This window comes from Schistocerca cancellata, chromosome 1, assembly GCF_023864275.1.
Source record: "Schistocerca cancellata isolate TAMUIC-IGC-003103 chromosome 1, iqSchCanc2.1, whole genome shotgun sequence".
Taxonomy (NCBI): domain Eukaryota; kingdom Metazoa; phylum Arthropoda; class Insecta; order Orthoptera; family Acrididae; genus Schistocerca; species Schistocerca cancellata.
The window spans coordinates 467,401,893-467,473,981 of NC_064626.1; the positions used below are offsets into that span (position 1 = coordinate 467,401,893).

At 42.1% G+C, this 72,089-nt stretch overlaps 1 protein-coding gene across 1 annotated transcript; it reads right to left on the reverse strand.

Annotated features, from left to right (window-relative positions):
• Positions 1 to 17,960: 17,960 nt before the first annotated feature.
• Positions 17,961 to 35,881, reverse strand: LOC126177053 (putative uncharacterized protein DDB_G0271606). Its single transcript, XM_049924293.1, has 5 exons — positions 35,753 to 35,881; positions 31,222 to 31,425; positions 29,251 to 29,481; positions 25,334 to 25,855; positions 17,961 to 18,177 (listed from the first exon to the last, which is right to left on the reverse strand). The coding sequence occupies exons 1-5, from the start codon at positions 35,765 to 35,767 to the stop codon at positions 18,112 to 18,114; spliced, it is 1,038 nt and encodes a 345-aa protein (XP_049780250.1). The 5' UTR covers positions 35,768 to 35,881; the 3' UTR covers positions 17,961 to 18,111.
• Between the last annotated feature and the right edge of the window lie 36,208 nt (positions 35,882 to 72,089).

Genomic DNA, 72,089 nt, shown 5'->3' on the forward strand with positions numbered 1-72,089 from the left:
ACAAGTAAATAAATAAAAAAAATGAGAACAGTTTCGAAACATTAATTTCGCACATGAGCAGTAAAACAGAACAGAATAAATAGTGTCTCAACATCTTTACAAAGTAAATAACATAGTATTATAAAAATTCTACAACATAACTCTCATCAGCTAAACACATGAAGACAGGAAAAACACAAAAACACAAGGGTACACAAACACATAGCGGTATAACACAAAAGGAAAAGACAGGTTTTGTTTTACTGCAGTATTTTCCAAACAAAACTTTCTTTACTTCTTGGAGGTCTCCCTTCATTCATCATTATTCCCAAAAAGTCCTACCGATACCTGCTTTCCGTACTTTTTTCGTATAACTTCTCAATGCATTTCTTCCAATTCATCGAAACTCATTCTCTTGCATAGTCTACCCCCTCTTAAGCTAACTTAAATCTACTGAGCTCAGGTATGTATACTAAGGGATGAGGCAATGCAGCAGTACACAACAAATTAACACAAACAGCAATGACAAAAAATACAAATTGGCAAAGCTAGCAGCAGTAAATCTAAGTTAGCAAAGGAACTGCAATATTACAACTAATATAAGGCACTGTGCAGCAAACAAGAAAAATAAAGCAGTAGTAAAACTGACTTAACAGAGTAACACAAAGTGAAATTCAGTTGCACTATGCCCGGCAAACAGGAGCAGCAAATACTATAACTTATATCTAAACATGACAAAGCTCAAGCAGAAAAAATATGACACTAAAGTCAACAATGCAGATAAGGGAAATGTATATTCACATCTTAATGTCTATGTAATTAAATGGTGCACCACAACCTATTCTACAAAATAAATTACCAAGTACTTGAAAAGAAAATTAAGTAAGCAGTTACTGTTCTTAGTCCCTTCTTATTGTTCTTTTCTTTCCAAGTGCTCCTTTTTCTAAGAATGTGGATCATAAAATTATTATTTAATAGATCTGTTGACAGAAAGTTTTCACATTAGCAAATGCATTTAATTTTATTTTATAAAACCAGTGTTGCAACACAGCTAGAAAACAGATATCAAATGAAATAAGCAACTATCTAAAGTGAAGCATAAAAATATCATTCAATAGTCATGTGGCATTTCATAAGTTAGTAGAAATTCACTCAACTCTCGTAGAGAGACACTTGTCATAATCAGGTGTGCAGATGTAAGAATATTTCCCATCAGTTCATAAGCATTTCAGTAAGTAGCACAAAGTATGATATGTTTCCAAGTAATGAGCGTGTCATATTTGCGATGCTTTCAACAAAGAAATGTCAACAGCGAGGTTAATGGTCTCTTTTTCTCCACCTAATGGCTTTTTCTGCAGGCAGGTGGCACAGCTGGGCGCCCACGACGCATTACGTGAAGGTCACTTAACTTTCTTACCGAAATATTTACGACAGCAGTGACAGGCTCATATAAAAAAATTTCACAGGTCGAAAAGTTACAGTAGAAATCTGTAGAAACGAAATCTCATGAATAGGAGTGTTCTGATACACTCACACATGGACAAACAACTCATAACTCTTAAAGTACGATTCTTGGTTCCAACATCCTTTTTCACAAACCAGAGTCTCTAACTTCTATTCATTATTCATATACATATAAACACGTAATCACGTTCCTCATATATGATAGCATCATCTTATTGGTCGTAAACATACCTCAACAGCGTAATACACATCGTCATCGTAATAATAACATCATAACAGATCAATCATATCTCAAAATCGTCGTAGCTTCTTTCAGTAATTTCAAGACCTTCAGTAAGGTCATCTACCTCAAACGTACTTCAAAAATCATGATTCCTTACCAAATACGACATTCAAAGCTCTCATGGCATCACAATGGTTCCGAAAAAATATAAACAGTTCACAAAGTACAGACGAAATACAATTTCATAAGTGCGAAGTTATCCAACTATGTAATTGCGTAAACATCTGTCACTGACGTAGTACAAAAAAAACATATTTGTCTCTCTCTGTTAAATGATCAGACAGCTGTGTAATTTATGTGTTAGAGAAATATGGTACCGATGTGTAAAGTTGTATAAGCAAATACCATATTAGCTAGGGCTCCTTGTGCTTGTCAAACACATGGTACACAAAGTAAGCGTGTATCCCCCTGAGGATTAATGTAATTATACCGTCAGGTGTTACAGATTACAGCAATGGAATGAAATGTATCACGGAAAACCTTTGTATCTTTGTGATTCAAAAATCTTTAAAAATAAAATTAATCACTCAAATACGTATACTTTAGCGCTAAACTGTGCAGCTTGTTGTAAGATAATCTCTGTCATTACTTAACGGTAAAAATGTGCCAAGTGTCGTAATTATCGTCGTCCATAAGCGACGTTCTTTAGAAGTCAATGTACTTACCTCGTAATAAAAAAAAGTGAAATGCTATGCGTATAGATATCTTAGTTATTACGCTTATTGCTGTGATGAAGTAAGTGCTGTACTGTAACGTGTTGTTGTGCTATGGAAAAGGCTGTCTCATTGTAGCTATACCACAAAGTTACTACTAAAACATGTTTTCCTTTCCAGAAGAATTCAGAAAAACTGTGCAGAGATAAAACAGATACACCGCAAAAGCAACAATGTAAATTGTGTCACACATTAGTAGCGTCGTGATATAATCGTGTAGCTGTCAAATAAACTAACCACTGTGTCATCTGGTATCTCTCAGAAAGTATTTTAAATCCAGAACGTATTTTCAAGTAAATCAAAATGTTGCGTAAAATGTCATTAACAATACCAGTATATGTTCTACGTATGTGAGCCTTATAGTCATTACATAATTGTGCAACTAACAAGCAAGAATGTACACACACAGTAACACTGTGTCTTCTGTTCACTATTACAATGGAGTGGTAATTACTATCTAAATATGTTCCATAGGTTCTTGACTGGATAGTTAACTTTGAAACATTGTTGCATGTTAAAAGTTTCTAAGTGTGACGAAGCATACTAAGAACGTGAAGTGAAAAGTATGGCAAAGACAAAGTTAAAAAGCAGATTATCTTTCAATAAACGGTTTTCCATGTGAAATGTGGTGCAAGCCATTACTCTTCCTACTATGCAGAGCTCCAGCTTCAACGGAATTATCATGTGGTATATGGTACATCGGTAAAGAACGCTCAAATTTTTCTCTAGGTTAGCGTCTATGATATTTTTCTCTGAGCCAGCCGGCACACGTGGCTGCTTGCGGTGCGAGTCATTGTCTGCTATCTGTTTGTTGGCGTGTGTCGTTATTGGGATTAGGAGACCTAACTTCTACAAATTCACCTTGCTGAGAGGGTCCAGCCCTGTTTGAATCCCGCCAGTTCTGATGAAATTCAGGTCTGTCGTTACGATTATATCGTCTGTCGTCATGTCGGTAGTTCCTGTAGTTTCTTTCTTGTCGGTTAAGTGGTGGAGAATTTCTCCCTGAATTATCACTGCACGGTAGACCGTTGCATCTGAAGTTATTCTGTCTTCTGTGATAATAATAGTTATGGTTGCCATATTGTCTGTTTCTATGATTGTCTCTGTCATATTCATTACTATGGAAATGCGATCTTTCTCTGTAACTATTACTCTGCCAGTAGTTGTCATACGGGTGGTGTCTGTTTTGGTCACGATTTACGTTGTAAGAATAGCCTTGTCGTGTCCACTTATTATTTCTTTCTTCGCGGAGTTGTGACAGATGTGACCTGTAATTGTTGTGTTCCTGTTTTCGCGTCCCGCGATTGTCAGTGTCAATTTCCAATTCTTGTAAGAGTCCCTGAAAAGCTTCAATGTCGTCTTTGCAACGTCCTGCCAAAATAATATGTCGTAAATGTTCAGGCAATTTCATTAAGCAAATGCGGATGAGTTCTGAGGGGCTGTACAGGTTTGACAGGTACTGATTCTTGTGCAACATGTCTTCAAAATATTTCATAAGACTGGAAAACTCAGACTATTCGAAATGTTTCATCATTATGATGCTATGTTTCACTCGGTCTTGTGTAGCTTGAGACCAATATGCTGAGAGGAAGGCATGATAAAATTCTCCTTCACTGTGACAATCTTGAATGACTGATCGCATTCTTACAGCTGGTTCATTCTCTAAATAGCCACACATAAATTCTAGTCTGTGCTCTAATGACCAATTGGGAGGAAAACAATGAGAAAATTGATGAAGCCACGCTTGTGGATAAATGTCGTTTCCAGAATTCTTAAATGTTTTGATTTTACGTGTAGTAATAAACAGCTTATGGTCAAAATCATCTTGTCGGCGAGTCGCATGTCGGCCATTGTTACGTCGTTTCGGCGGTTCCATCTCAAAATTCGGTGTACCTTGCCAATTTCTTTCATAATTTCCGAAATGCCCTGTGATATTATTTTGCGGATGTTCCGTATTTCTATGTCCCTCTTCCCGTAGTGGAGTGTGAGTGTCCTCTGAAATATGTACTTCTTGTATTACCTGTGTCAACTAATCTTGTACTTCCTGGATTTCTTTTTGGTGTTGCGTATTAATTTGATTCTGATTTTGTTTGAATTTCCTAATTTGTTCGTACTCTTCTGTATCATTAAAGACTACCGGTCTTGTGTCATTCAGATTATCATCTACGTTCCTAGATAAATTATTTAGCTGATCCGAAAGTTCGACTACTTTCTCTGATAATGAACTAATTTCCTTCATGTGTCTTTCTGAATCAATTTTCAGAGTATCTACTGTGTCCTTTAAGTTTTCCTGAGTTTTTGCAAGTAGCGTAACCGAATCGGTAGATGCAACTGAGTCAATTTTAGCCCGCAAGGTCTCGTGATTTTCATGAACAATAATTTGCAGTTCTTTTATCGCTGCTTCGTGATTCTGTAATGCATTTTCATGCCACGAAAAAATAGGTTGAAAATGCTCACAAATTTGTTTTTTTACGTCATTACAGACTTTTTGACATTTCGCTTCGATGTTATGTAACTCAGTAGTTAAATCTTCACGTGTTTGTTCAAGCGTGGTGTCTAAGATTTAGTTCTATTGTGTCTAACTTTTGAAGCTTTTGCTGTGTTTGTCTCTGATTTTGTTCCATCGTGTCTAACTTTTGAAGATTTTGTTCCATTGTGTCTAACTTTCGAAGATTTTGTTCCATTGTGTCTAACTTTTGAAGCTTTTGTCCCATTTGTTGTATTAATTATAATAACAATGCACTGGTATCTGAAACATGTTCCTCAGTGCTTTTCGGCAGTGAATTTGCACCGGCAACATTCACATTTTGACAAGCAGAAAATGTGTCTTGACTTATTTGAGAAAACGGTTAGGACCCAAAACCTGAATCTGCAGTATTTGCGAAATTGTGTCCTGTCATTTCGGATTCCTGAGGCGAGCTGTTGCCGACCGATCGATCGATAATGCTTCCCTCTTCACTAATTGTTTCACTGTCTACACCATTATTTGCAGCCCGCTCCGTTTCCCTATGCACAATTACCAAATTACTAGTTTGAACATTAGTTAATTCATTACACAGTGGCGCGAACGCACTGCTTTCGTCTTCACTGTCATTTCTCAGTTTACTTTGGAGCCTAGTATTACGTTTTTCACACGTCATTATTGTCACAATATTTCACATGATAACACAGAAAAGCAGAATTTGAAGAGCAAAATAAGAAAAAACATTAACATAGCATTGAAAATATCTCGTTAATTGCAAACGCAGCTGCGAAATACTTTGTGCAAATCTACATGCATGCCACAACTGTTTTACTGTACAACAATGAAAAATTACAACTACAAAGGAAATTCTCTTTATAATTACGCGCTAGCAATAAACAATAGCTACACTAATTACAGAAACTACAAGAAAAAATCAGAAGATTCCATTGAGGTATCCTCGGCTAAGGGTCGACATATGAAACGTCCCCTTAGAAAAATTAATGAATTACTGTGCTGATTAACCTCTTACATTATTTTATTTTCAAACAGCTGAGCAGAAATGAACGTACTCAGACATTTCGCTCTTTACGTATTCTGATCAACACTAAACTGACAGCCAATATTTTTAGCGCAACGCAACCTGACTTTCAATAATCCCTACAAAACAACGGCCCTGACTAACATTAACCTATACCTTTCACAAATCACTTACCTCACAAAAATCTTCGTTACTCGAGCTACAGCAATACAGCAAGTGCAACTACTGCCAGCTAAATAAAAGATTCAAACTACTGAAGGCACTAACTACTGATAGGGATAGTTAGCAAATGAAAGATTATGATAGAGAACAAATAATGTATTTACCTTAATAGTGTTCAAAAGTCATAATATATATAGAAGTTCATGGCATCCAGACTTACAAATTTACTGTCTCTGATGGACACATGTCGAGATCATCCGCTCTCAAAACTCCGCCATTTCTCTCCCCATATCCACCACTGCTGGCGGCTCACCTCCAACTGCGCAACGCTACGCCCTGTTAACAGCCAACTGCCCAACACTACAGTAGCATATACTCCAACAATGCAAACCAACCACAGCCTTCACACAGCACAGTCAGTGATTTTAATATAGAGCGCTACGTGGCGTTACCCAAATAATAACCTAAACAGCCTACTTACAATGTGATACAACTGATGTGAATACAATTAAGGAATGGTACAGGGAGTTTCTAGCAACAGGAAGTGTTCTCAAACGTTCTGGCGGTGCACGTTACGGAGTGTCAGAAGGTACAGTGGAGAACATCAGAGCCGGCCGCTGTGGCCGAGAGGTTCTAGGCGCTTCAGTCTGGAACCACGCGATCCGCCAGTCGCAGGTTCGAATCCTGCCTCGGGCATTGATGTGTGTGATCTCCTTAGGTTAGTTAGGTTTAAGTAGTTCTAAGTTCTAGGAGACTGATGACCTCAATGTTAAGTCCCATAGTGCTCAGAGCCATTTGAACCATTTTGAGAACATCAGACAGACGTTTCTCAGAAGCCCACATAAGTCAATTCGTCAAGCATCTAGGCAACTTGATGTACCGCGATCAACATTGCATCGTGTAGCTCACCAGCGTCTTCGCATGTGTGCTCCCAAAGTGCAAATTCTGCAACATCTGACGCCAAACGACAAACCATTTTTATTGCTCATGGAAACCACACACTGTATGTTGCCCCCAGCGACACCTTCAGAGGTGGTGGTATGGATTGCTGTACACACTGGTACCTCTAATACCCAGTAGAACGCCCTCTTGCAATGATGCCTGCCTGTATTCGTCGTGGCATACTATCCACAAGTTCATGAAGACACTGTTTGTCCAGATTGTCCCACTCCTCAACGGCGATTTGGCGTAGATCCCTCAAAGTGGTTGGTGAGTCACTTCGTCCATAAACAGCCCTTTTCAATCTACCCCAGGCATGTTCGATAGGGTTCACGTCTGGAGAACATGCTGGCTACTCTAGTCTAGCGATGTCGTTATCCTGAAGGAAGTGATTCACAAGATGTGCAAGATGGGGGCGCGAATTGTCGTCCACGAAGACGAACGCTTCCCCAGTATGCTGCCAATATTGTTGCACTATCGGTCGGAGGATGGCATTTACGTATCGTACAGCCGTTACGGCGCCTTCCATGACCACCAGCGACGTACGTCGGCTCCACATAATGCCACCCCAAAATATCAGGGAACCTCCAGCTTGCTGCACTCTCTGGACAGTGTGTCTAAGGCGTTCAGCCTGACTGGGTTGCCTCCAAACACGTTTCCGACGATTGTCTGACTGAAGGCATATGCGACACTGATCTATGAAGAGAACGTGATGCCAATCCTCGGCGGTCCATTCGGCATGCTGTTGGGCCCATCTGTACCGCGCTGCCTGATGCCGGTGTTGTAAAGATGGACCTCGCCATGGACGTCGGTAATGAACTTGCGCATCATGCAGCAAATTGCACGCAGTTTGAGTTGTAACACGACGTCCTGTGGCTGCACGAAAAGCATTATTCAACATGGTGGCGTTGCTTTCAGGGTTCCTCCGTAGGTAGCGGTCATCCACTGCAGTAGTAGCCCTTGGGTGGCCTGAGCGAGGCATGTCACCGACAGTTCCTGTCTCTCTCTATCTCCTCCACGTCCGAAGAACATCGCTTTGGTTCACTCCGAGACGCCTGGACACTTCCCTTGTTGAGAACCCTTCCTGTCACAAAGTAACAATGCGGACGCGATCGAACCGCGGTACTGACCGTCGAGACGTGGTTGAACTACAGACAACTCGAGCCGTGTACCTCCTTCCTGGTCTAATGACTGGAAGTGATCGGGTGTCGGACCCCCTCCGTCTAATAGGTGCAACAAAAAAATTATTCAAATGGCTCTGAGCACTATGGGAATTAACATCTGTGGTCATCAGTCCCCTAGAACGTAGAACTACTTAAACCTAACTAACCTAAGGAGATCACACACATCCATGCCCGAGGCAGGATTCGAACCTGCGACCGTAGCGGTCACGCGGTTCCAGACTGAAGCGCCTAGAACCGCACGGCCACACCGGCCGGCAATAGGTGCAGCTCATGCATGGTTCTTTACATCCTTGGGCGGGTTTAGTGACATCTCTGAACAGTCAAATAGACCGTGTCTGTGATACAGTATCTACAGTCAACATCTATCTTCAGGTATTCTGGGAACCGGGGTGACGCAAAACTTTTTTTGATGTGTGTATTTGGTTGTCCGCCAGCACCGAACCATCGTCGAGGCGGTTTTTGGAGATCTTTTTCACCCACTCCCGATTTCTGTGTGTCTCAAAAGACACCTTGATGTTTCGTCGGAGACGATTCAGCAGCCTCTTGTTGGCGGGAAGTGGCGTACTGTACATCCGGGTTCTTCTCAGTGATTTCGCGTCAGGATGCTCTATGGCAGCTGGCGTGTGCAGCTAATCTGATCGCCGTGAACCTGGCGTTGGTGAAGTGCAGGAGAGCTTCGTCGATGCCCGTTTTCGCTGGAGGTGGAGGGGCGGCGAGTGTTTCCGTCATGGCGCCTTGAAAGCGCCCCTAGGGTACTCCCGGCAGCCTAATTCCTCTCTGTGGCAGCTGTAGCGGATCCAGATCGATCTTACTGACGACAGGAACATGGTCAGAGGGATGCCCTTAACAATTGTGATGTCAGTGACGTCTGGCTGTCCATGACCGGTGGGAAAGATGGTCGGGTTGTTGGGTCCCATCACTGTGGCTTCATGATGTTCCGCTGCTTGCAGGAGGCGACAGCCGTGTTTTTATTGAAGTCACGGGCAATGAAGATTTTTCCACTCAGACTGAATGTGTCGGATCCAGGGAGTGGCCTACAGGCTGCTATAAATGCGATGGAGCCCATCAGTGTCCGCAAGGCGACAGTCGAACCCTCCAGCGATGCCAAATGCAGTAGTTGTAGTGGTATTGGCAAATACCGTTGCAGTCATAAATAGTAGTACTACCACATGTCGTCAGCTTGTCCGTCCAGACATACAAGAAGTTTGTTGCTTTGATGTCGACTCCTGGTTTTAGGTAGGTTTCAGTTTATCAAGCATCAGAAATAGCAGCGAAGGCATTGGAGACATCAGTTGGCAGCAACATGGATAAGTAACTGCATTCTGTGGGGAGGTCCTGGTGACTTGACGAAAACATCTGTGTCGAGAGTGGGTGTCTGCTTCGTCTTCTTCTCTCGCGGTGAACGTCTGCCACCAGTCGGTACTATCGAGGCCCTTCATTTATTTGTTGGCCTGTCCTAGAGATGGTGGTGTAGTGGACTGCTAGCATTCTGCGTCAAGCACCTTGATACCAACGCGTCTTAAACCATGTCCATCGTGTTCCTCGTAGCCGCAGCTTCATTCATCGTAAGTGAGGGGGGGGGGGGGGCGGATGGGGCTGCGAGCAACGCGAACGCCGCTGGACTGGGATCTGCCACACCCTTCGCTTCTTCAACACACTGGTTCTCACTCGACCTCGTACAACTCGCAATCGCGTGATGACGTTGACGACTGACTCTTATTATCTGGCGACAATTACTTGTAACTGAACTGTTGCCTGCTGGAGGTTGTGCTTCGCCTTCCTCCAGCAGACGGAAGTATGTTCGCGACCACGTGATGTCTGGATGGCACTTATTTCCTTAATAGCAGCGGCGACTGTTTGTGATGCTCGCGCTGCTCAGAAGCGTAGCTGATGACCTCTACAGGCGCCTGTAACAGACGGTGAGTCAACGCTCTGTTTGTATACAGTATTGCATCCATATTAGTCGACCACAATATTATTGCACTTGGGAGTGAGAGTGCTTTGGCCCGTTTGTCGTGAGTTTTTATTGTGATATTTCACACGCTGAGCCAATTTATTGTAGATGCACAACTGTCTTGGAAGCATTCACCGTGCGATGCGTTTCTCTTAATCACCACTGTACTTGTTTACCTTAGCGTCATCGCTTGTTTTCCACAACGGCCACTGAAGGCAGAGTGCCATATAATAGCTGATCGGGTAATGACATGAGATGCTCGTGTTGTATCTCTAAATATTGCGCAGAGAGGAGGCGCCTAAAGGCGATGGGTAGGCAAACCCTCAGGGCGAAGTCGTCGCACTGGCAGCGGACGTAGTCGGCATGCGGCCGATATAAAAGTAATTCTAAGACTTTTTCGTCAACATTGTCTCCAGATTCGTTAGGGACGGAGAAATGTTCTCAGCGTGCGGAAGTTCCCAGTTTGGTGTTCTGAAACTTTTCATTATCTTAACAAATGAGTCCAATGTTATTCATTGAGCGAACCTAGTGTCGTAGTATTTTATCAGATTATGATCCTTAGTCGTCTCTCCTCAGGAGATTTCCAACTCTCGGACCTACCTATAAGCTGACACGCTTCTAAGTGTAACGTCTGTATTGGACCCCCCTCTCACCTGTTAGATACGTGGGTTGCCAGGAGGATTGTGCTAATGTAACTGCGGCTCCAGAATAAATACCAATTAAAATCAGGTTACCATAGAGAGTCAGACAAACGTGCTTCAACTTTTGAATGGGTACTGATATTTCATCACAATACTGAAAGTACATGTTGACAATAAATTATCTGGTATCTGCAGTAATAACTTCTACGGCTATGGAGTCCTCATCACGCATCTAAGTGATGTTCATGTCTTTTGGTCCCTTGCTTCAGGCTATTACTGCCGCCATTGGGCATCTCTCTTCCGTTATGACTTGATCTGTTGTGGGCGTGTTAGAAATTCTTCACTGTACTAAGGTTTCTACTCAAAAATTGACATCGAATTTCTCTTGTTCCGACAGTTTCCGTAAGTCACGTAGCACCATCGCACTGCGCATTGCATTCAATTGCGCTATTCGAAAAGGCTGTATGATGGGTATGGTGAAAGTAAAAACGCAGCCATGATTTTGTATTATCAAATGTCATACTTCTACTGTTGTAAAGCTGTTCCAAATCAATTCCTCTTCTCTCCTTTTGCATGCTTTTTAAATTAATTCAGTAAGCTTATCCGCGCTAGTCGAAAGGTTCACTGTTTTTAGTTGAAACTGTCTACTGATTTGGAAACCAGAAAGTGAATTACATTTTCCCATGGGCTATCCCTCACGCAATGGAGGGCTCAGGGCTATATTTAGAGTAAACCTCTTCTCTACTAGAAACATACTGAGCACATCGTCATAGCTACAGTCTTGGATCGCTTAGATTTCAAACAAGAAACTGGCTGTGTGCCGCCCATAATGTTAACAAAACCGCGTGGAAGGTGATGAGATTGCTTTCCACTTTTGTGGCGAACAATTTTAATTGGAACTTGCCGTAGAGGTCGCCTCTGACCTGCTCATAGTGCTGTTTGTGATAGGGACATGGTTATTATTATTATTGTTATTATCAGTAATATTACTGTGTGTGTGCGCGTGAACTTTTACTGGATATATTAATCAATTAGAACTCAAAACTTTTATTTATAGTCATAGATCCTGATCCCACTGAAATAAACAGGAAGTAGGAACATTTATTTCAATGGATACAAGAAGAAAGTGGACTTGCAGAATGGATATTATGGTCAGTATATTCTCCATCACTTTCTGGCTGACCATAAAAGAGATTTTAGTCTCTTGTAATAAGACGGCGAATAAATATACAAGATTAGTTATCCACCCGCCACACCACAATTTGAATTAATACAAGTCTTGGTTGCTGTTTATTCTATTATTCAACGCATTTCACATTCTTGGGGATTCTTGAAATGATCCTTTTACAAGTTTTTTAAAAACCATTAAACGTCTCTGTGCTAGACTGAAGCAAGCATAGAACCAAGTGAACCCACAGCGACATTGTCAGGCCTGCTGGTGCGACTTTATTAAGGTCTCTGCTGATTCATCTGATTCGACACGTGCTTCAATCTAGCACAGAGGCGTTTTATGGTTTTTTTAGTTAATCTGAAGATTCCCCAGAAAGACGTAAAGAATTATTGGTAAAAGAACAGTTTGTGGCCAAGACAGTTTTTAATACAGACCTACATGTTAATCTAGTGTGAATCCATAATTAATGCAGTATGGGCCGAATTCCTCTCGTTGCTAAATAATCCAAACCATAATTTATAAAATGACAGTCTTTTCTGAAGCTTCTTTACCTCAAGTCCGTTGTCAGTTATATTGCTACTACTTGCATTGTAACCACTCATCAGCGCTTGTACACTCCTGGAAATGGAAAAAAGAACACATTGACACCGGTGTGTCAGACCCACCATACTTGCTCCGGACACTGCGAGAGGGCTGTACAAGCAATGATCACACGCACGGCACAGCGGACACACCAGGAACCGCGGTGTTGGACGTCGAATGGCGCTAGCTGCGCAGCATTTGTGCACCGCCGCCGTCAGTGTCAGCCAGTTTGCCGTGGCATACGTAGCTCCATCGCAGTCTTTAACACTGGTAGCATGCCGCGACAGCGTGGACGTGAACCGTACGTGCAGTTGACGGACTTTGAGCGAGGGCGTATAGTGGGCATGCGGGAGGCCGGGTGGACGTACCGCCGAATTGCTCAACACGTGGGGCGTGAGGTCTCCACAGTACATCGATGTTGTCGCCAGTGGTCGGCGGAAGGTGCACGTGCCCGTCGACCTGGGACCGGACCGCAGTGACGCACGGATGCACGCCAAGACCGTAGGATCCTATGCAGTGCCGTAGGGGACCGCACCGCCACTTCCCAGCAAATTAGGGATACTGTTGCTCCTGGGGTATCGGCGAGGACCATTCGCAACCGTCTCCATGAAGCTGGGCTACGGTCCCGCACACCGTTAGGCCGTCTTCCGCTCACGCCCCAACATCGTGCAGCCCGCCTCCAGTGGTGTCGCGACATGCGTGAATGGAGGGACGAATGGAGACGTGTCGTCTTCAGCGATGAGAGTCGCTTCTGCCTTGGTGCCAATGATGGTCGTATGCGTGTTGGCGCCGTGCAGGTGAGCGCCACAATCAGGACTGCATACGACCGAGGCACACAGGGCCAACACCCGGCAGCATGGTGTGGGGAGCGATCTCCTACACTGGCCGTACACCACTGGTGATCGTCGAGGGGACACTGAATAGTGCACGGTACATCCAAACCGTCATCGAACCCATCGTTCTACCATTCCTAGACCGGCAAGGGAACTTGCTGTTCCAACAGGACAATGCACGTCCGCATGTATCCCGTGCCACCCAACGTGCTCTAGAAGGTGTAAGTCAACTACCCTGGCCAGCAAGATCTCCGGATCTGTCCCCCATTTAGCATGTTTGGGACTGGATGAAGCGTCGTCTCACGCGGTCTGCACGTCCAGCACGAACGCTGGTCCAACTGAGGCGCCAGGTGGAAATGGCATGGCAAGCCGTTCCACAGGACTACATCCAGCATCTCTACGATCGTCTCCATGGGAGAATAGCAGCCTGCATTGCTGCGAAAGGTGGATATACACTGTACTAGTGCCGACATTGTGCATGCTCTGTTGCCTGTGTCTATGTGCCTGTGGTTCTGTCAGTGTGATCATGTGATGTATCTGACCCCAGGAATGTGTCAATAAAGTTTCCCCTTCCTGGGACAATGAATTCACGGTGTTCTTATTTCAATTTCCAGGAGTGTAGTTATCTCTACGTCCTTCACTGAATGATGTGGTTTGAGCTGCTTGTCATCCCTATGACTTTACATACATCCCTTTCGTTTCTGGTATAACTGTAAAGGGACGAGAGAGGCAAATCTGACGTTACGGCTAATAATGGAAGCAAGGCTAAAGAAAAATCAAGACACTTTCATAGGATTTGTCGACCTGGAAAAAGCGTTCGACAATATAAAATGGTGCAAGCTGTTCGAGATTCTGAAAAAAGTAGAGGTAAGCTATAGGGAGAAACGGGTCATATACAATATGTACAACAACCAAGAGGGAATAATAAGAGTGGACGATCAAGAACGAAGTGCTCGTATTAAGAAGGGTGTGATACAAGGCTGTAGCCTTTCGCCCCTACTCTTCAATCTGTACATCGAGGAAGCAATGATGAAAATAAAAGAAAGGTTCAGGAGTGAAATTAAAATACAAGGTGAAAGGATATCAATGATACGATTCGCTAATGACATTGCTATCCTGAGTGAAAGTGAAGAAGAATTAAATAATCTGCTGAACGGTATGAACAGTCTAATGCGTACACAGTGTGGTTTGAGAGTAAATCGGAGAAAGACGAAGGTAATGAGAAGTAGTAGAAATGAGAACAGCGAGAGACTTAACATCAGGATTGATGGTCACGAAGTCAATGAAGTTAAGGAATTCTGCTACCTAGGCAGTAAAATAACCAATGACGGACGGAGCAAGGAAGACATCAAAAGCAGACTCGCTATGGCAAAAAAGGCATTTCTGGCCAAGAGAAGTCTACTAATATCAAATACCGGCCTTAATTTGAGGAAGAACTTTCTGAGGATGTACGTCTGGAGTACAGCATTGTATGGTAGTGAAACGTGGACTGTGCGAAAACCGGAACAGAAGAGAATCGAAGCATTTGAGATGTGGTGCTATAGACGAATGTTGAAAATTAGGTGGACTGATAAGATAAGGAATGAGGAGGTTCTACGCAGAATCGGAGAGGAAAGGAATATGTGGAAAACACTGATAAGGAGAAGGGACAGGATAATAAGACATCTGCTAAGACATGAGGGAATGACTTCCATGGTACTGGAGGGAGCTGTAGAGGGCAAAAACTGTAGAGGAAGACAGAGATTGGAATACGTCAAGCAAATAATTGAGGACGTAGGTTGCAAGTGCTACTCTGAGATGAAGAGGTTAGCATAGGAAAGGAATTCGTGGTGGGCCGCATCAAACCAGTCAGTAGACTGATGACCAAAAAAAAAAAAAAAGAATAACTGTTGATGTCTGAAAGGACGAAAAATATTTTAATCTTCAGCAGTACCAGCGAGTACTTCACATTGAATTTCGTTCAAAACATGCTACTATGGCCAAAGTTATTGATACCTATTATTATTTCTCTAGAGTACTTCCTATGACTGTACTGTATTTCTTGTTACACTACTGTCACTACTATTGTCGTAGTTAGTTTTCATAGCCTATAACTTACTCAGCAAAGAAGGGAAAGAAGAAAGCTGGAAGGGGTATATAAAGGGTCTATACAAGGGCGATGTACTTGAGTACAATATTATGGAAATGGAAGAGGATGTAGATGAAGATGAAATGGGAGATATGATACTGCGTGAAGAGTTTGACAGAGCACTGAAAGACCTAAGTCGAAACAAGGCCCCGGGAGTAGACAACATTCCATTAGAGCTACTGACGGCCTTGGGAGAGCCAATCCTGACAAAACTCTACCATCTGGTGAGCAAGATGTATGAGACAGTCGAAATACTCTCAGACTTCAAGAAGAATATAATAATTCCAATCCCAAAGAAAGCAGGTGTTGACCGATGCGAAAATTACCTAACTATCAGTTTAATAAGTCACGGCTGCAAAATACTAACGCGAATTCTTTACAGACGAATGGAAAAACTGGTAGAAGCCGACCTCGGGGAAGATCAGTTTGGATTCCGTAGAAATGTTGGAACACATGAGGCAATACTGATCCTACGACTTATCTTAGAAAATAGATTAAGGAAAGGCAAACCTACGTTTCTAGCAATTGCAGACTTAGAGAAAGCTTTTGAAAATATTGTCTGGAATACTCTCTTCCAAATTCTGAAAGTGGTAGGGGTAAAATACAGGGAGCGAAAGGCTATTTACAATTTGTACATAAACCAGATGGTAGGTATAAGAGTCGAGGGGCATGAAAGGGATGCAGTGGTTGGGAAGGGAGTGAGACAGGGTTGTAGCCTCTCCCCGATGTTATTTAAACTGTATATTGAGCAAACAGTAAAGGAAACAAAAGAAAATTCGGAGTAGGTATTAAAATCCATGGAGAAGAAAAAAAAATCTTTGAGGTTCGCCGATGACATTGTAATTCTGTCAGAGACAGCAAAGGACTTGGTAGAGGAGTGTCTTGAAAGGAGGATGTAAGATGAACATCAACAAAAGCAAAACGATAATTTAATGTAGACGAATTAAGTCGGGTGATGCTGTGGGAATTAGATTAGGAAATGAGACACTTAAAGTAGTAAAGGAGTTTTGCTATTTGGGGAGCAAAATAACTGATGATGGTCGAAGTAGAGAGGATATAAAATGTAGACTGGCAATGCCAAGGAAAGCGTTTCTGAAGAAGAGAAATTTGTGAACATCGAGTATTGATTTAAGTGTCAGGAAGTCGTTTCTGAAAGTATTTGTATGGAGTGTAGCCATGTATGGAAGTGAAACGTGGACGATAAATAGTTTAGACAAGAAGAGAATAGAAGCATTCGAAATGTGGTGCTACAGAAGAATGCTGAAGATTAGATGCGTATATCACACAACTAATGAGGAGGTATTGAATAGAGTTGGGGGGAAGAGGAGTTTGTGGCACAACTTGACTAGAAAAAGGGATCGGTTGGTAGGACATGTTCTGAGGCATCAAGGGATCACCAACTTAGTATTGGAGGGCAGCGTGGAGGGTAAAAATCGTAGACCAAGAGATGAATACACTAACCGGTTTCAGAAGAATGTAGGTTGCAGTAGGTACTGGGAGATGAAGAAATTTGCACAGGATAGAGTAGCATGGAGAGCTGCATCAAACCAGTCTCAGGACTGAAGACCACAACAACAACAACAACAACAACATAACTTACTCCGTCAGATTAAGCTGTATCCTAGCTTACTTCCTTTGATTTTAAGAACAAATGAGACTAGAAAACGAAAGAACATAAAAGAATTGAAAATTTTCGGGATATCTTGTTACGTAGGTAGAGTTAGTCATGATCCAAATTGTTGGAAATAGGTGTACGGCATTTAGAGGTTAGCGATGTTTTACACTAACAATTGCTCACTATGCTTTGTCGTTTTATTTTGTGTGTTCCTTAGATGGTTGTCTGTAACGGGCACTCCTTGCAGCTATTTCTGAATGGCTAAGCATTATTTACGAATATTCAAATGTGTGTGAATTCCTGAGGGGCCAAAATTCTGAGGTCATCGGTCCCTAGACTTACACACTACTTAAACTAACTTATGCTAAGAACAACACACACACCCATGCCCGAGAGAGGACTCAAACTTCCAGAGTGAACATTATTTGCGAGTAAAAATACAATATTCTTGTCATTGTGTTCTTTTCTGGTATATGTAACTCTGGCTTTTACCCCAAACCGTAAGTGTTTCTAGTATTTTACTCCAATTTCGTGACATCCTTTCCAGTTGAAATTTTTCTTTATTCATGATGTTTGCAGGTGCCTGAAAATGGTCTCTGATCTAAACCGGTCGCACATTCAATACTAACTTAACCGCCAGCCCACAATGCTATATAATGTCATTGCTATTGTTCTGTTGATCAATGTATCGCATTTAACTTATGTATTGTCTTATTCCGTTATCTCGAAATCACTTTACGCAGTATATTTCTAGTTGAGAAGAGTAGATGAGTAATGATGGGAGAGAAATCAAAGAAAAAAATCGTGTATATGCTTTCGAAGCAAAGTTTATTTACATGCGTGGTAAAATGCTATATACAAGCTGAGCGTTTGGCAGTATAGTTTTTTTTCTGTGGCGGGGTCGTCGTCATCATGGTGGTAGCCTTTTTCGCTGTCGTCGTCATCACCTTCTCCGAGTCCTCAATAAGCACGCTGCAGGTTGTGGTCTCCGCGGATCGTGTATCCATAGCCAAAGCCGTCTCCTTCCTGAAATCACAGACACCCAGTAGTCAGTCATCAGAACTTCCATTCCACTTCACTCTGGCCAGTGTATTGTGCTTCAGTATGGTCGATGTGTCTTACGTCGTAGCGTCGTTGGAAAAAAAAGTATCATTTAAAGGAGAGTTACATAGCGCCTCTATAACCTCCTGGCTCGAAAAGAAACGAGTAACATATAAACTGGAAACTGAAGCCCGACAGCGTCTGGTTTGAACGTGTCGTGATGTAGACTGGGCACAAGATGGCACAACAAGTTCGTTGATCGTGTCGATGTGTATATTTCATCCTTTACGTAACTAACAAGAATTTAGCGCAAATTTTCAAAAACTAACTTACGGTAAGTGTGCCTCATCAATAAAATTATTACCACACGTGTTCATAGATGCCGCTGAGAGCAGAAGGTATGACAACTTAGTGTTACACGGAAACGGATTCTCGGTGCTGAAAGGCTACAGGGAAGTAAACTCAGTTATCTGTCATCTAAGGCAGTGGTTCCCAACCCAGGCATAATTACGCCCTGAGAAATAAAATGTAATTTTCTGAGGGGTAAAAACAAAAGGTGTCAATTACGTGTTGATCATGAGTCTAAATTATTTTTAAAAGATCATAACTATTATCAATATTTCGTAAGGCTGTAGCACTGATTACGTAAGTTATCAATAATTATATTCTATTTATTTCAACTACTAACATTAACGCGAGACAAATTGTGATGGAAATTACAGCCAGTGAAACTAATGAATGATCATCTTCCTCACAAAGTCCAACCATTTCGTATTTAGCACCATGCTTCTACGACAGTAAAGTTGAGAGACGTGTGTCACATACGCTTAAGTATTTCGTGAAATACCTTCTCCGAGTTGTAGGTAGTTCCAAAATAAACCAGAAATTGCTTCATTATTCACTTCCCACCAATAAACGAAATGATTAACAGCACGACATAATAGTTACTATCTAATGGCTACTAAACTTCTGTAGAGCCTACACAGTATTATTATTATTATTATTATTACTGTTATTATGATTATTATTATCATTAGTGCGAGTGGTCAGACACGAAGCATTGGCAAACTGAAGTCTTCCAATTTCTGAAAGTTCAACTCAAGGAGTCCAGGAATCGTGTGGTTTTCAAGCAGGAGACCTAAGTGTACTGCTCGTCGTTTAATTTGGTTTATTTTAAGTGAGAGCGCGGGGCGCGGGTGAAACAAGTGTCGCTAGGGAGAAGAGAGGTGAAGAGACCGCATGTTTTGTAAATCACGAAAATCCGCCGGTTTATACACTCACACACGAATAGACCCCACCTCCAGCTGGACCTGAGAGACTAGACACGACGGGCGATGCATGCCCGTCAGTGGAAAACGACGAGCCCGAGATGGGCGGGAGGGATCTCTCAGAAATACCCGCGGTACTGGGACGCCGCAGAAATCCGCTCGTGTGTGGTCACCTGTTCGATAACGCAACAAGCGGAGGAGCCGCGCCGCAGCGTAAGGCGAGCAGCGGGTCGCGGGATCGAGTGTCGTCGCTTCCCACAGCCTCGTTCCGTTCGCCGATTTCCGAGGCACCGTTAACTCCCGCCAGTGACGTAACCCAGCGGGCTCACATTTCACGCGGCCCAGTGACCAGTGATTTGCATAGTGTCAAGTAGTCGGCAGCTACCAACGCATACAGAGACAAAGCAGCTCGAATTCCGGACAACTTTTGATCGCCCCATGTGCACCCATCCTCTGAACATTTTTTACCTTCTAGCTTGAGCAAATCGAATGTAGCCAATGAAACTCCAACGGAAGCTCCGGAGCGGTCATCCTGACTTTCCGCAAATGCCTGACTGGTTTCTTCAGCAAAGGCGAAGCCACATTCCTTAAACATTCAGAACGAACTGAGCTAGCGATCGTACTTTGATCACCTCGACATCGACGAGACTGTAATATATAACTTTCCTTCACTCCGTGCCACGATGATTCCTCTATTAAAGTCAGGTTCTATTTCCCCGTCTGCAGCTCAAAAGATATTCTCTTTCCACTGCCTAGGTAAAAAAGAAAAAAAGAAAGGAAGGAAGACAAGACCTTAACTTTCCGCAGAGGTCTTCAAATACTGATTGGGGAAGGAAATCAGCCGCGGCCTTCCGAAGAAACCACCCCAGCATTCTCCTTAAGGGGGGACGTTGATGAAATTGACCAAAAATGTCAATTTTAGATTTACCTTTTATTTGTTAGTACAACTCATGGACAATAAGTTCTCAAAGTTTCAATGTTGAAATCGCATCCGAAGTGCCTGAAAATTAATTAAAAATGTGACGCGGCCTCCCTGCCACGCCCACGTTCTGAAGTAGCACTTCAATACCACCTCAGTGAACAAATATTCTGTTTATTACTTTCAACCAAACGTGTGTGGGATACATCTAGAAGGCCCTGATACATGCTCTTTGGTTTTATAGATCATCTTTGGCCAATCCTCCACTTCTCAAAAAGTGTGTTCATGGCAAAACCCAAAATCCAAATGAGTCTCTAAATTCACTCATATGGAAACGATGCCCTAAAAACACATTTGAATCTCCTACAGTTGTCAGAATTGCAACTTATGATGCAGTTATTGTTTTTAATGATGGGAACGTCGGGAGGATGAAGGTATAAGAAAGCATGGGCTTCAAGATAGGAAATTTTACTCAAGACATCCTGAGAAAAATAGATTTACAGCGCCCCTATTCAGCTGAAAAGTTAGTTGAAGATCTGTTAAAGGAAAGAAGACAAACAACAAGAAACCAGAATAGAAGCCTTGAAGGGAAAGACGACCCAGAGTACAAATGTGGTGCCTTCAGATGAAGTGACATAAGGAAAAAAGTTAGGTTGAAATTTAAATTGCGTTTCCTGAAATGTTTGTTTTTTAGTTTATGTACCTTTTCCTCAGATTCTATTAATTCTAGAATTATGAAATTTTGTACACATATTTCTGTAAACCTAATAAACGTTGTCTCAAGAGCAAATTTCTAAATTCTGATTGCAGGCTGAGATATGGGGCAAAGTGCTTGGAATTTTGCATGAATTTAAAATTGTACTTGTGGAATTATAATTAAAAAATTATGAAAATTCTCCTGTTTGAACTATTCGAAAAACCTCATGAGAGGAGCTTACAACATGTAAAGAGATGAAACAGAGAAATTTTTGTAGAAATCTCTTGAATACTTTATGAGAAAAAGGAACCTACATTATTTTTTGAAAACAAATTTCATTAAAAAAAGTTGAATTTTATATGTAAATGTATTACTTTCATGCAAGGCGTAGTACAAAATTGCCAGGGGGAGTTAAACCGTCGTCCTTCTCACTGCGTAAGTGAGAAGGCAGGCAGCAGGAAGACGTGCAGGAACATTGCACCGTTGATGCTCCAGCTAACAGCATTAAATGAAGAGTATTTAGCTATGATTTTCGTGCTATAGTAACTATAGTGAGGGTACTTTCCCACTGTAGTGTTCATTAAGGATAGCATAGAGCGAACAGGATAAGTATCACGTCAACAGGTAGAAGCGATAGTTTACCGAACCTTGGTTTTTGTCTATGGAGCCAAAAGGAGAAACAGAGGCCAACATGGCGCTTTCCCCAGCATCGCCAGTTACCAGTATAGACAATGGCTGGAGGGTGTGCGTAAGACAGTGACAGTGAAGCACACTATCGATAATGCAAAGTATGCACCACCTCTTTCTGTAAAACGTTAAGTCCGTCCAGAGGTACTGGCGGATCCATCAGTACCGATCGACCGCCATGTTACCCTCAGCCAATGGTGCCGTTGGATGCAGAATGGAGGGGCGTGGAGTCATCTCACCACTTTCCAAGCGGTGTCAGTTTTGGCGACCTGGAGCCGCTGGCCTCAGTTGGCACCACGTGACTGAGTGCACTCCGTTCCACTCCACCCATCAAGAAAAAAGTCGCTGGCAGTACTGGGAATCGAACACGGGTCCACCGCGTGGGAGTCAGCCGCGCTGACCACTCGCCTTTTTATACAGAACACCTCACGAAGCCACCTCCTTATCTGTACCCCCCTACAGAGAACTGTCACCCGCAATATGTGACGTCCAAAACCTATAGTATTAAATTTATACAGACGGTAAGTGATCCTAGAGTGAAAAGGCAAACAATGCTCGGAAATAATATTTCCAGCGATACAATCTCTTAATCGAACAGTGCGTTTGAGGTAAATGTTTCTAAACTGCTTACATTTCCGTTACTGACGCAACGTTGAAAAACATTACACAGTCGTTTGTGGTGTTTCCACGGCTAACATGATCACGGAATTATCCTACAAATACAAAAATCTATATCTCTGGCGCTCTATAGCGTCGTTGGATGACGTTTCTAGACATGGGTTCTTGCTCAAAATATTATGTACTCACTCCCCTCTACAAGTCTAAAATATGTTCAAATGTGTGTGAAATCTTATGGGATTTAACTGCTAAGGTCATCAGTCCCTAAGCTTACACATTACTTAACCTAAATTATCCTAAGGAGAAACACACACACCCATGCCCGAGGGAGGACTCGAACCTCCGCCGGGACCAGCCGCACAGTCCATGACTGCAGCGCCTGAGACCGCTCGGCTAATCCCGCGTGGCTCCACAAGTCTCAGAAGTTTGTAAAGGGAATTCCTGAACACTCTCCATAGAAGAGGGCTTAAATAGAGAGTTTTTTGAAGAAACGAAAAAGACGCGAAAGTATTGTAATGAACTGAACAAATAAAAACAACAAATATCAAAATAGAGAACAACTTATAAAATGTATTAGTAGACATTGGATTGCAGTTGAAATTCGTGTAAGTCATTCTAAATAATACACTGTCAAACAGAAACATTATGTGGATAATGTGAAAGTCGGATAAAAGAGATAAAAACTTTCCGAACATGATATTACTAAAAGATAGTTACAGCTAAACCATCAGATTAACTATAAATTGAAGAAAATTAAAAACCTTATCGATAAATGAAGTATATGGTAACGAAATTCGAAAGAAGGAATAGTTTACTTGTGACCAAACACTGACGAACAAAAATTTTTATACATTGCAGAGAATGAATATTGATTTTGGTAGGCTTTCAGAGACGAACAGATTATCTGCGAGTCCTCCTTCGATGCTTTTACCGAGTGAGTTGAAGCAGTGGTCACCACACTGGACTCGCATTCGGGAGGATGACGGTTCAAACCCACGTCCGGCCATCCTGATTTAGAGTTTCCGTTATTTCCTAAATCTCTTCAATCAAATGCCTGGATGTCTCCTTTGAAATGGCAGGGCCGATTTTCTTCCCCGCCGGCCGGGGTGGTCGAGCGGTTTTAGGCGCTACAGTCTGGAGCCGCGCGACCGCTACGGTCGCAGGTTCGAATCCTGCCTCGGGCATGGATGTGTGTGACTTAGGTTTAAGTAGTTCTAAGTTCTAGGGGACTGATGACCTCAGAAGTTAAGTCCCATAGTGCTCAGAGCCATTTGCACCTTTTTTTTCTTCCCCATCCTTCCCTAATCCGAGCTTGTGCTCCGTGTCTAATGGCCTCGTTGTCGACGGGACGTTAAACGGTAATCCACCACTCGATGCTTTTAAGTGCTAGCATGAAATAATGTCACTCGGCCTCCTGCGTACTAAAAGCTTTTTATCGTTGCACCATTTTGGTGACTCCCGTATCAACGTCATTACTAGTTTACTCAAACTGATTCTCATTTTTCCGCACGAGGCTGAATACAGCTTGTTCCAGAGACTGAACCACAGATAGTCACTGTAATTCGATTCTGGTACCTTCACAAATGCATCCTACAACGTTACCCACTAACCACGCACCTTTCAGAAACAGAAAGTTATAATACTCATATAATTCACTGTTTCGTAATTGCAGCCGGATAATGAAGTCATTACCCAAGTCATTTTCATGCAACATACTACAACTAACACTGTACTCAGATGTCTGCCTTTCGTGCAGGATTCAATGTCCGACCAAGCAATAGCCTCCCACAAGCTAGAACGTATCTTCTCCAAACGCATTAGAGATCCTTCTACAATATAAGACTGGAATAAGACAAACATAGCTAAAGCGTGGAGTTTGGCTTCTCCACAGCCGTAGAATTGTTACTGAGGTAAGAATTTCTTCTGCTATTTTGTAGAGCCTCTGTTCTCATACTGCACGTAGTTTTAATATGTCGCGTGTGAAGAACACAGCGAGTACTACGCGAAATTGTATAAAAATTCGATCTCAGTAGTTAAGATAGAAACCTTGCCATGTCTGTGCAGTGGGTATCTACATCTACATCCACGCCCTGAAAACCATTTTGAAGATACGTCCCGTTTTACTCCGTATTAAAATTTATTTTCTTTCCATCGCTTATGCCGCATGATAAATACCGCACTATAATTAGTCTAATCTTGTATTCATGGACCTCCGCGAGGCATACACAGGATGTCCAAAGAGGAATGGTCAATACTCAGGGATACGACAGGGACAGAAGAAGCAAAAACGTCTAGTAAACATGGGCTCTAAAATGCATACCTTAATAGCTGCTAGCATTTCTTCATCTTCGATACTACGAAACAAATCTCTTCTACTTCAAGCTCTTTGGTTTCCTTATTTTGAGAGCTGGTAGTTCGGACAAAAACAGGAAAAAACAGTCTAGTAAAGATGGGGTCTAAAGAGCATACTTTAAGAGCTATGAACACTTGTTCATCTTCGGTACTGTTCCATGGAACAAATTTTTGTTAGACAGGCAACCTGCAACTGAATCTGTGCACCATGAACAGGGTTAGCCGTTTAGTGATGTAGATACAACAAGCAGAAGAAACGCGCACTAACAGAACTACGTAAACCCCCACACGCCCTACTGGTCTGCAAGCCAGGAATCTGATAATGGTTAAATCTCGAATGATCAGCCGAATCTCGGGTGACCATCCGAGTGGCGGCTTCGTCTTGTCGAAACGTTTCAATAACTATCGTACCCATCATCTTCAGGTGCCTGAAGATGATGGCCTCATTGAAGCGTTGCGATAAGACGAAGCCACTACTCGGATGATCACCCGAGAAGATTTTGTCATTGAATTACGCCGAGAAAGCATGCAATCATAGCAAGCTGACGCTTGAATTTACAGACGGACTATAGCAGAAGGAGGGGGGGGGGGGGTACTTACAAAGTTGACAGAGTACTCCTGCCCGGGCAGCAACCCCTGCTGCTGCAGGGAGCGGAACTCGGGCCTCGGCGCGTCGTACGCCGCCCCCTGCTGTTGGTAATCCTGCTGCTGCTGCTGCTGTTGGTACTCCTGCTGCTGCACCTGCTGCTGCTGCTGCTGCTGCTGCACTAGGTTGGCACGGGCCGCAGAGAAGGGCGTGGGGAGTGGATAAGGGCCCGGGCGGAAGTCGGCCCTGGAGGCCGCCGAAGACACGGTCTGCGCCTGCGACGGCTGCTGGCGGTACTGGTACTCGGTGGAGACCCCCTGGTAGGAGGTCCGCTGCGGCTGGCGGTACTGGTACTCGGTGGCCAGCGGCTGGTAGCTGGAGGCCTGCTGCTGCAGCTGCTGCTGCTGCTGGCGGAACCGGTAGTCAGCCACGAGCGCCTGGTAGGAGGGCGTCTGCAGCGCGCGCCCCAAGCCGGACGGCCTCATCGGCTGCGGGCCGGCCGGAGCTGCGAACTCGCCGCGGCCGTCGCTCACCACCTGTGAGCACCACAGCAGTCGCCGTTCACCCACGCAGCTCCACGATATCGCTGCAGTTCGTAACGGGACAAAATCGACAGATGTGAACGTAATTTCCGGAGTACCCCAAGGGACTCTTATAGGGCCGTTACTCCTTGCAACATCTAGTGGATAATGTTGGAGGAGCCATAATGTTATTTGCAGCCGATGCCGTTGCCTGTAAGAAGGTTAAAAATTGAATTTCGTATGGCATTATTGGCTGGGAAATCTCACGAGGTGGGTTCAGCTGCCTAGTCGGAAAGGGTATTCTTCCTCAGTACACGTTGTCTCTTCCCTCGTAATTATCTCTGAGCTGTATCGCATAGGAACGTGTGGGATTGGGTCCGTGTTTACTGTAGTGTGGTGGCTGTTATATGATTATGACGACGATGAAAAGGGTGACGGTGAAATCCAGTGCTGGAATATACTCTACTACTCTCAAACAGCACCAAGGGAGCTGCCGAGCTTAACGTCACCATCCGACGGACGGATCAGCACCAACAGCGTCACATGTCGTCACTCCAGAGACACTGCGGAGAGGTTTGGAATTTAACCCGGAGCATTGGTGCAAAGATCCTTGCGCCACCACGTCTTCTTGCCTTGCCGGCCACATACTGGCAATGAAAACGTCGTTCACCAACAGGATTTGAACTGGCTTACCTTCAACTTGAGTGCCATCTTTCAAGCGTGCGTTAGCGACCTCGACTGCGGAGGCGGGTTGTAGGAAGGTTGCAGCGCCAAAAGACTGTAGCGTAATGCAGAGGCTCGACAATTAGCTGCTACAAAAGTAAATAAATGTAAAGTACTGCCCGTAAGTGGGCAAAGAGATGTACCACTGTTCGGTTGCGCTGTTGGCGACAAAACACTGGAAACACTAACTACAGTAACGTACCCACGACTAATCACCGGAAACAACATAAAATGGAATGACCAGAGAAAATAAACAGCACAAAGCAGAAGGCAGGTAGAGATTCGTTCGCAGCGTCTTAAGTGTAAGTAGGCTGTTTAGGTTTTTATGTTGGTAACGCCACGTAGCGCTCTGTATGAAAATCACTGACTATGCTGTGTGCAGTCTGTGGCTGGTTGGCATTGTTGGAATATTCGCAATTGTATTGGGCAGTTGGATGTGAACAGCGCGTAGCGTTGTGCAATTGGAGGTGAGCCGCCAGCAGTGGTGGATGTGGGGAGAGAGATGGCAGAATTTCGAGAGCGGACGGTCTGGACGTGTCTCCGCCAGCAAAAGGAAATTTGTAAGACTGGATGTCATGAAGTGATTTTTGAACATCATTGTTTGTTCTCTATCAAAATCTTTCATTTTCTGACTATGCCTATCAGTAGTTAGTGCCTTCCGTAATTAGAATCTTTTATTTAGCTAATTGCAGTAGTTCGAATAACGAAGATTTTTGTGACGTAAGTGATTCATGAAAGGTATAGGTTATTGTTAGTCAGGGCCATTCTTTTGTAGGGATTATTGAAAGTCAGACTGCGTTGCGCTAAAAATATTGTGTGGCAGTTTATTGACGATTAGAATAAGTAAAGAGAGAAATGTCTGCGCACGTTCAGTTTTGCTCAGCTGTTTGAAAATCAAACAACGTAAGAGGTTTATCAGCTCAGTCATTCATAAATTTTTCAAAAGAGGAAGTTTCATCATAAGGACCTTTGTCCATGAAAGAAGTGGCTGGTTCACCCGGCTCTTCACCATTGTTCATCAGTCTGGGATTAATACAAAAGATAGAGAAGATCCAACGAGAAGCGGCGCATTTCGTCAGGGGATCTCTTAGTTGGTGCGAGAGCGTTACGGAGGTCCCCAACGAACTGCAGCTGCATACGCTACAAGGCGGGTGTTGTGCATTACGGAGAGTTCTGCTGGTGAAAGAAGAGTCAGGCAACATGTTACTTCTTCCTAAGTACGTCCCGAAAAATGATCACGACGATAAATTTGTAAAATTCTAACGAATACGGACATCTGCTGACAATCATTCTTCTCATGCGTCATTCGCTAACGGAACAGCAAAGGCGGGAAAAGATAGTGGTATGCCAATTATTCTCCGCTACACAGCTCCAGGTGACTTGCAGATTGTAGATGTAGACGTGGATGCATATCCAAAGAGCTGTAAGTTACGTTTTGCAACGTTGAAATTTGGTAATACCCTTCTTCAGTTTTCTATTGCGCTTCAGTGTCTCACGACCACAGAACTCGTATACAACGTTACAATTTTTTATTTTATTTGATTATTAGTTTCGATTGTGGAAAGCTAGGGACTCCTCTTCCATCAGACTGGAAAAAATTATCTGAAATTGTACCATCTAGTTGTAATATGGGATGGCTGCCATGTAAATTCTCGAGTAGCATGAGTTCAGGAATGGGCAGATCCAGGTTTAGTATGGCAATAGGGGCTACAACAAAGAAGTCTCGGTATCGACTCTGAAGATCAAACATTTAAACATATGCTTCAGTGTCGACTCTATCCAAACACCTACGCAGAAGATGGTTCGTATCACACCTCAGAGAATGCACAACTAGAAGTGCCCAAATTTTGGTCAAATTCTACTTAATGTAATATTTGTTAATTATGTAAATGTGTACAATAATGGCTAGTTCCGATCATTTACGATCGTCTTCACACCGCCTGCATGTGAACCACGAATGGTGTATGCAGCAGGCGACCCCTGTTGGCCTCAGCCCTTCAGTTGCCCGTCCCTGAGCTGCAAGCGCACTGGGCCGACTCTTGTGCCCCTGACAGGACAATTTAATTTATCACAGCTCAGTCAATTCCACGAAATATTTATAAATTATACACACAATATTTCCTCGTGAACCGATCTATTAACGGAAACTGTATCAAAATAGCTACAGTCGTTCCTGAGATAAGCATTTGCATACAGGCAGAACACGCAGTGCTGGATTCTAGTTTAGTGATATGTATATGTTCTTCCCCCACATGCTGCTAATAGTGGAAAGGTCGAGAAATAGTGTGAAGGTGAACCTTCCTGCTTGAAAACAGGACCTTTGCCTTTCGAGGGCAAGTACACTACCAACTGAGCGACTCACGACCCCTCCTCACAGCTCTGCTTCCACCACTACTTCATCTTCTAGCTTCCCACCTGCACGAAATTCTCCTGTGAAACATGTCGCACTAACACTCCTAGGAGAAAGGACGTCGCGGAGATACGGCTTTGTCACAGAATGGAGAATGTTTCCAGAATGAATTTTTTCACTCAGCGTAGGAGTGTGCGCTGATATGAAACTTCCTAACACACCGTTTTAATTTGCCAAGAAGTTTCATATCAGCGTACTCTCCGATGCTGGGTGAAAACAATCATTCAGTCTAAAAAAAGAGAGTGTGAACTGCACAGTAGCGATGTAGACGTGTTACCTGGTAGTCAGCCTGTTGCTGGCGGGCGGCCTGCTGCTGGAAGTCTGGGCGGCTCCTGACAGGTGGCTGGAAGCTGGTCCTGGCTGCGACCACGGAGTCGTCCTGCAGCTGCTGCAGCTGCTGTTGCTGCTGCTGAGGGAAGGCCTGGGCCTGGGCGCGCGCCTGGAAGTCTGCGCGGGACGGCTGCGGGGGCAGCGGCGACAGGCGCGCCGACGCCGACGCCGCCTCCACCTGCCGAGGCACGGCCGCTCACTCACTCTCGACCCACCCAGCTCCCACCACAGTACAAAGCCCTGTACTACCCTATTACACACTTCGTATCGGGAAAAATAATATTTTTGTTAAATGGTCTGTGCATCTCGAGACCATTAGAGATGTAAATAGTTCGGAGTTGACAAGAATGAGGAATTGCAGGGCCGAAATTTTATTCAACCCGAAAGTATCCTGTTCGAGTAGTAGTAGTGGTATTACGACACTGGATTCAAATTTGATACGAGCAGCCGATGGTCATTTAGTGAGTTTTCTGATGTTTCGTCAATACGAGAGACTGGCATTGTCATAGACTTCCCAATCCGCCATCAGCAATAGAAGATGAGTCTGTCAATGCTGACCAGTCAGAAAAAGACTAAACGACCATCGGCCGAAGATCCTGAGATGAACTCCAAGAGGAAGCATATTCATGAGCGTCCGCAAGTTGGGGGTAGAGAAGGGCCACTTACCCCTCCTCGAATCTATGTTCATTCTATTTATATCATTCTCGCGCATTTCTACCAATGATTGTCTGGTTCAAATTCAGATGGCTCTGAACACTATGGGACAACATCTCAGGTAATCAGTCCCCTAGAACTTCGAACTACTTAAACCTAACTAACCTAAGGCCATCACGCACACACCCATGCCCGAGGCAGGGTTCGAACCTGCGACCGCAGCGGTCGCGTGTTTCCAGACTGAAGCGCCTAAAACCGCTCGGCCACAACGGCCGGCCATGATTGTCTGGCATTCTACTAAATCGCAGACGTAGAATCGCCGAATGCCATGGGAAATATTGTTGTTTTTAAAGTTTAATTCTGTTTTTTGCTATACAACTGGATTTTCTCAATGATTCTTTTATGTTTAGGATTTTTAATTTTAGGTGAGTTGCTAACATTATTGACTTCTTGCCTTTTGAATTCTGGCTCGGTATTTTCGGCCAACTGTAGTTTAACGATTTTCCTGACGTTTCGCCAGCACAAGTGGATAGTATTGACCGAGGTTCACGTTCCATGTCTGGTGGTAAATCGAAAAATTTTTTTTGGTTTGTAACTCGTTGAATACTATGTATTTAATCTTAAGAAGGGTGCAATTTTAGATTGTTGAATCAGAAGTGAGGCGTTCACATTCATACATATTAATACCATTAAAATGTGCATTGGCATACAGGTACCATTCCGGTATTAGAGCTATTTACCTAAAAACATTAAATGGATACCTGTCAGTCGTTTGAGATACTACAAATTTAGCTTTTGGGGAGCTATCCGTTCTCCAACTCACTGAATCACTTATATGAAAAACAACAATTTTAGAATCTTGCCCCCTCTTGGATCAATTTCTGCGGACACCCATGATCACACTATTTTTGTTTGTTGTAAGAATTAATTGCAAATTTCTTGGGGGAGAACGTTAAATTCCAGTATGCGTATTTGTGTTGCTACTCGGTGTCAAGCTGGATGCAATTACTTACGAAACATGAGATTTCGACAGTGTCCGTTGCCGTCATCTTCAGCTAATATTTGGGAAATGACCGTCGTTGCTGTATCGCGCCTTGAGTATAAGCAGAGGCGCGGTGTATGAAAGACGCTCATTTTATGGGTATCGCCTGAAGATGACGGCAACACACGCTGTCGAAACGTCGTACTTCGTTAACGACTGTACCCGGCGGGACGCCCGAGAACAGTTGATTTGCCACGAAGACATAAGATGACCGTGGCGTACCTGTTGGTGTGCGGCGTCGAGGGCGGTGGCTGTAAGAGGCTGCGGCGATGCCCCGGGCAGTAGGACGACCAGGCGGCTGGCCGGGGCGGCCACGGGAGCAGCGGGTCCCGCCGGGAACGGCAGCAGCAGCTGGTAGCTGGGCAGCAGCGCGCCCGCAGCGGCCGCCGTCTGCCACGCGCCGCACCACACCGCCAGCGTCAGCACCTGCGGCGCAACAGCAGCCCGCTTTACAGCTGCCCACCTGTACCTGCTGTGCGGCCTCTCCTCACGTCACTCACCTAGGATGACGTCACCACGACGCTAACGCTTCGTTCAGTTTACCATAGCCTTTATAGAAAGTCGGTTCATCCCCAGCGCTAAATAGCAAGTTATTCCATTGTCCACAGGTAATGAGATGCTCTTGAGCACGAAGGCAGTCCGAATATAACCAGCAGTCTACGGTTGCTGATAACTTTCCTGGATGCATACAGTATGACTACATCTACATCCACATTTATACTCCACAAGCCAACCAAAGGTGTGTGGCGGAGAGCACTTTACGTGCCACTGTCATTACCTCCCTTTCCCGTTCCAGTCGCGTATGGTTCGCGGGAAGAACGACTGCCGGAAAGCATCCGTGCGCACTCGAATCTCTCTAATTTTACATTCGTGACCTCCTCGGGAGGTATAAGTAGGGGGAAGCAATATATTCGATACCTCATCCAGAAACGCACCCTCTCGAAACCTGGACAGCGTTCAGCTTTACGCGTGTCATCCTCTGTTTCAACGCCATTATCACCCCAGAGTGTCTGGATATGCTGTTTCGATCCTCTTACTGATTTAACTTATGTCACGGCAATCGTTTCACGACTGAACAATGCAAATCACATTCCCAGCTATTTAATCTGTGTACCAACTCTCTTTAGAGCCTGGATTTCAATTAGGCATGGTACATCTACACTTAAATATATACCCCACAAGCTACCACAGGGTGCGTGGCAGAGGGTACTGTATGTTACTTATAATAATTCTCTTTCCAGTTCCACTTGCAAATGAAACAAGGGAAAAATGAGTCTACGTGCTTCCGAACGAGCCACGATTTCTCTTGTTTCGCGGCCCTTGCGCGAGATGCATGTTGGTGGCATTAGAATCGTTCTGCAATCTGCCACATATGCTGATTCTCTAGAGTTGCCCAGTTTCTCCCATCCAGGGACTCCCATTTGAGTTCACGGATCATGTCCATAATACTCGCTTATTGACCGGACCTATCGGTAAGAAATCTAGAACTTAAGCCTCTAAATTGTTTCGATGCCTTTCTTTAATACGACCTGGTGGGGATCCCCAACACTCGAGCAGCACTTGAGAATGGGTCGCAAAAGTGTCTTCTTTATTGAGGAGCTAGACTTTCGTAGAATTCTCCCAATAAAGCTAAGTCGTCTCTCCTATAACTGAACTCTTGTCCTCGTTGCATTTCGTGCCACTTTGCAACTACGCCTAGGTATTTATCGGTCTGGCTGTCTCAGTGCCGTACTATGTTCCCACTTCTTACAATTCAATCCCACAATATTACGATTAATATGTGGAATACATTTCAACGAATCAAGTCAAATCTGCCACTACAACTCACTGCAAAGCACTTAATGAATATCACTGACACCCCTTACACGGAAACTCCGGTCTGAGAATCGCCAACTCAGATTTTCACTGTATCTTCTTTTTTCTTGCAACTGTGTCCCTTAAGACGACTGGCCAATTACTGTTGATGGCAGGGGACTTTCTGCCTACAAACCGACGGTCTAACATTCTCTCTCTTATATATTTTGATTTTCCTTATCGTATTAGTTTTCCGAGTAGATAATAGAACGTTCTGCTTATCAGAACATCCAGCGCTACAGGTTGTCCATTTGTGACCCACAGAGACACATAACTCAGTTATACAACTTATGGCCGTACTACAGATCTACTGAAATTGTTATGTCGTAATAACGTCTTCCTAGCTACCTACAAGCGTTTCCACAGTCGTTACACCTATTACATACGCCAACAGTGAATCCTTACACGTATTTTCCATGTTAATAGCTAACACGAAATACACATAGTCGAAGAGTTATCTTTCATGGTTTGAATCATCTCCATTGCGAAGACGTCTTTCAGAAAAAAAAGACTTTCGTATGAATTCACAAGATGCATTCATTGAATACGTGATTAATTTTTTTGAGTGATAACTAACTCTGAATACTATAGTATACTATAAATACAAATAAGGTGCCTCGAAATGATTTCATTCTTCAGCCAATATCTAAGTGAGGGGGAGGGGGGGATGGCGAGCATAAGTTACAGAACTAGACTCGCATTACTGCCAGAGTTTACACAGCTGTCCGGGCATCGGACACCCTGACTTAGAGGTTTCTAGTTAAATGTATGGCTGTTCTCTTCATCAAGAACAAGGCCACTTTCGTCTCCGTCGATGTCTAACTCATTGGGTGCTCCGTCTGTAATAACCTCGATTTCGACGAGACTTTTAAACTCAAATTTTCATTTGTGTTGGAGGTAAGAAGCTTCGAGTTTAACGTGCCGCCCATATCATAGTCATAGAGTCGCAACAACTGATGAGTTAGACGAACTGGAATGAAATCTATTATTATTAAGGGAAACAAATTCCTGTTGACGCCGCGATCACGATGACCTTTAAGAATAACTACAGTTTTAGCTAAAGGATTTTTTTTATTATATCATTTTGCGCTGGAAGATTCGGCTCTTGCCAACTTTGAACACAAAAAATAGTTCAAATGGTTCTGAGCACTATGGGAGTTAACATCTGAGATCATCAGTCCCCTAGAACTTAGAACTACTTAAACCTAACTAACCTAAGGGCCTCACACACATCCATGCCCGAGGCAGGATTCGAACCTGCGACCGTAGCGGTCGCGCGGTTCCGGACTGAAGCGCCTTGAATCGCTGTCCCACACCGGAAGGCCAACTTTGTACACAAACGTAAAACTTCCTAGATAAGTATCATTGTCAATATATCCGAATCATATGCCAGTCCAAAACATATAGTTTCGAGATACGTTTCGTCATACGCTGAAGAAGAACTTTGCTTCCGAAGTTATAAGTTTTCGTCCGAAAATGGCAAAACCTGAAATTCTAGCATGAAATATCACAATTAGAAAGAATATTTAAGCTGTCCAGACCGAATTATTTGAAAATATATCGATCGCAATTTGAAGAAACCGTCGAATCATCCGTGTCGAACGCTAAATCTGGAAGACTAGATACGAGTTTGAGCCGCACTGGTTCTAAATACAGTCCGGTGCATTAACCAATGGATCGTCTCGCTGGGTCCTGTGTTTCCGTGTCTGTCTGGTCTGGAAACAGAACGATAATTTAAGTCAGCAGTTGAAATCCGTGACATCCTATTTCTTTCAGCAAACTAGTTTTTAAAATAAAAAGAATTGTAACCGTCATTCGGCTACTAGGGCTTACAGCCAGGTTACAAGTTTTTAAAACTCAGTCTTTTCTACCACCACCCTCCTCTCTCTCTCCCTCTCTCTGCCTCCCCCTCCCCCCTCCCCCCACCATCGTTGTCTGTAGTCTGTACTATTTTTTCCATCAGGCTTCTGAATGATAAAATACGGCCCACCACAAATTCCTCTCCTGTGCCAACTTCCTCATCTCACACTAGCAATTGCACCAAATATCCTCAATTATTTGTCGTATACATCCGAATCTATGATTTCCCATGTAGTTTTTACCCTCTACGGTTCACTTTACTGCTGTGGAAATCATTCCCTGATGTCTTACCACATACGTGTCCTAGCATCCTGTCCTCACTTCTTGTAATGTTTACCATATGTTGCTCTCATTCACCGATCCTTCAGAAAAACCTCCTCATTTCGTATCTTGTCAGTCCATCCGATTTTTCGAGACTCTTCTACAGCACCACATCTCTAATTCTTCGGTTCTCTTCTTCTACGGATGTCTTCCATGTACTCATTTCACATTAACGTTACATTTATTTAGAGAAAGGAGTCATTGTACCGTCAGCAGAATACACCGATCTTGCACTACGAACTTGTAAAGAAAGCACAGAACAGATAAATTATGCTATTGATATGACTGGTTTCGACCTAACTAGGTCATTTCCGTACCTGCAATACGCAGAGGAGCGCAACTGTCACAAGTATCAGCGTAGAGTAAGCGAAATATGCTTGTTACGTTTATTCTAGTTTCCATATTTTAGATCTCGAGATGGGATAATGTGGCTGGATTCTGGTTAGAGAATTTATCTCTTTTCTTGTCTGTTTCCAAGCACTTTACACACACACACACACACACACACACACACATCTAACCATTTCTATCATTTGATTCTTATACTACTGAGAGCACAAAAAGCTTACAAGCTCAATCTACGCGAGAGTCAAACACGCACCATCCGTTTTACGAGAGGACGAAACTACTTAGACGTCACTCAAGCCTGTGCTTCTTGTGCCTGGATGGCGGAGTGGCGAGCAGAGGTAGAAGCAGAGGAAACTCTGCTGGTACTCACCAGAGATAGAGCCATCACTGCTTGTCCTGTGAGCAGAAATCGAATGGTGCCCTGACCAGTGGCCGGCACCTTCTTATAGACGCCTGCCGGCGGGTGTCGGGTTGCGGTAAGGTGATCCGCGGCAAGGCGATCGGGCGCCGAGACGCTCCGGCGGCCGCACTGGGCCCCGTTTCGGCTGTCTGGACCCTCTGTGGCCTTCAGACGGAGCGATTTCGGCACCGGCCAGCGGTGCAACGGGGGCGTGGCCGCGAATCACTGTGCAACAGGGAGGCCGCGCCACTACTGTGCGCCAATCTCTACCACTAGGCATGTGAAGGAAGGAAGATTCTCAAGCGGTACCTATACGCAATCAAGTTATTATCAGCATGTACGAGTATGTGACACTGAAGAGCCAAAGAAACTGGTACACCTGCCTAATATCGTGTAGCACCCCCGCGTTCACGTAGAAGTGCCGCAACACGACGTAGCACGGACTCGACAAATGTCTGAAGTAGTTCTGGAGGGAACTGACACCACGAATCCTGCAAGTCTGTCCATAAATCCGTTAGAGTACGAGGGGGTGGAGATCTCTTCTGAACAGCATGTTGCAAGCCATCCCACGTATGCTCAGTAACGTTCATGTCTGGGTTGTTTGATGGCCAGCGAAAGAGTTTAAACTCAGAAGAGTGTACCTGGAGCCACTCTGCAGCAATTCTGAACGTGTGGTGTATCGCATCGTCCTGCTCGAATTGCCCAAGTCCACAATGGACATGAATGGATGGAGGTGATCGTACAGGATGCTTACGTACATGCCACCTGTCAGTGTCGTATCAACCGCACACGCCTCACACCATTACAGAGCCTGCACCAGCTTTAACAGTCCCCTGCTGACACTAAGGATCCATGGATTCACGAGGTTGTCTCCACACCCGTACGCATCCATCCTGCTCGATACAATTTGAAACAAAACTCGTACGACCAGGCATGATGCTTCCTGTCACCAACAGTCCAATGTAGGTATTGACGGGCCCAGGCGAGGCATAAAACTTTGTGTCGTGTACTCATCAAGGGTACACGAGTGGGTTTTCGGTTCCAAAAGCCCATATCGATGACGTTTCGTCGAACGGTTCGCACGCTGACACTTGTTGATGGCCCAGCATTGAAATCTGCAGCAGTTTGCGGAAGGGTTATACTTCTGTCACGTTGAACGATTCTCCTCAGTCGTCGTTGGTCCTGTTCTTGCACGATCTTTTTCCGGCCGCAGCGATGTCGGAGATTTGATGTTTCACTGGATTCCTGATATTGACGGTACACTCGTGAAATGGTCGTTCGGGAAAATCTCCATTTCATCGCTACCTCGGAGGTGCTGTGTCCCATCCCTCGTGCGCCGACTATAACCCCACTTTTGAACTCACTTAAATCTTGATAAACTGCCATTATAGCAGCAGTAACCGACACTTGCTGCCCCAGACACTTGTTGTCTTGTATAGGCGTAGCCGAGCGCAGCGCCGTATTCTGCCTGTTTACATATCTCTGTATTTGAATACGCATGCCTATACCAGTTTCTTTGGCGCTTTAGTGTATACATAACCGTACGTTTTTTGGTTAGATGTATAGTATTTACTTACGATATAACATCTTAAATGTTATTTTTCAATTACGATCTACTTTTGTTTTATCATATTTTTGTATAACTGCTACAATAAGGTAAGGGACCCTGATATCGTCCCCGCTCCTAATTTCGTCCCCCTAGGAATTTTCGGTTTCTACAGTTGGTAACAAGTGGTAACCTTGTGTGGAGAAAGCGCATCTTTCGTATACGAAGGAATTCTATATTTTCGTGCTGAGGTGAATTAGTCTAGCAGTCGTGTAATCGCTATAGTCAAGGGTTTCTTAAATGTTGCTGGAGAGAAAAATATAATAAACTTGGGGATGTTCGTAATTTTGTCCTGATTTTATTTGCTATTTATAAAGATGATTTTCATTTTTTGCTAAGGGCAAACGCAAGAGGAAAGAAGTGGATTCGTTGCACGAAATGATTAGTTTGATATCACGTAATGTGACGTTTATCTACACTATTGGCCATTAAAATTGCTACACCAAGAAGAAATGCAGATGATAAACGGGCATTCATTGCACAAATATATTATACTAGAACTGACATGTGATTACATTTTCACGCAGTTTGGGTGCATAGATCCTGAGAACTCAGTACCCTCAGCAACCACCTCTGGCCATAATAACGGCCTCGATACGCCTGGGCATTGAGTCAAACAGAGCTGGGATGGCGTGTACAGGTACAGCTGCCCATGTAGATTCAACACGATACCACACTTCATCAAGAGTAGTGAGAGAGATCTGGAGAATGTGCTGGCCAGGACAGCAGTCGAACATTTTCTGTATTCAGAAAGGCCCGCACAGGGCCTGCAATATGCGGTCGTACATTATCCTGCTGAAAAGTAGGGTTCAAATGGTTCAAATGGCTCTGAGCGCTATGGGACTTAACATCTGCGGTCATCAGTCCCCTAGAACTTAGAACTACTTAAACCTAACTAACACAAGGACACCACACACATCCCTGCCCGAGGCAGGATTCGAACCTGCGACCGTAGCGGTCACGCGGTTCCAGACTGAAGCGCCTAGAACCGCACGGTCACACCGGCCGGCGAAATGTAGGGTTTCGCAGGGATCGAATGAAGGGTAGAGCCACGGGTCGTAACACATCTGAAATGTAAATTCCCACCGTTCAAAGTGCCGTCAATGCGAACAAGAGGTCGCCGAGACGTGTAACCAATGGCACCCCATACCATCACGCCGGGTGATACGCCAGCTTGGCGATGACGAATACACGCTTCCAATGTGCGTTCATCGCGATGTCGCCAAACACGGGTGAGACCATCATGATGCTGTAAACAGAACCTGGATTCGTCCCAAAAAATGACGTTTTGCCATTCGTGCACCCAGGTTCGTCGTTGAGTACACCATCGCAGGCGCTCCTGTCTGTGATGCAGCGTCAATGGTAACCGCAGCCATGGTATCCGACCTGATAGTCCATGCTGCTGCAAACATCGTCGAACTGTTCGTGCAGATGGTTTTTGTCTCGCAAACGTCCCCATCTGTTGACTCATGGATCGAGGCGTGGCTGCACGATCCGCTATAGCCATGCAGATAAGATGCCTGTCATCTCGACTGTCAGTGATACGAGGCCGTTGGGATCCAGCACGGATACGATAAAGCGCAATCGCGATAGGCTGCAATCCGACCTTTATCAATGTCGGTAACGTGATGGTACGCATTTCTCCTCCTTACACGAGGCATCACAACAACGTTTCACCAGGAAACGCCGGTCGACTGCTCTTTGTGTATAAGAAATCGGTTGGAAACTTTCCTCATGTCAGCACGTTGTAGGTGTCCCACAGGCGTCAACCTTGTGTGAATGCTCTGCAAAGCTAATCATTTGCATATCACAGCATGTTCTTCCTGCCGGTTAAATTTCGCGTCTGTAGCACGTCATCTTCGTGGTGTAGCAATTTTAATGGCCAGTAGTGTACATGAGAGACAAATCCATAAGGCATACATTTTTGGAAAAAAATTAGTGTTCGTTCATAATATTCAAGTAAGTCATGATAGTGAAACTGCCTGACAATGTTAGAAAGGCAAAATACTTTTAAATCAATAGCACTTCAGAGAATTTCTGTGAGGGGACGAGTCTATGAACACTTTTTTTTGTATTTCTGTTTAAGTCATATTTAACTGGAACTTACCTTCAAGTGGAACATAAATTCAGGGATAGTATATACAAGAATTTGTATTCTGTTCCGTAACCTTTCAGGGCTGATAAAAGTCCTAACAAACTAAGATGACGAAATTTGGACCCCCTAACTCATCGATTTATGTGTCAGAGCTGTGATATCTTATTAAATTTGGATTTTGGTTTAAAATCGATTTCTATCGCATGTAAAGTTCGTAACTATATTTTATTCTGTGTTCGATCACCTTCAAGGATTTCATCGAGCTTAACATATTTTTTATTTCTAAGTTCTGTTCGTTCATTTAAAACATTATTTCGATTTTTTGACAAATATGTGCAGATTCCTATTTCTTCTAAGATGTTCACATATTTTTCTTTTTTTGTTTTGTGAAGAACAGATAGATTAGTCCTTATGTCTAGTGTAGAATGTCGATTTTCTCGAAGATGTATTCTAAATATACAGAGATTGTTTCGCTTTTTCTTATATGTTTTTTTGTATCTTATAGTGAATTTTCGTCCTGTTTGTCGGTCTAGAACTTGGTACAGTCCCTGTATTTAATTTTATATCAGATACCTACAATCACACAATAACTGCATTACCTGATCTAATATGTCCAGCGTCTTGGTTGTACCTTTGCATGAACCTAAATCTTTCTCCATCTCCTTCTCCAGTTGAGCCATACCGCTGTGGAACAAATTACTCTGCGTCTTATCCGAAACCACTCTACATTAAAGAGGAGATCAAAGCTTTGTTTTTCGTCCCCGGCGTACCTTCTCCCTCGCCACTTTCCAGCATTTCTTTTCTATCCAACAGAAGACCGGTATCTCCGTTCCACTGTAAACTATTTGTGCTTTCCTCATCCCTTTCTGGTGTCCTATCTCTATCTCTCCTGCCAACTTTACTTAATTATTTAACGCTCTTCGTACGATCAGTCAACTTCTTCTCTTCAATGATTCCTTGAACACTGTTGGCATTCCTTTCTGTTAGATGTCACTACTTACATTCGACGAGAAAGTAATGAGGCAACAGCTTAATGTTAACAAGAATGAAATTTCTTAAAGGCCATATTGTTATTATTATTATATATTGTCCATGTACATTACAAATTCTAATATTTACTCATTGAGAAAGTCTGGTTAGTTGTAAGAGAAGGCCTTAATCGTGCTAGGTGAAATAAATGCATAAACAAAAAATAAATAAATAAATAATTTACATTGAGACATTTCACAATAAGCAACAATGTGTCATAAAAGTAAGACCCGGTACAACCACACAGTGAAGTGAGGAAATAATCTATTTTTTTACATTGTCTATGCAAAATTATAGCTTTATTCTTTCGTTATTTTTCAGCGATGCGTTTTCACTTTTTTTGTTAAAGATTTCAATGATATGCAAAAATCAGAATGTATAGCATGAAAAACTATATTTTCTTAACACTGGAGAGAGAGCTCCACGAACTAAGACAGTCTAACTGATGTTGAGCAAGGGTACGTATAGTCAGTTAATAGGCGAGAGTATGTAAACGGTAGTGGTGTGTAATTGTGGTGCTCATCGAAAGAGGTGTGATAATATGTTGAAAGGATGAAGAACGGTTTAATGCCCCGGATATTAATTACAAAATTTTACCAGGGATTCTGTGAAGGTGAGGAAAATGCTAGTCTTCCAATTTAATTAGGATACTTCGACAATTGGGATATCCAGCAACACAGGTAAGTGCAACAAATATTGTCCGCCCCCGGTAGCTGAGTGGTCAGCGCGACAGAATGTCAATCCTAAGGGCCCGGGTTCGATTCCCGGCTGGGTCGGAGATTTTCTCTGATCAGTGCCTGGGTGTTGTGTTGTCCTAATCATCATCATTTCACCCCCATCGACGCGCAAGACGCCGAAGAGGCGTCAAATCGAAAGACTTGCACCCGGCGAACTGTCTACCCGACGGGTAGACACGACATTTACATTTAACAAATATTGTGAAGGGGCAGCTCTCGAGATTTCTTGAATGAGTTTAATTTTAAAACAAAGCTTTGAGGATGGCCTATTACCCTAAGACCCTTACCAGGAAAAGTGTTCAAATAAAAATTTGATGTCCGCATTACAGGTCACGCCCAACGCCTTGAAACTGGAGAATAGTGTAGACATCGATTAATTCCTTTCAAAAGTAATGTGCTTATCCTCATCACTTCCGTTATTTTGATGTTCTAAGAGAATTTACAGAGACATATCAATGCTACTGCAGCACTTGTTAGAAGTTATTCTAATTTTTTTTTTCCTGTATGAGCTTTATGGCTGTTCCCTCAAAGAAATAGATAGCCTTGATCTAAATGCAAATGTTCTAACTAAAATGTAGACCTGTCTACACAATTATCCTTGGGTGAAACATGGCTTTTAAGAGACCTGATTACAAATCGCCGGAAAAAATTGTTTTTTACCTGCACAAAATACGTTACTGAGGCCCCAAATCTTCAGATTTCCGCTATGGCTCCAAACAACTGAATTAAAATTAAAATTTCAAAGAATAGGTAACTGTTCTACCTTATAACGTCAACTGTGATTTTTCGTTGAAAATTTTAGCTCAGTTTGTACATAATATATCTGATGTACACACCCATTTCCCATCTGTTCGTACATATTTAATGAAATACGAGGCGCAAACAAATACAGTCATCAGTTCACTTTAAATATTAAGCAATGACCGACTCAGTGCAACTCAATGTTAACAGTCAGTTTTAAAAAAATCTGACATATATAGAAGTTGCTTCATGGTGTTCCGTGACCATTCTTCACGACCTCCGTCACATCGACGTGAATTTTCCAGGTTCGCACGCCCATTTCCCAGGTATGTGGCTCTGATGATGGCTCAGATGGTCCAGCCAGAAACATGAATGTACGCTCTCTCGTAACATTTTAATGTTTTATGGGAAATAAAATCAGTGTATATAACATGACAGTTACAATGTGAAAAATTTAAGAAAAATTTTGTTTTTGTTAATGATGCATACAGTCTCCGTAAGACAGTGCGTTCTTATTTACAAGCTCTCGTGAACTAAACGATGCTGTGAGCGAACAGAAGTCGAACATCATTTTTTCCCGAAGATAGGATTTAGTAGTATTTGGGTATTCTTTATGGTCTACATCAGTGGTCGCTAAAGTTTTGAAGTTCCTGTGGTACCGCACAGTGTTTGAATCCTGCTGTGAGCTACCAAAAGAAACGAGAACAGAAATAAGAACTTTTTCAAAGAAATTTACATTTGTTTATTGCTCATCAATTTACATTCTAGTAAGTATGAATTGAATTTGAATTAAACTGTATACAGGAAAAGAAATGAAATTGAATTGTACACACGAAAAAAGTGTATTGCAGTTAATAATACATTACAAATGTAGGAACAGGTTTTTTATCAGGTTTATTAAGTTTAATGAGAAGAATGGCACTCTTTTTCTCTGTCAATAATGTTTTGTAATGTTTGGGAGAGCAGGTACTAGCTGCCACTCGAATAGAGTTGTTCAAGTGTTCATCAGTCAGTCCGCCTGCACTTTTTTAAAAAGATTTCACATTGGAGAACGAAACCTTAAACAGATATATCGATTTGAACATTGCCTTCGCTTTGAGAATAACCCAGACCAAAATTATGTATTTTTCTTTAGGAACAAGAGGACAAATATTTTCAGAATTTGAAGAAAGTGATTTTAAACATACATCATTTTGGAAACCAATCACTTCCAACTCCACTGGACTGTGCGGCTGATCCCGGCGGAGGTTCGAGTCCTCCCTCGGGCATGGGTGTGTGTGTTTGTCCTTAGTATAATTTAGGTTAAGTAGTGTGTAAGCTTAGGGACTGATGACCTTAGCAGTTAAGACCCATAAGATTTCACACACATTTGAACATTTTTGAACAACTCCACTGGAACATTATCTTCTAAAAAATCAAAATGCTTCATGACACAAATGGAGAGCTCTTCAGCATCTGTCTATTCTAAAAGCAAATTGACAAACTGTGCAACAATGGAAATGCTTTTGAAATCCTGAAAGCATCTGTTGAACAGACTTCTCAAATCTGAAAGAATTTTGAGTATTGTTTGCTGTTATAAAACGGCGTTGAAGAACCTTGCTTGTCAAGAGTTTGCTTAAAACAGACGAGGCGTTTGTATCCATCCTGAGTGAGATTTTTTCCCCGTAGTGCCTGCATTTTTTGAGAATGATTCAACATTTGAAATTGTTCCCCCGATAACTTTATGCTTACGTTGAAGCTGCAAGTTAGGAACATTTAACTTCAAGATGATATCTGGAGAAAAGCTAACTCCTACCAACAAATCGGGTCTTCTAGTTCACTGGAGGATTCGCCTCATTCTTTCAAAAATTATACTAAGGCAGAAAGCAACTTTTTAAAATGATGTTAGTGCTCTAAACAAACCTCTTTGAATTGCATGTTCTTCAACTTCGTTCTCTATTTTTGTACTGTTTTGTAACTGTTCATATTTAAAAATTTTCCACATTGTAAATGCTGGAGTATTACGCAATGATAAGGCAGAAATTTCGGAAAGCTGTTGCCTTTACAACTCAAGGGTATGTATCCCTTCTCTCCGCCCACCAGTGCGGGAGCTCCATCAGATCCTAAACACATCTCCACAGGAATATTTTCAGAGTTGATGAGATCTTTAACTGCTAAAAATAGATCGTGTCCTGTAGTGCGTCCTGTTTGTGGTCTAGTCTTTACTAGCTCCTTTCTTATTTCGAATACTCGAAAGCAATTCTTGTAACAATGACCAACTGCGCTACATCAGCTGCGTCAGTGGATTCGTCAAGTTGAAGGTAAAAAACAGCTGCGACGATCAAAGTCAGTTTTAAGTTCTGAAATAATGCCAGCACTCATAATCTCAACATTCCTCGTTAGTGTATTTGCAGAAACCTGAACAGATTTAATATCAGATATTATCTCAGTTTTATTTTTGAAACTATAAAAAATGGAGCTTCAGTTTCCAAAAATTCAGTTTTGTTTAATTCATCACCTTCGTAAGGTTTCCTATTCTGCGCAAAAGCATTGTGAAACTCGGAATGACGCCTCAGCTGCTCCTTTATTCTTATGTAATGATTTCAAAAAAGTTGATTATTGAGCAATAAGTGAGGAGTTTTAACCGCCTTACAGTTTGTGTTTTCAGAACAGAATCCAGTGGGAAATCCTTTTCAATTCCTGACTGAAAAGTTTTCAAATGACGTTCGAAATTTCCTTTTCTCCCAATTTATACACTCGCATAGCACAGTAAACACAGAGATTTCTCCTTTAGCTGGGTAAACATGTAATTGGTTTCCCTATACCGAACGAAATTAATACTTTTTTTTAAATTTTTACTTGAACACTCCATCATTACAAGAAAGCTAGCTTAGTATCAAATTATTCACGGCAGCAAATGCGTGATATACTCACGAAAAACACAACGTGCACTACCTCAAGTGTATACAGTCAACTATGAGGTTGATGACCTATTCTTCATCTGTGACAATGACAGTTGCGCCTGAGAAATAAGCTGCTGTTGTTGCGAGCATAGTCTGAGATCAAGGATCAACCCAGGTTAACCAACTTAGCATTACCAACCTAGCTACCAAAAATGTTCCCGTGAGATCATAGTAGCTCGTGATCGACGGTTTAGCTATCACTTCTCTACAACAACGATCTGCAGAACAGTTTGTTTCGCAGTTTAATCTTTTATGAGTGTGTTATTGTAATCTTGGACCAGTCTGGTATACCTTTTTGCATACAACAGTTCTCTTCTCATTTTTTTCAATTTCATTTTTGTGATCAGAAGCGTTCTTTCATGTTGAAGAATCTTTATGGAGGAAGTCGATGCTCATAGAAAATTTCTCGAGGAAAATGTTTGCGTGAAAACTTACAAAAGACGAGAAATCCTTATTTGTAAAGGAAAAAAACTGTTATGTAGGTTTACTTCTCTGGTTTATTTATTTATTTATTTTTCTTTTCCTCTTCTTCACCTTCCTATGTTTGTACTATAGTTTACGCATTATTTGCGTTAACCTTTGTTCAAATGCCATCATCATCATCATCATCATCATCATCATATTGTGTTGCTGAAGATGATGATGAAGATACGAGTACATTTGACAAACAAAACGGTGAGATACAGTGTATTTACAAGGGTCAGTATTATATTCTATTTTATGCAGAACATAACATGCAACATGAAAAAGTTGCAACATGAAAAAGTTAAAAAAATTATACTTTCGGAAATGATGTGTATAACCTCTTAAGGAGTTTTCCTACGACTAATCGAAAGCATTTTATTGTGTAGTTGACAGTATTCTGCTAGAGAAGGTCAAATAGTATAGTAGCAAAAATCTAGTGAGAAATTGATTTTAATCCTGTCTCGGAACGGCACATTAAGAAACACAGGGAGTTTGTGATACGAAACAGCATCTTCATAACGCGGAATGGTCACTGCAGGTGAACCACATGGATCGATATTGGATCCACGCATATTTGGGATATACTGGGTAGTTACAATTAAAGCACTGTTACTCCGGGAGGTCCAGTGTGGGACGTAATTATTGTACGGCAGCGAAGCTTGGTAGAAATGCTAACATATTAATGCGGAACCGATCTGCGCTGGAAAAAATTAGTTTCCATTTTGCCCACCAGGTGCAAATCTGGCGCTGTACATGTATGGCGGTATGACATCCACGAAAGTAATAACGAGAGTGAGCAGTGGGGTTGTCGAGAAGAGAGACCGAGTGCTGTTATTGAAACAGTTTTATGTGAAGGGCAGTAAGTACAGTACTGGATTGAAAGAGCGTCGCCAGCAGCAATAGCTGAGGAGATGCCCGATGTCAATAAAGGATGTAAAGAAGATGATCATGAAAATCCAAAAAACATGAGAGCTTGATGTGGCACATGGAAGAGAAGTTATTGACGAGGTTTCTGTTGCTGTAGCTGACCTCGCATAACATGCCCCGTGTAGTGCTAGTGGCCGTGCCCGTGCTCGTGACCTCTAAGGTCGCTTTCAAGCATTTTTAGGTGCTCCGTATTCCAGGTACATGTAAGCAATGTGGTTCCGTTCATTTTCCTCGCCACCGGTGTGTTCTGATGTGGAACTAAGGTCGACCCTACAGAGATACATCTTGAAGCTCCAATGATCAAACTTCACACTAGCAATAGCTGTTGTGGAATTTGTAATGTTTTTGTTTTATGATGCCATGGCACAGCTGAAATTATTTGATGAATTAAAGCGTAATAGACAGCTCTGATTTTTGTTGTTCTTCACCATTCGTCTTGCCTGTTCACTGCCAGCTGGTTTCTGAATATGGGAATCATATCCGTTACCGGTTTTTTCTGAAATCGAAGAGTCTCGTTTGCAGACGACTGTTTAATAAGAAGTCTACGTTTGGTTGTCTGTGGATTTCAGAATGGCCTTTCGTCCAAGTAGTTACGATTTTTCGATGGTTTCTGTTGATTTAGAACATTATATCAATGAATGCGTTACATTTTGGAATTATATAACTGTTGTCGTGGTTTCTAATTAACTGCAGAGTTGTTGTGACGTTGGATGTTGCACTGTTATTTCCTTAGTGGTCGTCTGCGCAAATGTGAAGGGTTCCGATACTCCCATCAGATCAGCTGTCGTTACAGGAGAGTCAAGATCCAGATTGCACAAGCCGTGTATAGTTTTTGAAGCCACTATTTGACTTGAACACATCTGTGTGTTTTAGGCAAGTCCCTTTTCGTTGGCAGAGGAAGTACACTGTTATTGTGCTGCTGAGGTCGAGTTTTCATGCGGTCTGTCGCAGGTCGGGACGAGTGGAGCTTTCCACACGGTGTTCCTTACCACTTGTCGCTAATGATGGAAGTATTTTCTAAACACACACGTCAGTTCCCGGCTTTTATCAATAGAGACACATATTCGCAAAAATATAGCGCCAGAAGGAATATCGTGCATAAAAATGTTCATTAGTGTTTTAAATGTAGCTCATTTATTTTGAGAGGCTCCAGCCTGAGGGTAGCTCCTCCTTAATTTTTCTCATTTATTTCCTTAATTAGTAATAATTTTAACTCTGATTATTTTCATTAACACGAGTTTGTTTGGGAGAGGGGTTGGTCTATTCGGCGGCAAGCAGTGTTGGACTCGGCTTGCTGTTAACTCGCGGAGACAGAGGAAAGCAGCTGACTTTCTACATCTAGCAGCACAGAAATCAATAACAATAAAACAAGTCATGCTATATTTATAAAAATTCTTGAGATCTACAGCATTGTAGACACCTTTTGACTTGTTTATTATGAGAGTCGCTAGTTTCATCGCATCGTGTAGAGCAACGTGAACAATTTTATATGGCCTCTCGTAAATTTCATAAAATTTTCGTAACTCATTATCAATTTTTTGAAGGCTCGGTCCTTGCATTGACCAACACAACACCTCCATTTCTAATGATTCTGGCCGTCTTGCCTTTGATGTACTTTTCCTGTCCCTTTTCTGCTTTTTCTTTTAACCTACTAAGTACGAACTGTCCGATGTCATCCGATGGCATTTGTGTCTTTGGTGGAAATGCAATGATTTGTTCAAATGTGTTTGATGGCCCTTCACCAAATGTGATATCATGAGGTGACAGTCCAGTAGTCAAATGCGGCAATAATTTTTTATTTGCTCGAAATCCTTTACATATTTTCTCCAGTTTGCTTCTTAGCACAATAGGCTCTGAATAAACGACCTATCTCCTTCAAACATATAAAACACACACACACACACACACACACACACACACACACACACACACACACACATATATATATATATATATATATATATATATATATATATATATATATATATATGTGTGTGTGTGTGTGTGTGTGTGTGTGTGTGTGTGTGTGTGTGTGTGTGTGTGTTTTATATGTTCTACCTTTAACATATCCTGGCATACTTTTGGCACAAATTGAAGTCCATTATCACTAATCGGATTTGAACAGGAAGCTGATGCAATTTATGACACTTTCTTGAGGGTATGTAAGTTTCATCAGTTTTCAACAACGGGTTTAATTCATCCTGTTCCGTTTGCGACTTTACAAAATGTTAAAGTAATCTTTGCTAAAGAAATATGCTATGACTTTTCCGGTTCTCTTTCTCAAAGGATATATTTTCACAGACTTAGATACAACATCTAAAGCTACTAACACATAATATTGTATTCTCCCATAGTTGTGGAAGATGTTGTTCAATTCCATCAGAATTACTTACAATACAGAACTTCGAATACACTTTGCGTAAACCATTTCATCTGTTTATTTGAATCTTTAGTTTTCTGATATGATGCACTGACCCTACAGAACAATACCCCATCCTTAGTTATGTAGTATTTCCACAACTGATCCTCATTTCTCATCCCTATGTAGTCTTAACCACTCTTAGAACAGATCTTTTAAAATTCTCTTCATATAGTTTTCCAATAGAACATTTTTAACACCACTTTTCCACTGCTATCTTTATAGTCAACTTTATCCATACCAATTGGTAAAGGAGATAATTCATCTGACAAAACACTTTCCTTTCCAGGTTGGTATCCACTTTCAGAATTATACCTTTGTTTCAGCACAGCCCACCTTTTAAGTCGACCATGAGATAACCTACAGTCTTCTAAAATTGACAAAGCTTTGTGATCTGTGTAAACTACATCCTTGCTGCTCAGCAAACAATTTACGAAGTTTTCAAATTCCCACGCAATGACTACAGAATATTGCCTTTCCCATTTGTTCAGTACTACCCTCAAAACTAGTTGTCTTTTGTTCGCATTCATCTGTGGTCTTTATTACTTGGAACATTTTGGCTGCAATTCCATTTTCTGAACTATCTGTAGCATTGTTCATTTCCTTAGATAAATCTAGATGAGCTGTCTTTATTTTTTCACATAAAGTTTCCTTTATTTTCAAAAATTCCTGTTTACATTGCACTGTCCGAACCCAAGGGGTATTGTTTTCATTCATTCCTTTAATGCCTGTGCATTTGTAGGACGATTATTTGTAATTTTTTTATAAAAATTACATAATCCAAGGAAATCTTTCACCTGTATTTTATTTCTGGTTCTGGCACCTGCTTTATTGCTTTTATCTTTTCGGGATTCAGCCTAATACCATCTACTTAAATGAAACGTCCCAAAACGTAATTGCTTTTCGTCCAAATTCCTATTTTTTAATGTTAATTTTAACACTATTACTAGAAAAAGTACATATCACCTGATCCAAGACTTCATTGCATTCTTTCTAACTATTTGGTAGAATCAGCACATCTTCTACGCAACATGTTATTTTCAATAGTAATTCCTATCCTAGCACACTATCGAACATCCTGATAAATGCTGATACAGGAATATTTAGCCCAAAGAGTACCATATTAAAACCACGACGCTGGACCAAGTAAACAAAAGCTATGTATTTTCTACGTTCTTCAGCCAGAAACTGCCTGTCAGGTCAGTGCTAATCATAATCTGAATGTTATTAAACTTTTGAATCAGCTCCTCTAACACTTCCGGTCTATCCATTTGTTGAATCATAATTTTGTTTATTGCTCTTGTATCCAGGGTTATTCTTACAGATCTATATTTCTTTAAGAGCTATACTAATTGACTACAGTACTCACTTCTGTGAATTTTCAATGATGTTCCAGTCCAATGCACATTTAATTTGTTTGTACACAACTTCCCATATTGTTATAGGGATAATATGCAGTTTTAGTGTAAATGGACTATGGTTTTTATATCGAATCGGAAGACATAGTTCCTCCTTAGACCAGATCTATCTGAAAATACTTTTACATGTTTCCTCAACAACCTACTATCTTATACTTTCCACTTGCCCTGTTTTGTCAGTATTTACGCTATCAATAGTTTTTCGAGATGCCATTAAGTTTAACATCAGCCTATAAATATCAGGCCCACTATTCTCACCATTTTGTAACACTTCTTCCTCAGTAAATATGCTACAAGTCATTGTTGCCCCATCTTCTCCATTTTTACCACGTACATCTTCTACTGTTCTATTTCCAATTTTCTCAGGGTAATCATTAACTTTATCCTTCAGTACTTAAACTTCGACCTCAAATTATGAACATAGCTTAAACTCACATTTGCAACTGATGATGTCAAAGAGCTTCTTTAACGTTGCTGTGCAAGCCTCTTTCACTACCAGTTTTCTTCTGTGGTACGTTTTTGGCCTTTTCTCAATTTTCTTCTATGTTCTTCAGCACCGTGACTCTCGAATTTAAAGTTGCCTCCACAAAACAACTGTTTGCTACCCCCACTTTTCAAGCACGTTTGAATAAATATCCTTTGCAAGAGTAGCTGCTGGGTAATTACTGACATTCTCTCCACTTTACTCTCTTAGCAGAAGCCCATTTTTTACAACACCACGCAGACTTGCGAGTTCAGAAGATAGCATTTCTCGACCAGTTCCAATAAAATAATTCTGGAGGAGCAGTAGCTGCCAGTCTTGTTTTCCTCTTACTAGCCATGGTTCCGAATTTTCTCATTTTGCAAATGGAAGAAACTGTTTGTGTCAGTAAAAAGAAAGACAAGAAAATGTCACTATTTGTATAATATTAATAAAGCTATACTCTGCTGAAAATGAATATTGCTAGTTTAAAAAGTTTTACGAGTGGCAAAAAAAAGTTTACAGATTTTATAGTTCATTTTTACCCTTAGAGCAGAGGTGCAGACAGAATTAACCATACGAAGACACTTCTTGAACGAAGACAGTCTGCCGAGAACTTTACATGAAACGTCAAAACTGAAGTAGCTGTTTATCAAGCAAAACAAAGTACTTGCCATTTCTTATAAATATAACGGAATTGCTAAACAAAACTCAACTTTATAACCTCCCCTCATTTTCTGAGAAATGCACTCAAAATATTGGACACGCCCTAAACTGAAGTAACTTCTTTTTAATAGCTTCCAATATTTTCCTTTTCATTTCCATCGTTTTTATGATTTCTTCGTTTCTGATGTGATCTAATCTTTGTGATCCCGGCACTTCATCTCCAGTAATCCTTTTCCATGGCTAGCAGTTGACTTTTTTCTCTTTCTTATTTCCCAAACTTCTGATCCATAGATACATATGCTTTCTACTACTGTTTTGTGTACAATATTTTTGGATTTGTTTTTGATCTTATTTCTCCAAAGGATTGAGTTGAACTGTAAATAACGCGTTTCCCTGGTTCACTCTTAGTTTTAATATCTTATACAGTCTTCCCATTCACAATTATAGTTACGTCTGAATATTTAAAAGAGAAATAACGTTTAGCATTAAAATTCCCACCATCTAAATGTTCCTCACAGCCCACTATTTTGTACTTAAGTGTTCCTTGTATTTATTTTTAAATCCAACTTGTCATATTCTTCAAACAGCTTTCTTAGCATATAACTAAAGTCGTCACTACCTTTGGCAGTTATCACCTGGTCATAAGTGAATGGGTAAGAGTATAGTTTATCGTCTCCCACTGTCGTTCCCATCGAGCTACAATTACTTCTCTCTGTCTTTAATACTTCTTCCAGATAAATTTTAAACTGAGGAGAGCGTTGACAACTTGCGCTACCCTGTCGAAGCCTTCTGTTAATTTCCAATTCCTCTGACAACATATTAACCGTTTTTAATGAGCAGGTGCATCAACTGCATACACAAGATAAGGCTCCAACCGCTTTAATGTATGGTATTAAGACACCGTTTAGCTAGTTCTGCAAGTACGAAAATGCTATGTACACATGGCAGCCAGGTCCTCAACACGTTTTCGTTATCTTATTTTTTTAAGTGCTTATCAATTCTGTCTTTTAACAATCATCCGTAGAGCCTAGCCACCATATACGTTACACGAATATTCTACAATCCATTCTGCATCATTTCTTACTACTAAGAGCTACAAATTACTGGAAGATTATTTTAATTATAGTATAAACCCAATAAACTAGAGACCTTCGTTAGTGACCCATCCCAGCATTTATCTAAAATTATTATGCAAACTGCGAAAAACCCAAATCAAGTTGCTTCACAGGTCACGAAAATGTGCTTTTTTTTAGACGCTTTGCCATTTCACTTGATCGCCATCACGTCCGACCAAAGAGATTAGAGAATAAGTTTCCGAAAAAGAGGAATGTGATGTGATCTGACGTTAAGAACTATTTCGCTACTTCCAGATGCTTCGAGCAGCAGCCTGGACCGGTGCGATAACATTGCATCATTCACAGCTCTCGTGGATGCAGTAACGGTGGTAACCGATACACACTGAATCAGTACGTAATGCGCTACTGGTTTTCCGTGTCTGTTTGCGAATAGGACCGAGATCTAAATTAACTGGGCTTAGGGACCACTGTCTCTGCATTAAAATTCCAAGAGAATATATTGAGCCTGAATTTGTGAATCCTACTTGAACATTTGAGCATCTAAAGAATGGAACATACAGGATCAGATTTGACTACAAGTCAGCATTACTACTTCAAACTATCAAGCGTTAACGAATTTCCGCTACCGCAGTAATAGACAATTGTCTCCATTATACACTCCTGGAAATGGAAAAAAGAACACATTGACACCGGTGTGTCAGACCCACCATACTTGCTCCGGACACTGCGAGGGGGCTGTACAAGCAATGATCACACGCACGGCACAGCGGACACACCAGGAACCGCGGTGTTGGCCGTCGAATGGCGCTAGCTGCGCAGCATTTGTGCACCGTCGCCGTCAGTGTCAGCCAGTTTGCCGTGGCATACGGAGCTCCATCGCAGTCTTTAACACTGGTAGCATGCCGCGACAGCGTGGACGTGAACCGTATGTGCAGTTGACGGACTTTGAACGAGGGCGTATAGTGGGCATGCGGGAGGCCGGGTGGACGTACCGCCGAATTGCTCAACACGTGGGGCGTGAGGTCTCCACAGTACATCGATGTTGTCGCCAGTGGTCGGCGGAAGGTGCACGTGCCCGTCGACCTGGGACCGGACCGCAGCGACGCACGGATGCACGCCAAGACCGTAGGATCCTACGCAGTGCCGTAGGGGACCGCACCGCCACTTCCCAGCAAATTAGGGACACTGTTGCTCCTGGGGTATCGGCGAGGACCATTCGCAACCGTCTCCATGAAGCTGGGCTACGGTCCCGCACACCGTTAGGCCGTCTTCCGCTCACGCCCCAACATCGTGCAGCCCGCCTCCAGTGGTGTCGCGACAGGCGTGAATGGAGGGACGAATGGAGACGTGTCGTCTTCAGCGATGAGAGTCGCTTCTGCCTTGGTGCCAATGATGGTCGTATGCGTGTTTGGCGCCGTGCAGGTGAGCGCCACAATCAGGACTGCATACGACCGAGGCACACAGGGCCAACACCCGGCATCATGGTGTGGGGAGCGATCTCCTACACTGGCCGTACACCACTGGTGATCGTCGAGGGGACACTGAATAGTGCACGGTACATCCAAACCGTCATCGAACCCATCGTTCTACCATTCCTAGACCGGCAAGGGAACTTGCTGTTCCAAGAGGACAATGCACGTCCGCATGTATCCCGTGCCACCCAACGTGCTCTAGAAGGTGTAAGTCAACTACCCTGGCCAGCAAGATCTCCGGATCTGTCCCCCATTGAGCATGTTTGGGACTGGATGAAGCGTCGTCTCACGCGGTCTGCACGTCCAGCACGAACGCTGGTCCAACTGAGGCGCCAGGTGGACATGGCATGGCAAGCCGTTCCACAGGACTACATCCAGCATCTCTACGATCGTCTCCATGGGAGAATAGCAGCCTGCATTGCTGCGAAAGGTGGACATACACTGTACTAGTGCCGACATTGTGCATGCTCTGTTGCCTGTGTCTATATGCCTGTGGTTCTGTCAGTGTGATCATGTGATGTATCTGACCCCAGGAATGTGTCAATAAAGTTTCCCCTTCCTGGGACAATGAATTCACGGTGTTCTTATTTCAATTTCCAGGAGTGTATATACAGCTGGAATAGTTCAGCACCCACTGTAAAAATGAGCGTCGAACTGAAAACAAATACGTGGTCTTTGTTTTCGATCAAGCACATGACAGTGTTCCTACATTATTCCCTGAATATGTAACATTGTACTATTGATTATTAAACTGATATCTGCAATGACTAAAATGCGCATGAAAAATTACAGCCGATAGTTGTGAGTACTTCTGCAGAACGCTGTGTTTTCATTAACCTTTATGGCGTCCGTGTGAAGACAGGAAGGAGGAACTCTGCTACAACAGTGGAACAATTTCGAATTTAGCCTTACATTGTTCTCCTTTCGATGCCGGTCTGACCAGTGTTCGACTGGGTAGGTGACACTCATGTTGTTTCGTTGTAGGATTAAAACTCCTCAGAGAAAAAAGATATTTAGCTCCAAAATTCATCGGACGCATTTCGCACAGCTGTCGTTACTCTCATTTTGATTTTAACTATAATTCGTCCACAAAGCTTCTGTTGAAGCTCTCTCGTTTCGCAGTATCTTTTTACATGATTCATATAACTTTGCAAGTCGATGATCTTGCGTGCGTCATACTTATACAGCGCGTAATACACATATTTTTGAGTTTGTATGTACTACATATGTTCCTCTCTAAAGATAAATATTGACTTTCTGGAGGCACATGTAGTGTGAAATGTATCTTCCAGAGCTTTTTTAATGATAAATATTTTCCTATCTTTCTTAACATTTAGTTGAATAGCAAACTACTGTAGTAATAAGAGCATTGTTAGTTCTTTCACTTGGTCTCCTACCCATGTTGTATGAATCTTACCTAACGTATTCACCAGTACTTGTAGGATATATAGGGACTCCCATTGTCGGGAGTTTTGCTATAGTTCAGTGTGTTAAGTGTGAACTAATAGTCTGCACTTGAAAGCATGTGCTGTCATTGGTAAAAATGTAAATGTCGTGTGACTATGGCCTCCCGTCGGGTAGACCGTTCGCCGGATCCAAGTCTTTCGATTTGACGTCACGTCGGCGACTTTCGCGTCAATGGGGATGAAATGATGATGATTAGGACAACACAACACCCAGTCCCTGAGCGGAGAAAATCTCCGACGCAGCCGGGAATCGAGCCCGGGCACTTAGGTTTGGCATTCTGTCGCGCTGACCACTCAGCTACCAGGGGCGGATGCTGTCATTGGTGAAAAATCCTGATTAAATGAAATATCCCTATTGGTAATTTTACCTGGAATGATACAAAAATTGAATAGTTGTAACAACAATTTAATTAAAAATTTAAACGAATAAAAATCTTCCGGAATACATAAACTTTTCACGCCGGAGACAAGCAAACTGTACTGTGGTTCTACCCGACTGTGAACCTGCTCAAAATAATGATGGATCTTCCTCCATCTGTCTTGCCTTGCTGGTCGTCCCGTGGTTTGTCGCCTCTGACAGTGGAATCACGAAATGTGTCTGATCTGTTGTTGACAGCAGGGACAGCCAGTTTGTCAACGACCGCCATTTTCTAATTGAAATGATCTCTGTGGTGGTCACGTCGCAAGACCATTCACGAGGGCAGAAACTCACACATGAAAAATTACACTCTACGACAAAAAAAAAGGCAAACCACGGAGGAATTTTCCGAATGGGATAGAAATCGGTAGGTGAGATGATTTATTCAAGAGAAAAAGTTACACAAACTGAGCCAATCAGCAACGTGTTGGTCCACTTTTGGCTCTCATGCAAGCGATTATACAGCTTGGCAATGATTGATAGAGTTGTTGTATATCTTCCAGAGGCACATCGTGCCAAATTCTGTCCAACTGGCGCGTCAGACGGTCAGAGTCTCGAGATGGTTGGACGGCACTACCCGTCATGCTCCAAACGTTCTCAGTTGGGGACAGATCCGGCGACCATGCTGGCCAAAGTAGGGTCTGGAAGCACGAAGACAAGTAACAGAAATTCTTTCCATGTGCTGGCGAGCATTATCTTGCTGCAATGCTAGCCCAGGATGGCTGAGCGAGAAGGGCAACAAAACGGGGTGTAGAATATCTTCGATGTATTGCTGTGCTGTAAGGGTGGAGCAGATGACAACTAAAAGGGTCATGCAATGACATAAAGTGGTATCCCAGACCATCACTCCATGTACCCGGGCCGTATTGCGATTGTGATAGCCTGGAATTTCATTGACGGGAGTAGAATTTTCTTCAGTGGAAAGTTTCGCTTCCAAATGAGCCCCGATGACCTTCGAAAACCTGTCTGGAGACGCCCCAGACAGCAGTGGGATACCAACCTCCTCGTCGCTCGCCATATCGCCATACAACCAGGAGGGGTGGTCTGGGATGCCATTTGCTTTCATAGCAGGACCGCCTTGGTTGTCATCCGCGATACCCTTATAGCATAGCGGTGCATCGACGATATTCTGAGTTCTGTTTTGTTGCCCTTCATGGTAAGCCAACCTGGGCTTACATTTCGGCAAGATAATGCCCGCTCACACACGGCGGGAGTTTCTTCTGCTTGTCTTCGTGCTTACCAAATCCTATCTTGACCAGCAAGGTCGCCGGATCTCTCCCCAACTGAGAACGTTTGGAGCATTATGGGCAGAGCCCTCCAAGAAGGACGGGATTTTCCCCACCTAACACGCCAATTTGACAAAGTTTGGCACGATACCGCTCAGGAGGGAATCTAAAAACTTTGTCAATCAATGACGCGCCGGTTTACTGCTTGCATGAGGGCCAAAGTGGACCAACTCGTTACTGACCTTCTCAGTTTGTGAAACTCTTTCTCTTGAACAAGTCATCCATTTTTCTTGAAATTGTAATCATTTGTTTGTCCCTACATGTATATCACATCTACCGATTGCCTTACCCTCCTTCGTGATACAGCGCTTTTTCGTCTTACAGTGTCTTCAACTTTTTGTACTGCGACTGTTGAAAATAAATAAATGTTTTCGTCAATTTTAGTGGCGTACTTCAATGGTGTGGAAGCGAACCGCCTCCGAATGTCATCTTGCAGAATTTCTTGCCATACCTGAAACACTTGCTATGTCAGTTCAGTTCGGTTGCTGACTGCGGACCAGCACGAAATAATAGTCTTTCCATGGCACCAAAGATACGAACTTTGGGTACCAAATCTGTGGACCGGGTGAGCCAGAGAAGGATCCGTACACGCCTCAAAGTGCTTATGATGTGAAGTTCAGTGTGAAATCTTGCATTACCCTTCTGGAAGGTGCAATTTGGTACCCCGGTCGTTTGAAGAATATGATAAAATCAATTAATATTCTTTCCACGTGCTAGCAAGGACTCAATGTCCCTTCAACAGATATCATTTCCAATAGCTTGCCACACTAAGATTTCTGAAGTTGTCGAGGTATGGTTCTCGAGAATCGCTGCTTCCTCCGAGATTTCACCAGGCCGTCTATAGACACGTACATTTGACTGCCACAAACAGAAGCGATACTAATTGTGAAAATTGTGAACACCAAATAATGTCACTGAATACCTCAGTTGACACTGGCAATCCACCATGCATGTCTCCCTTGTACGTGATATTGCGTCGGCGGTAAACGTTGAACGACAATACTAGATCTCAACCAACTTCCATGAATCTACTCTCGCCGGTTCACGTTGACTCTCTTCCAGCAACCTCTGTCCAGATTTCATTTACTGTCATCCGTCTGTTCGTTAGAGCCCACTCGAAGAATCGTGGAGTGTTCTCGTGGAGTAGCCCTTATGAAAGGTCTCGTGCTACTCATCTCGCCACACTGTTGTCCTGAGCAAATCTCGTCACCACTCGTTTTGCAACATTACACTATAGCCAGTTGTCAGTGCGATCTGTCGGTATGATGCTCCAATGTCCTTCATGCCAATGATTCTCAAACTCCAAAATATGAGCGATAATCTGAACGTTCACGTCCTCTGGACATGCTGTATTGTAACCTCCACCTGAAAAGTTCCGGTAATGATGGACACACCCAGTAGCCATCATGTACTCACATCATTATTCATATGCAGCAATGGCTTTTTCTCTGTATTAACAATACCGAGAATAAGTTCGCATAAGCATGAAATTTTAATGAACATATCCCACATGAAAGGTAGCAGTGCAGCATCAATATAGTAAGTGTTCACGGTGTAACGATTCACATTTTGTAACGTCTCATTTATTTTCATTAAGCTATTGGCGCCCAGAGCACTACACATCGCTAAGAGTGTTGAAACTTCTTACTAAAGTTTTTACTTAAGCTGAAATAACTGGGAAGGTGAAACTTCTTAATTTATTTAATTCTGAAACTGCTGAGTGAAATTGAATGTTAGTGAACCTGCTTAAAGTGCTGAGTGAAACTGAACGTACTCTCGCTTTACTTGTCTTTTTCATTTCAACACTGACCTACAGAATTTGTCATGACAAACAGAACTCAAATTTTTCCTATTCATTAATTACTCACAATATTCAACGGTATCTGACTGCTTTAAAATTTACTCAAAATAATAACCCATACATATCATAAGTTCAAAAAATGGCTCTGAGCACTATGGGACTCAACATCTTAGGTCATAAGTCCCCTAGAACTTAGAACTACTTAAACCTAACTAACCTAAGGACATCACACACACCCATGCCCGAGGCAGGATTCGAACCTGCGACCGTAGCAGGCCCGCGGTTCCGGACTGCAGCGCCAGAACCGCTAGACCACCGCGGCCGGCATATCATAAGTCACTTACCTCACAGAAAATCTTCTTGACACGAACTACTGCGATACAAGCGCCAATACTGCCAGCTGAATAAGAGATTCTAATTACAGAAGGCTCTAGCTACTAATAGGCGTGTGGTTAGCAAAGGAAAGATTTTGTTGCAGAGCAAACAATGTATTTAGCCTATTTTACCTTAGTCATGTGACAACCAGTTCAAGAAAAATTATATAATCATCAGTAATAAATCTCCATGTCGGATACACATTCAGACCGCTCGCTCGCGCTAGTACAGCAAACCTCCAACACTGCTAATTATTAACCTGTAACCTCCATCACTGCTGACTACTCACTCTCAACTTCCATCACTACTGGCTGTTGATCTCCAACTGCAAGTCCGAACAGCCACAGAGTCTCTTTCAGAGTGCACACAGTGCTGTCAGAGTTATTAATGCAGAGCGCTACATAGCACTGCCAACATAGAAACGCATAAACAGCTACTTACAGAGCCCCCCCCCCCCCCTGCTCCTCTCAAAAAATTTACAAAATAGTTTGGGCAGTGGCCAAGATTACTTTGTTAAAATTTTTTTCATATTAACAATATCAGATAGATCAGATGCACACAATTAGTAATATACTGTTGGTCAACAAATCAAAAATTCACCTCACAGTCCCTAAAGACAGTCCTAATCATTCGTCAGTAGAGTAGTCTAAGACCGTTTTATGCACAAAATCTAAGCAGTAAAAGAAAATGCTCACATAAGTAGTGGACCTCCATGCAGTCTTGAAGAAGTTGTGTTGTCTTTCCAACGGAAACACAGTGCTGACTCTTGACATGAAGACTGGTAATGGGTCACAACAGAGCAAACCCACAGCAGAGTCAGTCGAAGTCTTGAAGAATATTTGTTGAATAGGTAGGTCACCACAGAGCAGACCCATAGTACTTCTTGTAGAAATTGTGGCAGGAACGGACCACCAAAGGTGCAGACCCACTGTAGTCCTTGTAGAGATTGTCGTAGCAGTGGGACACCAAAGGTGCAGATCCACTGTAGTCCTTGTAGAGGCGGCCAGCAGCCATCCTTTGCGACTGTTCGGATGCACAATCACAATTGAAGAGTCTTGATGACAATGTAACAAATCCATGAACCATCACTTCTGCACTCACTAACTTTTTGCAATATCCTTAGAACCAGCAAAGCTGTTAACCAGTCCCTTGCTGAATTATCAACACACGTGCAAGCACTAACACAGTGATATAAACTCTGACATTTTATACATATAGTATGACCAGCAGACAAATGTGTGCAGTAAAATGAATCCCTGCTATTTACTTAACTTGAAGAACTGGTGTTATACAGTTACAATTTTACAGTATAAGAATACAATTACGAAGGTATAGAAAACATCATTACAGTAAAGAACATGACAATACGAATAACATTTGTAGTAATACAGACTTTACAAACAGAATAAATAATGTCCAAACGTCTTCCCAAAGTAAAGAATATGTTACAAAACCAGATTAGATTTGAGGATAACAGTATTCCTCATCACAGTGAATGCAGCTTAGTATTAGAAGGAAAAGAAATCTACCAAATTTACCTTATCAGGTAAACACACAGAGAAAGGAAGAACACAGACACACAAGGGAAAACATAAACACATAGCGGAATTACACAAAAGGAAAAGACAGGGTCTGTTTTCACATGTAACACTAAGTACTGCAGTACTTGTGGTGAGCATTTCATACCTCTTTTTCATTTTTTTTTATAATGTCCAGTCATACTGATCCCTCTATATATTTCTCCCAAAACTACTTAATTTCCAACTAAAACTTTATTTATCTCTCTTACTTTAACATTTTCTTTTCTAACACATGGCTGTTGACCAAATGGCTCTCGGTATAAGGAGACTAACCTTACCAAGTGCCAACGGCCAGTAAGGGACGGATGAGCGGGTAAGAAAGGGGAGGAGAAATTGTCCCTAAAGGCGGAGGAACCATTAACATGGTCAACGGCAGGAGGAGGCAACAGGAAACCACTGCATTAACGATCCCATACAGCATTCCCGAATAGAAATATGGCTACGTCCAATACAACATTTTCCGGAGTTTCAATTCCCCCATTCGGATCTCTGGGGGGAATGTCTTGGGCAAGGCTGTAAGGAGTAAAGGAATAAAAGAACAGATGAGAATTGGAACATGGAATGTCAGAACCGTATTAAAAGCTGGGAAACTAAAAGAGGTTAAGATGCTGATGGAAAAGTCACAGCTGGACATATTAGAAATCTGTGAAACTAGATGGGGCGGTAACGGTGATTTTATGTCAGGGGATTTCAGGATCATTCACAGTGTTAGTGTTTGAACAGGATGAAATGGTAGCGCTATAATTTTGAGAGTTAAATGGAAGAACAACGTGTTGAATACATACCACTGCAGTGATAGGATAATGATGATTAAAATTAAAGCACAACCCACGGATTTGTAATTGCAGTTTACTTACCAACAACAAATAGCAAGGATGAGGAAGTAGAAATAGTATATGAGCAAATTGATGACTTAATGAAACTGGTTGAAGAAAAGGACAATCTTATCACAAATGGTGATTTCAATGCATCGATTGGTGGAGATAACAAAGGGTTATGGAGTGGCAAGTTCGGGCTAGGAAAAATGAATGCTAGGGGAGAAAGGTTGCTAGATTTCTGTGAACAGTATGAGATAATAGTCACCAACATGTCTTTTGAAATGCCCAAGAGAAGACGATATACATGGAAAAGTCCAGCAGATGGCAAAAGGTATCAGATAGATTATATCCTAGTCAAGAAGAAATTTATGAATCAAATAAAGTCTAGCCACACATACGCTGGATATGATATAGACAGTGACCATGTTCTAGTGATAGCAGACTACAGTAGCAGATTTAAGAAATATAAAAGAACTACCCAACACAGATGGTTTGTAGAAAAACTTAAGGAAAATCAATTAGCTGCAGACATGAAAGTATTGACCGGTCAGCTGATAGGTAACAGGTAAGGATGGGAAGGATTCAAAGAGAGTGTAGAAGTAGCTGCTAAAGAACTAGTAGGATTAAGGAAACTAGAACCGAGGAAACCATGGATGACCAAGGAAATACTAAACCTTATTGAAGAACGAAACAGGCTGAGGAAAAAAGATTTCGATATGTACAAAAGAGTAAAAAACGCAATTACACAGAAATGCAACAAGCTCTAAGTGGAGGTCAAATTGATAGAGCCTACTCTAACATTAAATCAATGCAGATAAATCCAAGAACAAAAACAAATATAGTCAAGAATAAAAACGGTGACCTACTTTTCGAATTAGAGGGTGTATGCGGAAGATGTAAAGAGTATATTGAGGAACTATATGAAGGAGAAGATATTGATAATGAGGCGGAAATTCTGGAAGAAGAGAGCAGTGTGGATATGCACATGATAGGGCCACCTATATCTACAGAGGAATTCAACAGTGCCTTGAATGATCTAAGTAATGGCAAAGCGACAGGCACAGCTAACATCCCAGCAGAAATACTAAAGGAAATTGGAGAATCAACAAAAGAGTACTTATATAAACTTATTAAAGAGTACTATGAAGATGGAAAAGAACCTCCTACAGATTTGCTTAACAGCAAAACAGTAATAATCCCAAAAAAGGAAATCCTCTGGACTGTGAGAGCTATAGAACCATCTCCTTACTATTCCACACTTCCAAAATAATCTTAAAAACAATAAAAAATTGAATAAAAAAGAAAATTGAGGCAAACCTAGGAGAAGATCAATTTGGTTTCAGATCCGTAAAAGGAACTAGAGAGGCAATACTAGCTCTGAGGATGGTATTAGAAAGACGAATTGGAGTTAATAGGAAAACCTACTTGACCTTGTTCAAAATGTCCTCCGTTAGCGAGGATACATGCATCCACCCTCCGTCGCATGGAATCCCTGATGCGCTGATGCAGCCCTGGAGAATGGCGTATTGTATCACAGCCGTCCACAATACGAGCACGAAGAGTCTCTAAATTTGGTACCGGGGTTGCGTAGACAAGAGGTTTCAAATGCCCTCATAAATGAAAGTCAAGATGGTTGAGATCAGGAGAGCGTGGAGGCCATGGAATTGGTCCGCCTCTACCCATCCATCGGTCACCGAATCTGTTGTTGAGAAGCGTACGAACACTTCGACTGAAATGTGCAGGAGCTCCATCGTGCATGAACCACATGTTGTGTCGTACTTGTAAAGGCACATGTTCTAGCAGCACAGGTAGAGTGTCCCGTATGAAATCATGATAACATGCTCCATTGAGCGTAGGTGGAGGCATAGGTGACGAAACTAAAATGAGCTCTAACATGGAAATTAAGCGTTTCCGGACACATGTCCACATAACATCTTTACTTTATTTGTGTGTGAGGAATGTTTCCTGAAAGTTTGGCCATAGCTTTTTGTAACACCCTGTATATTGAATTTTATTTTGTAAAACCAATGCTACAGCGCAGCTGGAAACGAAATATCAAATAAAATAAACAAATATGTAGAAAGCAAAGCATAAAAGTATTATTCACCAGCCATATGGCATTTCATAAGTCAGTGAAAATTCTCTCAACTCTCGTAGAAAGAGACTCTTCATAATCAAGTGTATAGACGTAAACACATTTCTCATCACTTCATAATCATTTCAGTAAGCAGCACAAAGTACGAGCTCCAAAGTGTTCTCATAGGTTCCCAAGTAATAATGTGTCGTGTTTGTGATGCAATCTGCAAACAAGTGTCAATAGCGAGGTCAACAGCCTCTCTGTTCTGCAGCTGTGCGAGCACTTGCGGGAGTGCGGCAAGCTTCGAGGTTGCTGAAGCGGCACGATAAAAGTTGAAAGTCCACACAACAATAGGTATATTTCAAAGCGGCTAGCGTGCAGCTGGCCGCAGCAGAGCATTACGTCAAGGTCAAATGTACTCTTTACCGAAATATTTATGACAGCAGTTTGAGCTACAAGACCAGTTTCATACCACTAAAAAATTTCACAGGTCGAAAAAATACAGTAGAAGTGTGTAGAAACGAAATCTCATCAATAACAGTACCCAAAAATTTCCGTCAGCCTTGGGGTACTCGTATTCACATAGATACACACTTTTCATAACTCTTAAAGTATTCCGGCCGGAGTGGCCGAGCGGTTCTAGGCACTACAGTCTAGAACTGCGCGACCGCTACAGTCGCTGGTTCGAATCCTGCCTCGGGCATGGATGTGTGTGATGTCCTTAGGTTAGTTAGGTTTAAGTAGTTCTAAGTTCTAGGGGACTGATGACCTCAGAAGTTAAGTCCCATTGTGTTCAGAGTCATTTGAATTTCTTAAAGTACGATTCTTGGTTTGCAACAATTTTTCACAAACCAGAGTCCCTAACCATTCCTCATTATTCATTTCCTCATTACACATACACGTATTCGTCGATACTTCTTCAATACTTCATAATCATAAAGACATACCGTTCTCATATTCCACATATAGCATCATCTTATTGACCATAAACATATCTCAACATCATAATACACATCTTCGTCATAACAGTATCCCAAAATTACGTCAAACAGATCAATCAAACCTCAAAATCGTCGTAGCTTTTTCAGTGCTCTCAAAACCTCTAAAAAATTTCTCTGCTCGTTTCAATAGTGTCATCTACCTCAAATGTACTTCAAAAATCATGATCCCATACAAACTACGTCACTCAAATCTCTCACAGTATCACAATGGTTCTGAAGGTACAGTTTCATAAATGCAAACTAATCCAACTGTGTAATGACGTATACCTGTGTCACTGACGTAAAAAAAAAGTTTATCCTCTCAGTGAAGTGATCAGACAGCTGTGTAATTCTGTGTTAGGGAAATATGGTACCGATGTATAAAATTGTATAAGCAAATACCATATTAGCTAGGGCTCCTTGCGCTTGCCACACGCATTATACACAAAGTAGGCGTACCCCCATTAGGGATAGTGTAATTATACCCTCAGATGTTACAGATTAAAACTCCGGAATGAAATGTATCGCCGATAACCTTCTCTGTATCATAGTAGTTCAAAAATATTTCTTAAAAATGTTCCAAGTACAATAAATAATCACTCCTGTAGCGCTAAACTATATTTCTTCTTGTAAGATAATTTCTGTCATTGGCTAACTGTAAAAATGTACTAAGTGTCGTAGTTATCGCCGTTCATAAGCAAAGTTCTCCAGAAGTCAGTGTACTTATCTTTGTCATATTCAAAAGTACAGAGCTATGCGTATAAATGTCGTAGTTATTATGTTCATTACCGTGACCTTGAAAGTACTGTACTGTAACGTATTGTTGTGTTAAGAAAAACACCTGTCTTGTGACATTACCAAAACATGTTTTACTTTCCAAAAGAACATAGAAAAACTGTGCAGATATAAAACAGATACAGCGTAAAACAATAATAAATATTGTGTCACACGTTAGTGGCATCGCAGTACAAACATACAGCTGTTAAACAAACCAAATACTGTGTCATCTGTGACCTCTCAGGAAGTACTTTAAACAAAAATGTATTTTCAAATAAACCAAAATGTTGCAGAAAAACCTCATTATCAGTATATGTTCCAAGAATGAGCATTAGAGTCGGGACATAAACGTGCAACTAACAAGCAAAATGTACACTCAATGATACTGTGTCGTCTTTTCCCTATAAAAGTGAACTTGTAAAATCATTTTCTTAATAAGTACCATATGTTCTTGATTAGATAGTTGACTTCAAAACATCGCTGAATGCGAAATGTGAAAAAGTGTAAACGTAACTTGAAGTGAAAAATTTAATGGTAAAGACTATTTCTCAATAAACGGTTTTATATGAGAAATGTGGTATAATCTTTTTTTTCTGATAACCAGATAACCAGTTAGGAGGAAAGCTGTAAGAAAATTGATGAAGCCAAGCCTGTGTATAGAATTCTTGAATGTTCTGAATTTACACATTGTGATGAAGGGCTTATAGTGAAAGACATCATGACGCCGAGTCGCAAATCTGTCATTCTTACGCCGTGTCGGCAGTTCCTTCTCAAGGCTCGCTGCACCTTGCCGACTCCTTTCAAGATCTCCTGAATACACAGTGTTATTACTTTGTGACTCTCTGCATTTCTAAATCCCTCTTCCCGTGCCAGAGCGCGAGTCTCCTCTGAAATATGTAGTTCTTGTATGACCTGTGCCAACTGATCTTGTACTTCCCACATTTCTCTTTTGCACTGTTTATTAATTTGATTCTGATTTTGTTTGAATTTCCTAATTTCCTTGTACTCCTCCGTGTCAGTGAAGGCTACCAGTCTTGTATCATCAGATCATCATCTACCTTCTTAGATAAATTAGTTACCTGATCCGAAAGTTCGACTACTTTTTCCGATAATGTGCTCATTTCCTCTGTGCGCTTTTCTGAACCAAGTTTTAGAGTATCTACTGTGTCCTTTAAGTTTTTTGCAAGTTGCGTAACCGAATCGGTAGATACAACTGAGTCAATTTTAGCTTGCAAGGTATCGTTATTTTCGTGCACGATGGTCTGCAGTTCTTTTACGGCTGCTTCATGATTCTGTAATGCGTTTTCATGTCACGAAAAAATTGGCCGCAAAGCTCACAAATTTATGTTTTTACATATTTACAAACTTTTTGACATTTACGTTCGATTTTAAGTAACTCAGCAGTTAAATCTTCACGTGTTTGTTCAAGTGTTTCTCAATTGTATCTAACTTTTGAAGCTGTTGCTGTGTTTGTTTCTGATTTTATTCCATTGTGTCTAACCTTTGAATCTGTTGCTGTGTTTGTTTCATTTGTAGCTTTAATTGCGATAGTATTGCATCAGTGTCTGGGGACTGATGACCTCAGATGTTAAGTCCCATAGTGCTCAGAGCCATTTGAACCATTTTTTTAACCCAACAATTTTCGTCATTGTAGATTCTAAGCACCCACCAAACCATGAATTAATCTCACATTAGGAAAAAAATTGATTTCTAACACTGGGCGGCGTGCTAATATCCACGTACCACGAGCATCACATACTAATAGCTTCTATCTGCAGAGAAGGAATCATTGTGGAGAAGGGTAGTGTTTAATTTGGAAGCGCGTTGAGAACACTTCATCACTCCACAGTGGCTGAAAAAATCAACGAACAGCCCGACAGTTGGTCTCGGTGACTGTAACGCTTTTTCTCTCACATTCATTCATTCCCTCACTGACGCATGCACAATCCTGTGCTTCTATAACGATGTCGAAGTCGAGTTTGAACATTCTTTGATAGGATCAATTACGCAGATCCACTGGGGGCAACATCTAACAACCAACTGCTACAAATTTCTACAACGCCTGGTACCTAGCAAAATAACGCAACTTTCCATTGGCTTTGTTGGCGAACGAGCACGCCCTAGATAGTATGGACAACTTTATCTGTTGAGTGCATGAACTGGAGGGGCTGATGCTCCAGCTACCGACACGAGAGCAGCTGTCAGCAGCCGTAGCAGCAGTTCCTACCTGCACACAACCTTTGGTTTATTAGTCCTTTTTCGTGCATCTGTGGAGAAGTGTAATAAAATCTCGACTGAGCGCCTGGGCATACCGGCTACCAGCACAACAGATCTGTCAGGCGGGTCCAGAACGAAGTAGGGGCCGGCTTATCAGCCGTCAACCAGGTCATTCCGGCAGCCGCCACAAGACATCAGATACGACGTTTACTTGCAGGAAATAGACCTTGTTTCTTTTACGTCTTGAGAATCTTTCCTGTCCGCTGACCGCGGATATAGCAAATTGAATGTTATCAGTGTTGAGTACAGTTAATTAACTTTTTGTAAGTGTTTGCAAATCTTTCGACCCTTACGTTGGCTTCTTAGAGTAGTGATAGAAACATTGCAGCAGCAGTACTCAGTTTGCATGTAACGACTCCTGGGTTAGTATATTCTTCGTAAAAACGAGCGTGATTCAATGAAGGGTGGGGATTGCGCCTGTTGTGTACAGATGCAGGGCGAATTGAACACTGTCCAGAAACAGCTGAATAATGTGTTGGCCGCGATCGACGGGTTTCAGGCTGTTGTAGCGCTGAGACACCTGAGGCAAACACTCTGCCTATGTCGTCGCCTGTGATCTCTGATAATACAGCTTGTCCTGTCCAGTCCGCATTCACCATAGCGTACCATTGAACAGTGGCAGATTCCTCTGAGTGGAAGGCAAAAGATGATAATGGCGGCACGGCTGTTTCTTTAAGCATTAAAATGCGTCTGAAGTCTTACTCATTGCTGAAAGCGTATCTGAGCCAGTACAAGATGTCCCGCCTGTTGAGATGGCGGCCACTCTGCCTTAAAAGTCCGAAGAAGCGCAGATTGTGGGTTTGCTGGTCATTAGGAGTTCCGGAGTTACGTGGGTGATGGAACCCCTTAGGGAAACAGCAGGAAGGCTAGTGTTCATTCCGTATGTTTGCCGTGGTTCTTGTCTGAGATGTGGAGGAGGCTCTGTCAGTAGAAAACACTGGGTGCACGCGGCTGAAAACTGTGAATCACTTCGGCACCAGTGACGCCTGCCTGCTATCTTCGGTTTCTACAAGCAGCTGGCTGCAGTTGTGAAGGCTCTAACCTCGCGTGCGGTTTGGAAGCCGTGCTATCGATTTCCACCATCGTTCCTAGAACAGGTAAAGGAAATGGAAGACTTAAACCAGATGTTCAGACGATTCTGCAACAATACTGGTTGCAGATGTCTCGACCTCTGCTATCTGGTGGTGAATTATAGGGTTCTTCTTTATAGGTAAGTTGTTTACTGCACACAGGAAGCGCTACTGGCGTTGAAGAATACGTGTTGCATGTATATCTGGGTTTTTGGTATAAAGAAAGTCACTGAAAACAAATTACAGCTCAGTTGTAACTTTATTTTTGACACCACGACCAGTTTCAGCCGCCAGAGTCTGAGTAAATATACGTAAAAATGTTTTAAAAAAAAGGTATGGATAGAATAACTTATATGAGAAGAGAATGTAACAACAAACGTCATCATAAAAATACAGTATCGTAAAATAAATAACGTATATCAACTCGTTCAAAATATGCATAACGTATGAACCTAGTAGCCTAGCGTCGCACAGGTATACGTATGCAGGCAGGCGAAACATGTGAAGAGGCAGTGCTTAATGGGTCCCACACGTTCAATAATATTGTCATGCCATGAATATAATGACCGTCTGAGACAGCGCATTGATGTAACGTCAGTACTAGAAATACTGACAATTAGTATTATTGGACCTCAAAATATTCTCAGTACAGTCAATACATCCTTAACGTATGAAGTCAAGTATTGGCTGTTCATGAGTGTGTGTATTGTCTTTAGTGTAAGTTAGTTTAAGTTAGATTAAGTAGAGTGTAAGCCAAGGACCGATGACTTCAGCAGTTTGGTCAAATAAGAATTTTACACAAATTTCCAATGTCAGATATTGAGAGAGCTTCATGAACCAGCCACACAGCGTTACTGTGCACTATTTACGTTTTCAGTTCGCCGTTGTGCGTATCATACCCCAGATTCAGTATTTAAGTATTCCTTTAACACTAAACAACTGTAACTGGCCTATGCGAAGGTAACCATTTTACCTCATATACCACTTTATGATTGTTAACGGAAGATTCTCTATAACACTGCTTACTTTATTGATTCGAGAATGTAGCACAGATTGGTGAATTACATAGCAGTTTGAAAACCGCTTCCACTTCGAAAAATACGTTATATACCTACCTGCAACGACCAGTACGAGATGTGAAAAACCCATGTCCATTCCACCAAATTGCACAAAGCTTAAAAAATGTTTTACGTTAATTGCCTGAACACATCCTTGACAGGCAGATATAATTGCTTCACATTCTTCTACAGAATTTTACTAATTGTGTTTGATGATATTACAGAATTAAACTTCGAGCATTAGAATAATCTGCCTGTCACCAGAAATCTCCAACAGCTGCAGGTACGAGTATTTTAGAGTCCATAGTCCTCTCCACCCTCCTTCCCAATCCCCCTCGACATCACCAGATCTCAAAATACGATATTTCGTAAACGACTCGCACAAGAAACACCACTAGCATTCTAACTTTTAGTTTGTTAATGTCAATGGGCATTGTTCCGTTTAAAAAAGTGTACGTTCGCCAGAAATACACTTTCTAAGTATTACTAGGGTCTGTTTATTGGCTAACAGTACGAAGCCCTGGCTGTCAATCCATTCTGTGAAAGCCGCACACCAATAGCACTTTCCACTTCCGCAATATCTCCGGTGCAAGTTTTAGGTGATTCACCCCGTGTAGTGTGTTTTTACAAGAGTAGCGTGTTATTTCTGTCACTGTGTGCAAACCTAATACTAAGTTCTGTTTGTTCTGGAGAAGATTAATCAGGTCACAAAAGATGCCGGGCATTATGAGAACCACTGCAAATCAAGTAAAGGTAGGTGGGATTTAACGGGTTGAGTGCCTGGTGGCTGGACTACGGGTACACAGAACCGGAACGTAGGTCTCTGTTATAACTCGACCACCAACTCCTATTATTCCTCTTGTTATTCCTGCAGGCAGTTTGTTCCACTATACGTTCCTCCTATCCGTTTAGACGGATGTACTAATTCTTCGTGGCTGGGTAGTCTGAGAGGTTTTTTGAGGATTGTAGTTCTGATTTTGTGCAGGAGTAATATAATAATTAACAGTGGATTGATATTTTAGTGCTTAGGAGTGGAAGGCTGGGCTTTTATTAACTGACGAGGCTTAGGTGAATATCATTTATTGGAATATTTATTTGCGGCAGTTTCAGTCCTTCTGCACTCTACAGTGGAGCGTCCGTCGAGGCTGCGGGATCACCGGCTTGGCTTGAGGCGCTGGGCATCATCGAACCCCTAGTAATGCCCACAGACCTGTAACTGAGCTCGATGTAAGAGCCACGGCCCAATCACAACATCACCCACCTTGTACGTACGGCGGGGAACACGCTATGTAAGATGAATATGGAATGATAGGATAATTCTGTATCAAGAATATTCAGAACAGATATTACGTTTGAAGCTTCGTAAATGCAACATTAATAAATTTGTACAGACTTAAAAACCTAAAATTCACAGATTCTCATTAAAAAATCAAAACTAATTCCAAAAGATACTATATTCGAAAGACTAAACTTTAATCATGCAATACTGACAAAACTGTATCACCTTGAAGAAATAAAGCAATTTAAATGATTCTCTAAGACCCATAGATTATTTTTAAGAAAAAAAAAGAAATTTCAAAGCTGATTCTAAATGTTAAACGGATATTAAATGTTATTTCTGAAAAGACTGAATTTTAGTGTGTGTGAATACGCACTCAGTTTCCGATTATGTCACTGTTTCACTCCACGATAAAACATAGAACAACTAATGAACCCTGTTTCCCAATCACCACCGGACGCAACTTACACAACGCAGAACGACTAATGCCCAGTGCACCACCTTAGTTGTATGGCATGACGCGCTACACTCTCTGTACCCCAAGGTATCAGCAGCCTCAGCAATTCATTTATCATACAGCGCAATTTAGATAGCTTAGCGCACCTTAAGACAGATTTATTCTAAAGCAGACAATCATAACAGCTTTTTGGTTTTCACCGGGATTGTCATGCTAGGTAACTAATAAAATACACAAGCATAAGGGACGGTAGTGCACTACGATGTAAATTTAAAATCAGTGAGCGCTCCTATTAAAGCACCAAGAAAAATTATTATAATAGTGCTTAAAGTTAAATTGAATGCGACATTAATCAACTGAATACACTACCTGACATTTTTCATCAGAGTGGATAAGGCGTATAATACTTTCACAGTCATTACTCCTAACGAGCAAGTCCCTGGCTTTTGTCACGCGCGTGGCGCGAATTCTAAACACAGTAAAATCCTGCCCGATCAACGCACATGCATATATTCTAGAATCAAGTACCCACACA

Bases quoted from the DNA above. Each gene is read 5' to 3' on its own strand.
- LOC126177053 (XM_049924293.1), bottom strand. The intron at 29,482-31,221 runs GTACGCCACGGT...GTGCCTCGGCAG, and splicing joins TCGACGCCGCACACCAACAG to GTGGAGGCGGCGTCGGCGTC. The intron at 25,856-29,250 runs GTAACACGTCTA...TGGTGCTCACAG, and splicing joins AGCAACAGGCTGACTACCAG to GTGGTGAGCGACGGCCGCGG.